We start from the raw sequence: 60,948 nt of genomic DNA on the forward strand, positions 1-60,948 counted from the left end.
TGTTGTTCAAGTATTTTCTGTTTTTGTTGTGTTTGTCTTTTCTTCCATGCACAATATGATATTATCTGTCCTCGTAGTACCGCTTTAAGGCCCTCCCATATAATAGTTGGATTAGTATCTCCATTGTCATTTATCTCTACATATTCTTTTATGGCTTTATTGATTTTTTCAACAAAGATCTTATCTTGAAGAAGTGAATTGTTTAATCTCCATATTTTTTCTCCCTGCTTTATATCCAAATGTATAGTTATAGATAGCGTAGCATGATCTGATAAGTCCCTTGTGCCTATTGTGCATGTTTCCAGCCTCTCTACGTCTTTTTTAAACATGAAGAAATAATCCAGTCTATTGGAAGTTGAAAATCGTCCAGAATAATATGTATATGTTTTTTTAGTTGGATTTAGCATCCTCCATATGTCTACTAATCCAAATTCTGACATTGCACTTCTTAAAATTGATGATGTTTTATCAGCTCTGTGTGGTTTATTATTTGAGGAATCTAGCCTAGAATTTATTGTAAGATTCATATCTCCTCCCATTAGGGTGATTCCTTTACATTTTGTCATTAACATTTCAATTATTTCTGACATGAATTCTGGGCCTAATTCCGGTGGATAGTATACATTTAAGAATGAGACAGTAATTGACTCTATTTTACCAATTACTAAAACAAACCTGCCCTCTTTGTCGTATATATGTTGTTCTTCTTTAAATGGTATGTGTGGTTGTATAATTATAGCAACACCCCTCTTCTGTGTTCCATATGAACTGGAGTAAATTTGTCCCCTACTCAATTTGTCATGTTCTTTTTTCTTTAAATGGGTTTCTTGTAAAAAGAGGACATCTCCTCCAGCTCTCCTCAGTTGGAGGATAATCTTTTTCCTCTTAATTATGTTATTCAAGCCATTAACATTTAATGATATTATTTTCAACTTTTTCATATCTCCGTTTAAGGGCTTCATTTTAAACTAACATTACAAGTATTTCATGGAGTAGGCATATTGTCGGGACTAGGAAAACAGTAGGAGGAGGAAGGACAGTAGGGAAAGGAGACAGAGGGAAAGAGGAAGAGGAACAAGAACAAGAAGAAGAGAAAAGTAAAAAGAAGAAAAAGAGAAGAAAAAGACAAAAGAAAGAAAACATTGACAGGTTCAATTGTACCACCTTAATCAGGTAGTAAGTATCAGTGACCTTTACTGGAGGAGCCAAAGTGGTCCTTGGGGCGGTCTGTGTCGGCCGCCAAAATATAGTTACTCAGCAAACTTTGCATTGGCATCAACGTAACAGTCTCTCTATTCCCCTACTTATTTTCTCTTAATTATTCAAAATAGCTCCAATTCATATTTGTAATTTAAGGTTTCATTTATCAAAAAAGTGTGGACAAAATTAAAGTAATAGGGGGGGGGGGGGGGGGGGGGTGTAATCCTGCTGCACCAAGCTTTAAAGTAAACTTTCCGTTTTTATAACATTGAAGAAGTAAATAAAAGATAAAACAGTATTGGTAATTATAATAATAATGATAATAAACGAAATAAATTAATACCTTATTCAAAACAGCTCCAATCTATAATTAGTAATTTAATGTTTAATTTAGCAAAAAAGTATGGGCACAGTCAAAATAATAGAGAGGGGGGGTGTTATATATTACAAGCCTCATCTCTACTCAATAATAATCATAATAGCATTTAACACCACAATAGCACAAAGACAGCTTTTACACCTCCATCCCTCCCAATAAGGTAACCACCTCGCCTTCCTCCCCATCCCACCCTCACACACAAAATCATACACGCCCCAGACACCAAAATACCCTCAAACATACAGATACCCCCACGCACGCGCACCCCAACTCAACATGCACACGCACATGCACACGCACTCACACACACACACACACATACAATAATAATGTAATGGTAATCATAATAACATTTATCATCACAATAGGACGAAGACAACTTTTACACCCCATCCCTCCCACACCAGCTGCCCACCCACTTCCTCCCATCCCACCCTCATTCCTACATATCCCCAGGCGCACAGTTACCCCCCCACACATGCACCCACGCGCACACACACACACACACACACACACACACACACACACACACACACACACACACACAGACACCACACACACACACACACACACACACACACACACGTATGTTCGGGGAAAACAAAAAGCAAAACAAAAAGGCAAAGTAATTCAATTTAAATAAACGGTTTAAAGAAAAAGAAAAGTAAAGAGAAAAAAATATATATATACCTTAAATTTAAATTAAATACCTAATTACGAAACAATAGCCCCCTATAGTGTTCACAGCAACTAGAATGTTAGTGTTTGAAAGTCTTGGTACCTTGGTTTAATGTCTGTTTATGATCCAATCTTCCTCTCATGGCTTCTCCAGGCCTGTAGCTGAGTGTTTGTCCTTTCCATATACTCCTGCTTTGAACAATCCTCTCTTCTCCAGGTCTGTGGCTGCCTCTGTTGGGTTTGAGTAGGTTGTAAATGTTCCATCCAGGTTGAAAACTTTCAGTTTTGCTGGCGCAAGGATGTGCGTCTTGATGTTCCTTTGATTTCTCAGGTAGTCCCGGATCGGTTTGTAGAGGGCTCTCTGTTTTCTTGTTTTGTATGTGTAGTCCTGATCAAAAAAGATGCGCTCTCCGTCAAGCAGCACTTGCTTCTTATCCCAGGCTGCTTTAAGCACCCTTTTCTTTGTGTCAAAGTTTAAGAATGCTGCAATAATCGGTCGAGTGGAGTGTGTTTGTTGGTTGCCCATGCGGTGCGCTCTGATTAGATTGATATCACCTGGCACCTCCAGAGTCTCTGCAATTAGCTTTTTTAGAAACTCTATCATATTGCTAGCTCCGTTTGTTTCCTTGACATTATATATACACATATTGTTCTGTCTGGATTTATTTTCCAAATAATCCACCTGATCTGAAAGCTCATCAATTCGATCCTCTGTCTGCTTCAGCCGCCTCTGGGCCGCTGCCCCGGCATCGTCCAGGCAGCTCACCCGTGTCTCCAAACAATCCACACGTTTTCCTGCCTTCTCCACGTCCCCACGCAGATCCGCTGTTTGGTCCATAATCGTTCCAATGTCTTTTTCCGTGCGTTGTTGAAAGGCCTTGGAGTCGTCTCTGAACCCCTGGACCTCCTTAGACAAGGCTTTGGAGTCGTCTCTGAACTCCTGGATCTCTTTAGATAATGATTCTTTCAGATCGGTAAATAATTTCCGCATCTCCTCTCCGCTCATGGCGCTCATGGCGGACTCGGCGTTCGCTCTGTGTTTATTCTTTTTAAGCAGTAGATTGTCAGGTTTTGTTGTTTCTCCAGAGCGTAGATTCATTCCTTGTTAGGCTATTATTTCACATTCTTGTTTGGTCTACTATTTCTGAGTTTTAATCATTATTTTTCGGGGCTTGCGAGAGAGGATATCACGCTGCGGCCATCTTGTCTCACGCACCTGTCCCGTGCGTGAGACAAGAATCATTTGAGTTAAATCATTTAAGTTAAATAAAGATCAAATTAAAGGGAATGATCAATAATGTTGTAAAATAATTTTCTGTCCAGGTGTCAGTTCTCAGGACCTCACTCCAGTCCAGACTGAAGTGTCTATTGTAGAAGACACCAATGTTAATCTCTCCTACAACTACTCCAAGACTGCTACAGGGTCAGATTATTTTTTCTGGTATCGACAAGATGCAGGAAAACCACCAGAGTTCCTCATGTTCATATTGGGATCAGGGACTAACTCAAGGCATGCAGATCCTCTGAATCCAAACACAAGATTGTCTGCTAAAGTTAGTGGAAATCGCTTGGATCTGGAGATCTCCTCTGCTGAAGTGACAGACTCTGCTCTCTACTACTGCGCCCTGCAGCCCACAGTGACAGGAAACCTAGAAACACTGTACAAAAACCTCACATGAACCGACAGTACATGAAACACACCTACTGTCACTAAGGGGAGGGGCTTAACAGAGAAGTACATAAGAGAGGATGAAACTTCCAGAAACTCTCTGTCCCTTCATCTTTGTTTCATATAAGATGGTGTTGCTGTTGTTCCTGGTGATAGTTATGGGTAGGTGATTAACATGTGATAGTGATACTCATGTATTTGAATCAAGATAAATATGTAATCATTTAGTCATGAAATGAATGACAGAGAAATTGGAGATTAATTTCCCTGAATAACTTCATATTTATATACTTTCACATACAGGTGTTCATTCTCAGGATCTCAGTCCAGTCCAGACTGAAGTGTCCACTGTAGAAGACACCAGTGTTACTCTCTCCTTCAACTACTCAAAAACTGCATCTTTTGGAGATGAATTCTACTGGTATCGTCAAGATGCAGAACAAGCACCAAAGTTCCTCATGTTCATCTCAGGATCAGGGACCACCACACGATATGCAGATCCTGGGAATCCAGACACAAGATTGTCTGCTGAAGTTAGTGGAAATCGCTTGTCTCTCAAGATCACCTCTGCTGAAGTGACAGACTCTGCTCTCTACTACTGTGCTGTGAGGCCCACAGTGACAGGAAACCCAGAGACACTGTACAAAAACCTCACATGAACCTACAGTACATGAAACACACCTCCATACACTGAACTATGCTAAGGGGAGGGGCTTGTGGCAGGGGAGGGGCTAAACAGAGAAGATCATAAACACCAGGATGGAATGTTCAGTTATCATTTGTCTCTGTTTCATGTAAGATGATGTTGCTGTGTTCTCTGCTGTTCCTGAACATAGTTATGGGTAGGTGATGTTTTACAATGGCATTCATTGCGATATTTTTGCATTCCATATTTTTCAGATTGCATATTTTGTAACATTTAACTTACATTTGAGTTACTTATAGAAAACGTATAATAAAGATGAAATAAAAGCTAATGAGTAATGAAATGTTTAAACATTTAAAAACGTTTCTGTCCAGGTGTCAGTTCTCAGGACCTCACTCCAGTCCAGACTGACGTGTCTAGTGTAGAAGGCACCAATGTTACTCTCTCCTACAAACACTCCACAACTTCTGCACCAGGAGATATTTTTTTCTGGTATCGCCAAGATCCAGGAAAAGCACCAGAGTTTCTCATGACCATGTCGGGGTTAGGGACGCCAGATGCCCGAAATCAGAACCCACGATTATCAACTAGACTGAATGAAGAGAGAAACCATCTGTATCTGACGATTTCCTCTACTGAAGTGACAGACTCTGCTCTCTACTACTGCGCCCTGCAGCCCACAGTGACAGGAAACCCAGAGACACTGTACAAAAACCTCATTGTGGCCTGCAATACATCCTGAGGATTTCCAGTGGTTTCTGTATGAACTCCCTTTCACCTTTTAACTTTACAGGAAACTTGTAAACATTTCCTGTAAATAAAGTTCATAACACAAATGTTTCACGGTTTGTGACTTTACACTCTAGTAAAATATACCAACATTTCCTGTAAATAATGTTCATAACACCAATGTTTCACGAGTCTAAAATTAAACACTGTTGCAAGGGTGTTTGATTTACAGCTTCATGTTACCTAATTAAAATATTCTGAATTATTTTATTTTGGTTTCATATTATGAAGGAGGCACTTTAATTTGCAAATGTCCTCTGTTTAAAGATACCAACATTTATTTTGCACTAGCAATACCAATAAAAAATAAAATAATAATAATATCTCTTGGAGCACCCTATAATCACAGCCAGTGGGTCACATTAATTTGCTCTTCCTCCATTTTCACAGAGTACAGTATAATTCTTTCATCCCATAATACTTTTCCTGAACCAGTGCCATTTCCAGATATATACACCCTTTAATGGCAATCACATATTCTGGTTACATACTCATGTACATAGAGTAGCTATGTGCACATCTCTAACACTCCATGTAGAAGAATATGTTATATAAAAACATGAATTAACAGAAATTAATCTTTGTAAAAAGCACATGTAGTTAAAACACAAAATGTAATCAACCCCTGATGAATAAAAATGTAAAAAGGACTCACATTTTGTAATGATGAGTGAGTAGTCAACTGGTATAGGATGGCCGTTTCAATAAAGACTCCTTACCTCTGTTCTTGTTATGCCGTAGATGTGATGTTACTGTGGGTGGTGAAGATGATGGTGGTCAGAAAGTTGTGGGTCATCTCACTGGAGTGCCTGTAGTGTATCACTCTTGGGGTAGTTTGCCAAAAACATGTTACACCCATTCTCTGAAAAAATAAATGGGAAACACAATAGTGAGTCGGCTGGTCCTCAGTGTATAGAACAGTAATAATTAAAATATCAAAATGAGAGTATTATTTCAAAATCTCGATATTCAACAGTAATAACCATCCGTTATATTTCCATTTAAAATCAATAGGCTAGAATCACAATAAACATAGAATAGTCTGTTAAGTAAGCTAATAAAAAGGATCACTTCTATATGTGTATTATCATTACCAGTATAAAACAATTTGATATACCTTTTAAAAGTATTCCCATATAATTTCAACCACACAACAATTACAGTAGCGATATAATCGCTCTCATTCAACCAGTGGCGGACTCAGGCTGTTTGAAGGGAAGGGGCGAAAAGAAGAAAAGGGCACCTACTGTACAACATGGGACCCCATCAGTGCACATGGTCAAGTTAAGACCATTGGAAGGGCAGCCAATAGGGCACATCCTCTAATTTTGCCACTCAAAAGGGCATTTTTGCCTCTCAAAAGGGCACTTCAGACAGACGTTTTTCAACCTTGGGGGCACCAGGAGCCCCCTGCCCCCCCACGAGTCCGCCAGTGCATTCAACTATAACAACCTGTGAGCTGCCTGGTTTGCACTAGCCGTCATTCTCAAACGTTAGGAGAAAACAAAGAAAATGTAAATAAACTACAAAACACTCTAACATTGAATCCTATACATACATATGTATCAGTGGAGTCAGGTTTGTGACGATTGGATACTCCTACCACTAGGTGTCAGTAGAGGTCCTTGTGATAGGACAGGACCGGAGATGATGTAGTGGTAGCGAGGGCACAGGAACTGATAGATACCAGGTAGATGGAGTTGGATGTACACGGAGCACGTTAATAAAAGTTATAAAAAGATCCTGTTTCTCATTGAACGACACGAACAACACATGGTACCAGGAGTAAAACAGTGCAAGATACAACTGTGAAATGCGACATGGATTCAGTAAAGCCACCGACGAGTCTGCAGCTGACGGGGAATGTCGACAGCAATTGGCGCACTTTTAAACAACAGTTTCTACTCTACATTACAGCGTTGGGATTGGAAACGAAGCCGGACACCAGGAAAGTAGCACTCTTACTAACAATAGCAGGCCCACAAGCCATAGAAGTGTATAACACGTTCGTGTTTGAGGAAAGAGATGATAACGAGATGCTGGATAAAGTGCTCGAGAAATTTGATGCCCATTGCTCTCCCAAAAAGAACGAGACGTACGAGAGATATGTGTTCCGTTCTAGAATCCAGCAGCAGGGCGAGCCTTTCGATAGTTTTCTGACTGACCTAAAGCTAAAAGCACAGTCATGTAACTTTGCTACTCTAAAGGACTCCATGATCAGGGACCAGATCGTAGTTGGTGTGGAGGATAAAAAGGTCAGGGAAAGGCTGCTGAGGGAAGCTGAGTTGACATTAGAGGGGGCAATCAAGATCTGTCATGCGAGTGAGCTGTCCCGGATTCACGTGAGGACGTTCGGCGAGATGGCAGCGGGCTCCATGAAAGTGAGTGATGATGTGACAGTTGGCGCGGTCTTCTACAAAGGAAAACAACGCGCACAAACGCAACGGACAGACGGTGAGACGTTCAACTGCAAACGCTGTGGCTCGCAGCACAAGCCAAGGGAGTGTCCAGCTTTTGGTAAGCAATGCTCTCATTGTAAAGGAAATAACCACTTTGCCAAACAGTGCTTCTCTAAAGGGAAAGAGAAAAGGATGGGAAAATCTGTAAATATAGTGGGGGAAGACAGTGACCCATATTGTGTTGGCATGGTGGGCTGTGAAGTAGAGCCACAGAAGCAGATAAATGCTGTCAAGCAAGATAAATGGATAGCACCACTGCAAATAAATGGGACTATAGTCACTCTGAAACTAGACACTGGTGCAAAAGCAAATCTAATCAGCATGTCTGACATCAAAGCAATGAAAGAAAAGCCAAAAATTCAAAGAAAAATGCTTGAGTTTAAGGACTATAATGGACAGAGAATTGACTGTTTAGGCACATGCAAGCTGAAAGTAACAGTGAAAAGGAAAGTGCACCACTTACTCTTCTCTGTGGTAGCTGAAGGACTAGACTCACTGATAGGTGATAAAGCATGCGAAGATTTAGAGCTGGTGAAAAGAGTGTACTGCATCAACACAACTGTGAGCACATCTAGTGACTCTGTTGAATCCATAGTGCAGAGCTATTCAGATGTGTTCAAGGGCTTTGGTGAACTGCCATTCACCTATAAAATCCAGCTCAAAGAAAATGCACAGCCAGTTGTGCATGCTGCACGAAGGGTCCCAGCACCATTGAGAGACCGTCTAAAGGAGGAACTAAACAGGATGACAACACTGGGTGTAATAAGGAAGATTGAAGAACCAACAGACTGGGTCAATTCAATGGTGTGTGTGAAAAAGAAAAACGGTGACCTAAGAATATGCATGGACCCAAAAGATCTAAACGAGAACATCAGGCGTGAACACTACCAGATACCCAAGCGTGAGGAAATCACCTGTGAAATGGCGGGTGCAAGATACTTCACAAAGCTTGATGCATCACAAGGGTTCTGGCAACTCAAATTAGAAGAGAGCAGCACCAAATATTGCACCTTCAACACTCCTTTTGGTCGATACTGCTTCCTCAGACTTCCATTTGGAATAATCTCTGCGTCTGAAATATTTCATAGAGCAGTGGAACACATAATCGAGGGGCTGGATGGAGTTCGAGCCTATGTGGACGACATCATTGTCTGGGGCTCCACAATCCAAGAACACAATGAGAGGCTCACAAAGGTGCTGGAGAGCATACGGAAGAATGGACTGAAGCTCAACAGGAGCAAATGCCAGTTTGGAGCTCAGGAAATAGTCTTCCTTGGAGACAAGCTCTCAGCACAAGGTGTCCAACCCGACCAGGAGAAAATCAACGCCATACTCGACATGCCGAGGCCCACAGACAAAACAGGGGTGCTACGCATCATGGGGATGGTCAACTTCATAGGTAAATTTATCCCCAACCTATCAGCGAAAACATCCTGCATCCGTGGGCTCCTGCACAATGAGAGTGAGTTCAAGTGGACCTCCAAACATGAGCATGAATGGCAAGTGCTCCAGAGAGCACTAACCACTGCACCTGTGCTAACATTCTTCGACCACACAAAGAGGATCAAAGTGTCCACAGATGCATCAAAAGATGGGATTGGTGCAGTACTCCTTCAGGCTGAGGGTGAACACTGGAAACCAGTAGCCTATGCATCTAGGTCTATGACAGAAACTGAGTGTCGTTACGCTCAAATAGAAAAGGAGTGTTTAGGGCTAGTGTTTGGGCTAGAGAGGTTCCACAGCTACGTATATGGCCTCCCCTGTTTCACTGTAGAGACAGACCATCGTCCATTAGTCGCTATAATCAAAAAGAATCTGAATGAGATGTCACCAAGAATACAGCGAATGATGATGAGATTGCAAAGATACGACTTTGGACTGATCTACACACCAGGAAAGCATCTCGTACTCGCTGACGCACTCTCGCGAGCACCAACAGGGAACAGTGTCAGTACAACTGAAGAGGATGTTCAGAGGCATGTGAACATGGTGTCTGCTGTGCTTCCTGTATCAGACTCCAAGTCCAGACAGATAGCTGAGGAAACAGCGAAAGACACAGAGCTGCAACAAGTCATCGACAACATGCAAAATGGATGGCCTCCAGGTTCCTGTCCACAGTTCTTCCATGTCAGAGGTGAGCTGAGTGTAGTCTATGGGCTGCTGTTGCTAAAACACGACAGAATCATCATCCCAAGAGCTCTGAGGCAGGACATGCTACGGAGGATCCATGAAGGTCATCTCGGTGTCGCAAAGTGTAAAAGAAGGGCGAGAGATACTGTCTACTGGCCTGGAATCAACAAAGACATAGAGAGACTGATAAGCAGGTGTCAAACATGTCAGGAGCATAGGAACAAGCAAACCAAAGAGCCCATGATAGTAGCTGATGTGCCAGCAGCACCGTGGCACAAGGTAGGAATGGACTTGTTTCATCTCAAAGGAAGAGACTATGTAGTAGTCATTGACTATTATTCCAACTTCCCTGAAATGGCACTGCTAGCAAACATGTCATCAGCCTGTGTCATAACACACACAAAATCGATCTTTGCCAGACATGGCATACCACATACCGTTGTGTCTGATAACGGACCATGCTTCAGTAGCGGAGAGTGGAGAGAGTTTGCAGAACAGTACGACTTCAATCATGTGACCTCCAGTCCTCTCTATGCACAGTCTAATGGAAAGGCTGAGAAAGGAGTCCACATTCTCAAGCAACTCCTGAAGAAAGCTGCTGACAGTGACTCAGATCCATACCTTGCTCTACTCAGCTACAGAGCATCACCTCTTGAGTGTGGACTGTCACCTGCTGAGTTGCTCATGAAGAGAAAGCTTCGTACCACACTGCCGAGTTACTCACAGCAAAGAAGACGTCCAAAGCTGAAACAAAAGCTACAGATACAGAAGATGAAGCAGAAGTCATTCTATGACAGAACAGCCAAGCAGCTTCCACCACTCTCAAGCGACGACACAGTCAGGATTCAAGGTCCTGATGGATGGAAGACAAAAGCCACTGTTCTTGACGAAGTCGCTCCACGGTCATTCACGGTGAGAACAGAAGAAGGACAAATCTTCAGACGCAATCGCCGCAGTCTCCTAAAAACTCCAGAAGCTGTTCCAGAGCTCAGTGAAGCCTGCAGTGAGTCTGAGCCCATCCGTCTACTTCCAAGTGACTGTAACACAGACAGATATACTGAACCACACACTAACACACACATGTCAAGTGAACCTGTGATAAGAAGATCCACAAGACACATCACAAAGCCTGATAGACTGAACTTGTAAAAAAAAAGAAAGAAAAAAAAAGAAGAAAAGACAATAAGCATGAATGTGTAAGAATGTGTTTAATGTTTTGAGTTGATATGTTATACATATAAAAGAAAGTTTAAGGGTTAGTTCATAGTAAACATGTTTGGTTGTGTGTTTCAGTAAAATGCTTTAAGGACATAGCTGCAGTTAAGATTGTAGCTGATACCTGTAATTTGTGTAACTTGAACTGTTAGCTGTTTGTTATTTTTATTACCTCAAAGAAAGGAGGATGTGACGATTGGATACTCCTACCACTAGGTGTCAGTAGAGGTCCCTTGTGATAGGACAGGACCGGAGATGATGTAGTGGTAGCGAGGGCACAGGAACTGATAGATACCAGGTAGATGGAGTTGGATGTACACGGAGCACGTTAATAAAAGTTATAAAAAGATCCTGTTTCTCATTGAACGACACGAACAACACAAGGTTAACGTTATATCTAATTCCCTCAGACATATCTTGACAGGTCTTGACAACAACCACTCGTCGCAAACGAAACGGCAAGCTAGTCCCAACTCGTCACAGTCTGAGTTTAGAATACCAAGAAGCTAGCGCAAACAGCCCCAACAAACTACGCATAACGGTACACTAAATAACAAATAAAAAACGACATTACTGACGAACTGTACAAGTGCTTGAGATAGTTACCCACCTGAAAGAATAAATAGGAAACACGAGTGAGTCGGCTGTTCAGTGGCTCTGCTGGTTCGGTATTAACTGCCAACTGGAGAACGCAGCGCGAGCCCACCGTTTTTGTACAGGTGATCTCGTGCGTGCATAATATATACACTGACAGACAGACCTCCACTTAAAGAAGGGAACGTGTTTTTGTTGTTGTTCTGCTACAGTCTGTCTGTCTGTCTGTCTGTCTGCCTCTTCAGCTTGTGTACCTTCCTCCACCTCCGCCTAATGGACACGAAACCATGACAACGCTCCGGCAATTACGAGAAAGCCGCAGCTGAAATTTGAGTTTTCGTTTTTTTCCCCTCATCATCCGTGTATATATATAAACCCCTCAAAAAAAGTTTGGAAACGTTATTTCAGTCGATTATTCCTCCCTTTTAATAATACCAACTGGTATTGTGTTTTATATCGTTGGAAAGCCTGATTATTCACCCTTACAACGAGGTACAACTTGTAAAGATCATGCATTCGTGGAATGAGTAACACAGCCAAACGTGTGGGTAGCGGGCCAATTTTGTTTTGCCAAAATCCCCTGCAATATTCTTCTGTTGGTATTCACTCTCGTGAGGGGAAAATGTTTCTGAAAGTTCTTCCAGAACAAACTTCTCAAACTGTGAAACACTGAGGCATCCGGGCGTCATATTTCTATAACGCTTTTTTTATTATTGTGGAGCCCTGTATAGCTTAAGCTGATGATATGTGAAGAAATGTAATTGAAAAACATCCATCCGCCAGGTGAAAGCCCCGAGCGCGTCTCGACGTTTCGCAGAGCACCTCGGGAAACCATCCGGTTGATTTAAAAGTATCGTATCGTTCGCACCGTTTAAGGAACTCGACTCAACGATATGACTTGGGGAAGAAAAAAAGAGCCGCCCCTGTTGAATTACTCCCATCATAACAGAGAACACATTAAAACACATGAAATATAACCTTGCAGATAAATCACGTTGAGTACCCCCAAACTGTTGTGGTCTTTTATTGTTATCTGTAGCATGGCTGAGGGGCAGACTGGAGCGGATTCTCTCTCTCTATCTCTCACACACACAGAGACAGACACACAGACACACAGACAGACAGAGACACGCACAGACACACACAGACACAGACACAGACACACACGCACACACACACACACACACACACACACACACCCACGCACACACAAACACAAACGCCCTGTCCGTCCATCTCAGTCTCTCTCTCTCTCTCTCTCTCTCTCTCTCTCTCTCTCTCTCTCTCTCTCTCTCTCTCTCTCTCTCTCTCTCCTTCCCTCCCTCTCTCCCTACCTCCCTACCTCCCTCTGTCCCTCTGTCCCTCTCTCTCTCCCTCATATTCAGTTACAATATCCTTTTTTACGTGTAATACATCTCCGCTGGGGAAAGGATTCCTCAAGCATTCCTAATATAGCCTAAGCACTTTGAGCTGCAACGTTTGCAGGAAAAGTGCTATAGGCCTACAAATAAACTTTATTATTATTAATATGGGTTTGCTGACCTCTATACAAAAACCCTGGCTATGGTCTGTGATGTAACAATGACCAAAGTTAGAATTCTTCTAAAACATTCCCCATGTGATGACATAACAATGTAGAACATGCAGCTGGGGTTCTAGAATCCAGCTGCAGTACACATGCCGTTGATTTACCTGCCATTCCTCTGTGAAGAGCTAGATAGATAGATTAGTTATTCGTTCTTCTCACAGTTTTTCTCCAACTCTCGCTATCCGAAAGTCACCAGACAATGAATCCTAGTGCGCCTATTCAACCGACGGCCTCCTTCTATGTAGGAGATCTCCACATGGACACCACTGAAGGAATGCTATTTGAGAAATTCAGCCCTTCTGGACCGATCACCTCTATAAGAGTGTGCAGGGACATGAGGACACGCCGGTCTCTCGGGTACGCTTTCGTCAACTTCCAACAGCGAGCTGACGCTGAGCGCGCCTTGGACACCATGAACTTCGACGACGTCAACGGGAGACCCATGCGCATCATGTGGTGTCAGCGTGACCCCTCTAGAAGGAACAGTGGAGTCGGCAACATCTTCATCAAGAATTTAGCGAAGGCGTTCGACAGCAAGGACCTCTACGACACGTTCTCCGAGTTCGGGGACATCCTTTCCTGCAAGGTAGCGTCTGACGAGAACGGCTTCTCTAAACGCTTCGGCTTCGTCCAGTATAACACCCAGGAGGCCGCAGAGAGAGCTATCGAGAGACTCGACGGCACGTTGTTGAACGACCAAAAAGTGTTTGTCGGACACTGGAAGTCTCGCAAAGAGCGAGAGTTCACTAACGTGTACGTCAAGAACTTTGGGGAGGATATGGACGACCGACGCCTGAAGGAGAGGTTTGAGAGATTCGGACCGGCCCTGAGCGTCCGGGTCATGACTGATGGCGCTGGTAGATCCGTGGGTTTTGGATTCGTCAACTTCGACAGGCACGAGAACGCCAAGAGGGCCGTCGAGGAGATGAACGGCCAGGAGATAAACGGGAGGCGGGTCTACGTGGGCCGGGCCCAGAAGAGAGGAGAGCGCCAGGCTGTCCTGAAGAGCCAGTTTGAGCAACTGAACCAGGGCCACAGGACCACATACCAGGTGTGTGTTTATGAAGGAAAAAAATGTGACAGCTGCTGGTGAAAAGTAGTCAAAGCAACCAGTAGGCAAAGTCATTTTTCAGTTGTTTTTTTTACATGTGCTTAAACTACAGATTGTACGCTTTCGAATGATGTGTCATACAATCACAATCCAGAGAAAAAGCTGTTTAAAGAGTTGGTTGTTTTTCACACCTTCACACAGCCAGCTAATGGGCGGTAACACAACCACTCCCTCTCTAGATTGACAGCTGTCAATATCTGTCAGTGTTAGTCACTGGGTGAGATAGCTACAGCTAACATTATTATGTGTATAAGAAAAAGAAGCTGATAGTCTCTGTAAACATTGCTGATGTATTTGAGGTATAAAAACATCTCACTAAACATGCTCTCTCTCTACCAGCAGGGTGTCAACCTGTACGTGAAGAACTTGCACGACCGCTTGGACGACGATCAACTGCACAAAGAGTTCTCCCGCTTCGGAACCATCACCAGCGCGAAGGTGATGATGACGGAGGAAGGACGCAGCAAGGGATTCGGCTTCGTGTGCTTCTCCTCCCCCGAGGCGGCCACCAAGGCCGTGACCAAGATGAACGGCCGCATCGTGGCCACCAAGCCCCTGTACGTGGCCCTGGCCCAGCGCAAGGAGGAGCGCCGGGCTCTCAGAACCAACCGGAACATGCCACAGAGGATGGCCAGCGTCTGCGCCGTTCCCGACCCAGACTTCCTACCTAACTTACCCTACCAGGTTGCTCCCCCACCTGGACTCTTCATGGCTTCTCACATTCCACAGACCCAGGACTGTGGAACCGCCCAATACTCCTCAGCTCAGCTGAGACCCACTCATCACCTGGCTACCCTCGAACCTGAGGTGAAACCTCAGCACTTCCAGAACACACCCGACGACACCACCACGTCTCCATGGGCTACCGGGCCTCAGACCTTCGATGCTATGACCCCCGCCACACCTTCCCAGGTGCCCCGTAGGATGACGTCTCAGCACATAGGTCAGTTTATTTAGTGAAGCATCCCTGCGCATAGCAAGGTTCCCACGGGTCCTTGAAACCCTTGAAAGTTTGTGAAAAATAAATCAAGGTCTTAAAAGTTTTTTGAAAATAGACATGGGCCATTGAAAGTGCTTGAATTCCCCTCTCTCTCTCGCTAAAAAATAAATAATATATATTCAAAAATGTTTTACTCAGCTCGTCAACTAGCTCCGTCTCAAACTATGCCGTGTTGGGTCCTTGAATTTGAGGGAATCGAGTCTTGAAAGTCCTTGAAAGGTGCTTGAATGGGATGTTTCAGAAGGTGTGGGGACCCCTGACATAGAGACAAGAGCACTATCCAAACATTTGCCATAAATATCCCTTTGGTGATGCTTATCTTCACCTCTCAGCTACCCAGGCCTTGAGAAAGCACCCTGCCGTTGCAGATGGTGATCCAGCTATGGCACGGCTGCACGCTGTGCCCCAGAACAAGTCCACAGCCGGTGTACACCACCGCCATCAGCACACGGCTCCCCAGCTACAAGTCCCCGTGCAGCAGCCTGCTGTCCATGTCCAGGACCAGGACCAGGAGACACTGACTGCCTCCATACTGGCTACAGTTCCCCATGAGGACCAGAAGCAGATGATAGGCGAGTCTATTTGTCTGTTTCTATGGATCCCCATTAGCTGTTACAGTTACTGTAGAATTTCTACCTCCTGAAATGATGGCTATGACTGGTGTTATCAAGCGAAAATGTTCTTTATATACAAATCTGCTGACATACACTTGTGATCACTTTCAATTTAATAAAACAAGCTGTTAGATATTCACTTTCATATTCTGGACGGAACAATTAACATTTCTCAAAAACAACAAACTGTCGACTTCTGTGAGACGTCTTGTTGCAAGGCATTCTGGAACCTGCAGTTCTGAAACCCATTCTTTAACTAATACAACAGAAATGTACTTCTTGTTTTTTAACTACCTTAACGATAAATAATAACTTTTTTAACTGTCAATCAATCATGTAACATATTAATAAATCTCATTTAACTGTCAATCAACCTATAAAGTTACAACAGTTAATTTTGCCATTTAGCAGACGCTTTTAATCCAAAGCGATTTACAATTACGAATTACAGGGACATTCCCCCTGGAGTAACTGAGGGCTAAGTGCCTTACTCAAGGGCACACTAGTAGTGGTGTGGTTTCAGGTGGGATTTGAACTCACAACCTTCCGATCACAAGTCCAACTCACTATCCACTAGACCACCACTAACAGTTACTGTTACTGATATCTATTCTCCCCTCCCTCCAGGTGAGCATCTCTTCCCATCCATCCTCAGCATGCACCCCAGCATCGCCCCCAAGGTCACGGGCATGCTGCTGGAGATGGACAACCGTGATCTGCTGCGCCTGCTGGCGTCTCCTGAGGCGCTGCGCTACCAGGTGGATGAAGCGGTCGCTGCGCTGGAGGCCCACTGGGCTGAGGAGGCTGTACAGAAAATTGGCCACTTCCCAGAGTTCCAAGCGGCTAACGCATAAAAAAGGAGACCCGGACTATGAAACAATACCGATTCGCCGATGAAATAAAATGTTAGCATTGAAAAAAATAAAATACGAAATGAATAAATGATTTCATTAGGAAATTAAATTGATGGACTCGGCTGTGTCTAGAAAAGGGTAAACTGGACCTTGACGATAAAAGTAAAAACCCTGGTTGGACTAGATAGACCAACAACAAGGCCTCCTAAGTGGTAACTGGACTGCACTTATACAGCGCCTTTCATTCACCCATTCACACACACATTCACACACCAACGGCGGTAAGCTACCATGCAAGGTCGCCGGCCCGCTCACTCACTGGGAGCAATTTGGGGTTCAGTGTCTTGCCCAAGGACGCTTCAACATGTGCCCAGCCGGGGACTCGAACCGCCGATCTGCCAACCTTGCGATCATTAGACGGCGGCTCTACCTCCTGACTCCTGGTGAATGAACTACTAAACCCCTCAAAAAAAGTTTGGAAACGTTATTTCAGTCGATTCTTGCTCCCCTTTAATAATACCAATTGGTATTGTATTTTATATCGTTGGAAAGCCTGATTAGTCACCTTTACAACGAGGTACAACTGGTAAGGATCATACATTCGTGGAATGAGTTACACAGCTAAAGGTGTGGGTAGCGGCCCAAAATGTTTTGCCAAAAACGACTAGATCATTAGACAGCTGTACTTTTATGGCCCGGCAATCAGCTATGCACCACCAGGGAGTGTGTGAAGTGTGCGCTCCCACAGGCACCTGGAGACATTGTCTTGTCAAGGTAAACACAATAAATTACATTTAATTAAAACTCGGCTGTTAAAATGCAAAAGGAAACAGTTGGAGTTTGTTTTAGGGCCATGGCTTTGAATGATATCTTGTAGAAATCGTATTGCAATGGAAGATGGAAGCTGTAGCATTTTGCCTGTTTGTGAACTACATGTCTCCCGATACTGTCTCACGTTATCCTTCACAGAGGAAATACGGCCTCACGTTATCCTTCACAGAGGAAATACTGCCTGCCAGTGAGTCAGTGTAGGGAACAGACAGCAAAAAAACTAAGGTGGAAAAAGATTAAAGGTTAAACCTCTGCAGGGAGCGACAAATGCAGAGCAACACGTGAGAGAGAGAGAGGGGGGGGGGGGGGGGAGAGAGAGGACAGAGTAGGAAGAGAGAGAGAGAGAGAGGGGGGAAGAGAGAGAGGACAGCGTAGGGAGAGAGAGATAGAGGACAGAGGAGGGAGAGAGAGGGGGGGAGAGAGAGAGAGGGGGGAGTAGGGAGAGAGAGAGAGAGAGGACAGAGTAGAGAGAGAGAGAGAGGACAGAGGAGGGAGAGAGAGAGAGAGAGAGGGGGGGGGGAGTAGGGAGAGAGAGAGAGGACAGTGTAGAGAGAGAGAAAGTGAGGACAGAGAAGGGAGAGAGAGAGAGAGAGTGAGGACAGAGTAGAGAGAGAGAGGACAGAGTAGAGAGAGAGAGAGAGTGAGGACCGAGAAGGGAGAGAGAGAGAGAGAGAGAGAAGGGAGAGAGAGAGAGAGGACAGAGTAGAGAGAGAGAGAGAGAGAGAGAGAGAGAGAGAGAGAGAGAGAGAGAGAGAGAGAGAGAGAGAGAGAGAGAGAGAGAGAGAGAGAGAGGGAGAGCACTCAGGCCTGCTAGGTGACCTTCTCTCTCCTCCCTCCGTCTCCTGCAGTCTAACAACATTACTCACACGGTGGTTGGTCAACGAGGACCTGAGGGAACTGCTTTTAAACAACTTAGAAACACTGTTACACAGAGCAGTGTGTTGGGTTCTAGCTGTGTGTGTGTGTGTGTGTGTGTGTGTCTGTGTGTGTGTGTGTGTCTGTGTGTGTGTGTGTGTGTGTGTGTGTGTGTGTCTGTGTGTCTGTGTGTCTGTGTGTCTGTGTGTCTGTGTGTGTGTGTGTGTGTGTGTCTGTGTGTGTTCTGTCCTCTGTTCTGTCTAGCCAGCGGAGGGTAGTCAGCAGCAACGGGAGACAGGTGTTCAGGGACTACGGATGAAAACTAGCCTTCTTGGCTAATTCTGCTGCATTCTTTGATGGACACTGTCCCTGTCAAACTTCTACTCTTCTTTCACCCAAAAAGGGGCGTGATCGTTCTGATGACAGGGAGATGACGCGCAATTGCTCTGATGAATTGTGTTAAAGGGGAGGAGCTCAACATCAGTCCCAACAGACAGTGAGCAGAACAGAGTCACCTTTAACATTCACCATTCCTCAGTGAATGTTCCAAGTGAAGATCACTCTGGTTCAGCAAAGCTTCTAGTCTCTCTATCTGACGCAGTGCTTTAGCTACGATGCTGCTCTATTCAGTGATGTTGTTTTGTACTCTTGTAGGTAAGAATTCACTCCTTGTCAATTGAACATGAGGAGAAATACTGAGTGTATACACATCCGGAACATGTTATTAACATTTCATTCGTTTACATTTTAGCCATTTAGCAGACTCTCTCAACCAGAGCGTAATACAGTTTGGGTTTCTAGATAAATAATAGACAGAAATAATGTGTATTTACTAAACAGCGTCATACCTCTCCTCTTTCACAGGTCCAAGTGTTGGAGAAGATACAATCACCCCACACAGAGATGTAGAGCATTCTATGGAGGGTAGTAGTGTTAACATCTCCTGCAAGTACACCAGCTCATCCACAACTAACAGTCTGTCATGGTACCGCCTGAACCCTGGATCAGCACCACAGTTCCTCATTATGGAGTACACAGGACAGGTAACCAACCCAATACCAGGACTGAACATCACACATGACAAAGAACAGAAACGTGTGGATCTGGAGATCTCCTCTGCTGAAGGGACAGACTCTGCTCTCTACTACTGCGCTCTGAGGCCCACAGTGACAGGAAACCCAGAGACACTGTACAAAAACATGCCAATTGACACACATACATTTAGATGCAGGCTTGCTGTTCAGAATGATCTTGATCCTTATCAACAGAGAAATATCAATCAAGGCAGATACAGTGCTGTAACTTCAAAAGTAAATCAAGCTTGTATGCAAACACAGTTACAATAGTGGGTGTGTGTGTGTGTGCGTGTGTGCGTGCATGCGTGTGGTTGGAGTGTCTACTCAGCTCTCACTGTCTCTAGCTGTCAGTCTGTTTCCAAGCTTCGTCAGGATGTTGCTCATATTGTTTTTGCTCCTCTCAACATTTCTTGGTAAGTGCTTAAATATTCATGTTGTTAGAAGTAAGATAACATTACAATTGAATTATTGTATAAGTAGTTTTCGATCAGATAACTAATAATTCACATACAATTCTACATCAAAATCTTCTCATGAGGTGCATCAAATCCAGATTGTCAGTTTACCATTAAAACATCAGGAATAACTTTACAACATAATGACCATATGAATGTGTTGCAGATCATAGTCTTGAGGATTCAATACAGCCGGTGAGAACTGAGGTGAATGTCCTCCAAGGATCAGACGTCACTCTCTCCTGTAACTATGAAGGCAATGTCAACAACTTACAGTGGTACCGTCAACATCCCCGATCAAGACCAGAATTCCTGCTCTTAATCGTGCAAACCAGCAGCTTTGTGTCGAAAGACACAACTCTGTTTCCACAACTGTCTATTAAACTGAATGACAAGAAAGACCGTGTGGATCTGGAGATCTCCTCTGCTGAAGTGACAGACTCTGCTCTCTACTACTGCGCTGTGAGGCCCACAGTGACAGGAAACCCAGAGACACTGTACAAAAACCTCACAAGAGACCCTACCGTGGAAAAGGCATCAGTGGAGATATTGTGTGGTGATGCAAATCTATCATTCTCTATAATTCAATATGACATTTTATTGTATTAGTATTATATTTATAGTATTCTTTACATATGTGTATTGCAGAAAGTCTGGGTAAACAAAAATCATATTTATTCTTCTGCTTTGAAATAAAGCCTTGCTTAAGATAAAAGTTTGAATCCTGTGTTGATTGTTTTGCTTCGTCCTTGGACCCAAGGCTGTGATATTCTTCTCTCACTAATCTTGCAAACTGCAGCATCCAGATTCCAGATACATCTAGTAGGTGTGGTCACAGAATACACCAGTAGGAGGCAGTCATGAGCTGAGAGGCAGGTGCCCAGATGTGACCTGATGTGATGAAGTTACCACAAAGCAAACCTACTTTTCCACACAACAAAACCCCCACTTACTTGATGGTTCATGTTTCACAGTTCAGGACAGTGTCTCTACACACTGCTCAAAGGTCTGCCAAGATGTGGCTCCTCTCGTTTCTCCTCTTTACAGCTCTTTCAGGTGAGTTAGAATGTACTGTATTTAATCTGCAGTTTTTGTCTTTGAATCTAATCTCATATTGCAGTGACAGTGTTGCATATACAGTATGTTACATATGATATGACACACATGCAATATATTCACAATGTAATACACATTTTCCATTCCAACATTTTTCAGGAATCAGTTTTGGGGATATAAAGCCAAACTCTCCAGAAGAGCATACTGTGGAGGGGAGAAATGTCCACCTCTCCTGTAAATATGATGACAGCAGTATCTACAACGTACAGTGGTACCGCCAATATCCAGGATCTAAACCAGAGTTCCTCCTGTACATCTCAGAACAGGGTTCTATAGAAAACGCTACTCCACCATACCCTCGCCTGTCAGCTAACATCCAGAAAAACGAAAAGAATGTTTCTCTGGAGATCTCCTCTGCCGAAGTGACAGACTCTGCTCTCTACTACTGTGCTGTGGCGCCCACAGTGACAGGAAACCCAGAAACACTGTACAAAAACCTCAAATGAACCTACAGCACATGAAACACACCTACATACACTGACTATGTTAAGGGGAGGGGCTTGTGGCAGGGGAGGGGCTAAACAGAGAAGATCATAAACACCAGGATGGAATGTTCAGTTATCATATGTCTCTGTTTCATGTAAGATGATGTTGTCGTGTTCTCTGCTGTTCCTGAACATAGTTATGGGTAGGTGATATAATGTTTTACCATGATACTCATTGTGTTGCTCATATGTTTGAATCGTTTAAGTTAAATAAAGATGAAATTAAATGGAATGATCAATAATGTTGTAAAATAATTTTCTGTCCAGGTGTCAGTTCTCAGGACCTCACTCCAGTCCAGACTGAAGTGTCTACTGTAGAAGACACCAATGTTACTCTCTCCTACAACTACTCCAAAACTGCTACAGCTTCAGATGAATTCTTCTGGTATCGACAAGATGCAGGAAAACCACCAGAGTTCCTCATGTACATATTGGGATCAGGGACTAACTCAAGGCATGCAGATCCTCTGAATCCAAACACAAGATTGTCTGCTAAAGTTACTGGAAACCGCTTGGATCTGGAGATCTCCTCTGCTGAAGTGACAGACTCTGCTCTCTACTACTGTGCCCTGCAGCCCACAGTGACAGGAAACCCAGAGACGCTGTACAAAAACCTCCCTGACATAAGTAAAAAAAAAAACTCTGTGGCGCATCCTCAATATGAACTTTACTTACATTTCACTAACTGCATATGGGTAATAAATGATTCCCAAAAGTGGCCATTGCATTTGGATTACAATTAGATTCTGGTTTAAACAAATTACTTATTACAATGGAATAAAATACATTTCCTCATGTTGAATGGATGAATGATGTTGAAGAGCCTGCACCAAAAACAACACTGAGGCCTACCCTACTGCACCATTACTTGGACAGGACAGCCCCTCTGCCTGCCTCTGTTAGCCTGAAATGCCTCCAGGAGATAATAACAATAATAGATCCCCTTCTCCACAATATCCAGTAGAGGGAGACAAAGACAATCATATTTCATACCACATGATGAATAGGAGCAATGGTTTGTTCAAAAACACTACAACCACACATACATTTGTTCATCTTTCAAGTCAAAGCTGGGTGGAGCTACACATGTTACAGAAATCTGATGAGACAGTTCATTCAAAACCATGAGGTGTGTGTTTGGAGTATTCAGTATAGTCACCATCATTCTCATGTTGATCTCCAGTTATAGTCATGATGCCAATCCTAACTTTTATTCTGCTTTTGATGATTGCATGTGAGTAATTCAAATTGCAGTCACATCATTTTAGTTAGTTATTAAGATTTGCTACACATCCATCCTCATACACATCCTCATACACATCCTCATACACATCCTCATACACATCCTCATACACATCCTCATACACATCCTCATACACATCCTCATACACATCCTCATACACATCTATCCTCATACACATCTATCCTCATACATACATCCCTAACCCTAACACAGAGTTATAACACGTCTCACTTCACAACCCCCCCCCCCCCCCCCCTCTATATAACTGCATGTCAGCGTTTCTTACTTTTTTTTCTTTCTTTCTGGTCTTTCTCACAAAAGTGCGGAAGCGGGGAGTGGAGGAGGGAGGGGGGGAGGGAGCGGGGGGAGGGAGGGAGGGAGGGAGGGAGAGAGGGAGGGAGAGGGGGGAGAGCTTTGCTTTTTCATAAAACTACTGTCAATCCGAATTATGCTGTTAAAAATGTGTTTCAAATGTGATGGAACTGATCAAATGTATATAGTCACATGTAAATGACAATATAATATAAGTTACTCCATTATGTAAAGTTCATAAATTAAAAACACTCTTACTTACTAGGTGAAAGCGCTGAGGAAATCTCTCCATTCACTAATGCAGTACAGGCTTTAGAAGGGGACAGTGTTACTCTCTCCTGTAACTACTGTGTCTCTGTCAACTCTGTGTTAAACCTCTACTGGTATCGTCAAAACCCCACATCAGGTCCACAGCATCTGATTATGCGTACGGATGGCAGGCTATATAATACAGGGATGGCTGTAAAACATGACAAAAAATCCAAACGTGTGGATCTGGAGATCTCCTCTGCTGAAGTGACAGACTCTGCTCTCTACTACTGTGCAATGCTGCCCACAGTGACAGGAAACCCAGAAACACTGTACAAAAACCTCTACAGACCACACACTCTTTGCACAAGGAGGGCAAGACACAAAAGGTCATTGCTAAAGAGGCTGGCTGTTCACAGAGCTCTGTGTCCAAGCAAATTAATAGAGAGGCGAAGGGAAGGAAAAGATGTGGTAGAAAACAGTGTACAAGCAATAGGGATAACTGCACCCTGGAGAGGATTGTGAAACAAAGCCGATTAAAAGATGTGGGGGAGATTCACAAAGAGTGGACTGCAGCTGGAGTCAGTGCTTCAAGAACCACCACACACAGACGTATGCAAGACATGGGTTTCAGCTGTCGCATTCCTTGTGTCAAGCCACTCTTGAACAAGAGACAGCGTCAGAAGCGTCTCGCCTGGGCTAAAGACAAAAAGGACTGGACTGCTGCTGAGTGGTCCAAAGTTATGTTCTCTGATGAAAGTACATTTTGCATTTCCTTTGGAAATCAAGGTCCCAGAGTCTGGAGGAAGAGAGGAGAGGCACAGAATCCACGTTGCTTGAAATCCAGTGTAAAGTTTCCACCGTCAGTGATGGTTTGGGGTGCCATGTCATCTGCTGGTGTTGGTCCACTGTGTTTTCTGAGGTCCAGGGTCAACGCAGCCGTCTACCAGGAAATTTTAGAGCACTTCATGCTTCCTGCTGCTGACCAACTTTATGGAGATGCAGATTTCATTTTCCAACATGACTTGGCACCTGCACACAGTGCCAAAGATACCAGTACCTGGTTTAAGGACCATGGTATTCCTGTTCTTAATTGGCCAGCAAACTCGCCTGACCTTAGCCCCATAGAAAATCTATGGGGTATTGTGAAGAGGAAGATGCGATGCGCCAGACCCAACAATGCAGAAGAGCTGAAGGCCACTATCAGAGCAACCTGGGCTCTCATAACACCTGAGCAGTGCCACAGGCTGATGGACTCCATGCCACGCCGCATTGCTGCAGTAATTCAGGCATAAGGAGCCCCAACTAAGTATTGAGTGCTGTACATGCTTATACTTTCCATGTTCATACTTTTCAGTTGGCCAACATTAAAAAAAACCTTGTTTTGGTCTTAAGTAATATTCTAATTTTCTGAGATACTGAATTTGGGGTTTTCATTAGTTGTCAGTAATAATCATCAAAACTAAAAGCAATAAACACTTGAAATATATCAGTCTGTGTGGAATGAATGTATACATTATACAAGTTTCACTTTTTGAATGGAATTACTGAAATAAATCAACTTTTTGATGATATTCTAATTATATGACCAGCACCTGTATATACAGTATACACATTTATATATATACATGTTACAGAAATCTGATGAGACAGTTCATTCAAAACCATGAGGTGTGTGTTTGGAGTATTCAGTATAGTCACCATCATTCTCATGTTGATCTCCAGTTATAGTCATGATGCCAATCCTAACTTTTATTCTGCTTTTGATGATTGCATGTGAGTAATTCAAATTGCAGTCACATCATTTTAGTTAGTTATTAAGATTTGCTACACATCCATCCTCATACACATCCTCATACACATCCTCATACACATCCTCATACACATCCTCATACACATCCTCATACACATCCTCATACACATCTATCCTCATACACATCTATCCTCATACATACATCCCTAACCCTAACACAGAGTTATAACACGTCTCACTTCACAACCCCCCCCCCCCCTCTATATAACTGCATGTCAGCGTTTCTTACTTTTTTTTCTTTCTTTCTGGTCTTTCTCACAAAAGTGCGGAAGCGGGGAGTGGAGGAGGGAGGGGGGGAGGGAGCGGGGGGAGGGAGGGAGGGAGGGAGGGAGAGAGGGAGGGAGAGGGGGGAGAGCTTTGCTTTTTCATAAAACTACTGTCAATCCGAATTATGCTGTTAAAAATGTGTTTCAAATGTGATGGAACTGATCAAATGTATATAGTCACATGTAAATGACAATATAATATAAGTTACTCCATTATGTAAAGTTCATAAATTAAAAACACTCTTACTTACTAGGTGAAAGCGCTGAGGAAATCTCTCCATTCACTAATGCAGTACAGGCTTTAGAAGGGGACAGTGTTACTCTCTCCTGTAACTACTGTGTCTCTGTCAACTCTGTGTTAAACCTCTACTGGTATCGTCAAGACCCCACATCAGGTCCACAGTATCTGATTATGCGTACGGATGGCAGGCTATATAATACAGGGATGGCTGTAAAACATGACAAAAAATCCAAACGTGTGGATCTGGAGATCTCCTCTGCTGAAGTGACAGACTCTGCTCTCTACTACTGTGCAATGCTGCCCACAGTGACAGGAAACCCAGAAACACTGTACAAAAACCTCTACAGACCACACACTCTTTGCACAAGGAGGGCAAGACACAAAAGGTCATTGCTAAAGAGGCTGGCTGTTCACAGAGCTCTGTGTCCAAGCAAATTAATAGAGAGGCGAAGGGAAGGAAAATATGTGGTAGAAAACAGTGTACAAGCAATAGGGATAACCGCACCCTGGAGAGGATTGTGAAACAAAGCCGATTAAAAAATGTGGGGGAGATTCACAAAGAGTGGACTGCAGCTGGAGTCAGTGCTTCAAGAACCACCACACACAGACGTATGCAAGACATGGGTTTCAGCTGTCGCATTCCTTGTGTCAAGCCACTCTTGAACAAGAGACAGCGTCAGAAGCGTCTCGCCTGGGCTAAAGACAAAAAGGACTGGACTGCTGCTGAGTGGTCCAAAGTTATGTTCTCTGATGAAAGTACATTTTGCATTTCCTTTGGAAATCAAGGTCCCAGAGTCTGGAGGAAGAGAGGAGAGGCACAGAATCCATGTTGCTTGAAATCCAGTGTAAAGTTTCCACCGTCAGTGATGGTTTGGGGTGCCATGTCATCTGCTGGTGTTGGTCCACTGTGTTTTCTGAGGTCCAGGGTCAACGCAGCCGTCTACCAGGAAGTTTTAGAGCACTTCATGCTTCCTGCTGCTGACCAACTTTATGGAGATGCAGATTTCATTTGCCAACAGGACTTGGCACCTGCACACAGTGCCAAAGATACCAGTACCTGGTTTAAGGACCATGGTATTCCTGTTCTTAATTGGCCAGCAAACTCGCCTGACCTTAGCCCCATAGAAAATCTATGGGGTATTGTGAAGAGGAAGATGCGATGCACCAGACCCAACAATGCAGAAGAGCTGAAGGCCACTATCAGAGCAACCTGGGCTCTCATAAAACCTGAGCAGTGCCACAGACTGATGGACTCCATGCCACGCCGCATTGCTGCAGTAATTCAGGCATAAGGAGCCCCAACTAAGTATTGAGTGCTGTACATGCTTATACTTTCCATGTTCATACTTTTCAGTTGGCCAACATTTAAAAAAAACTTGTTTTGTATTGGTCTTAAGTAATATTCTAATTTTCTGAGATACTGAATTTGGGGTTTTCATTAGTTGTCAGTAATAATCATCAAAATTAAAAGCAATAAACACTTGAAATATATCAGTCTGTGTGGAATGAATGTATACATTATACAAGTTTCACTTTTTGAATGGAATTACTGAAATAAATCAACTTTTTGATGATATTCTAATTATATGACCAGCACCTGTATATACAGTATACACATGTATATATATATCCTCTCTCTATATATATAGGAAGTAGTATTTAGTAATGATAATAAGATAATGCCTTGCTTTTGTATATAAGATATTTAGTTTATTTATTTAGCATATCATTTATAAATGTGTCCTGAGGTAATTATTTGTAATTACTGAGTAATTAAAAAATATGTAATAAAACACCAGCATCTGTAAAGGAAATGGTTCCTCTAGAAGTCAATGTTAACACAGTTGAGAGTGAGGTCAGATTTCAGAGTCAGATACATCCCCTTTTCTTCTCTGCAGAAAACTCTCAGCAACGAGCATCACAGCAACAGAATACAGTGACCAAGACAGAGAAGTGATCTAGTATATCTCTGTTCCACATGGAGAACTCACTCATACTGGTTCTCATTATGGCCTCAGGTGAACAATATCTAACCTAATTATATATTCTATTGTTGTGTAAACATAATAAAATATATCATAATTTATTTTATTATGGTAAATCAGTAAATATCATGTTTTTCTTTTATGTGCTGTCCTATGGTCGATGTAATGAACAACATGATAGTGTTTTTTCTCTCATAATTGTGTTATTGTATCTTTATTACAGAGCTGATAGCTGAGGATTCCATTTCTCCTGTAAAACCTGAAGTCATCAGTAGAGAGGGAGAATCTGTGACATTAAGCTGCACTTATGAGACAAACACTGAATATGTTTTGCTTCACTGGTACAGACATCATCCTAACCAGGCACCTCAGTATCTACTGCGGAAAGGTGCCAGAAAAGTGAGCGTTAAAGTGAGTGTTAAACGTACGTCTGATAGTCGTTATGAATCCACAACGTCTGTTTGTGTATGGTATGATGCAGCAATGATGACAGAGACGTGTATCAAGTTCAGCCATGTAATATCAAGATGGAGGGAACAGGCACCTACACACGGGTCATGCAGAAACAAGCAAACAAGTCGATAGCCGATGGCATCGATCTAAGTAGACCCGTAACATCCTCCTTTTCCAAGTGAACACAAACACCTTAGAACTTAGAAATAACAAAAGTAATCTAGTGCAAAAATAACCAACGTTTGTTCTTATATAAAATGTAACAACAGTCTCTGTTAACTTCTGTATTCTCTGTGTCTTTCCTTTTTAATTGTTTCCATTTTTATTTTATGGCCACAGCCCTATATAGTTTAGGTTACAAATTGAGTCTCACAGGTGGCTTAGACAGCCGTCCAGCCCTAGTGTATGCGCGTCCCTCAAATGGTGCTGTGCCAATTGGACTAGGTGAGGTCCTAGGTGTGAACCTGACCGGGCTCGGCTCGGCCACAGTTGGGGGAGCCTCTGCAGCGGTACTCTCTGGCACAGGGTCATTCTCTTCGTAGGTCGGAGTAGCAGTCGGCTCGGCTACTCTGAGGTCCACCCTGTTGCGTCGATAGAGGGAGCCGTCGACATCCACCAGGTACGATCTCGGTGCAACCCTGCGGAGGCAGGTCCCAGCCCTCCAGATGCCAGTGTTGTCACTAGGCAGAGGCTTCATTCGGACGGTTTCCCCGACTGCCAGCTCCGGCAGGTCCCGGGCGGACCGGTCATAGAAAGACTTGGCAAGCTGCCTCCTGTGGCGCAGCTTTTCAGTGACTCCTACCACAACGACTGGTTCCAGCAGCTTGTTTGTCACTGGAATAGAGGTCTTCAGCCGACGAGACATGAGACGTTGTGCCGGGCTGCTGTTCATGCTTTCGGTGGGAGTATTTCTCCAGTGTAGTATGGCCTTCCAGGGGTCGTCACTGTCACGCATAGCCTTGCGCAACAGATTCTTTGCAATCTTGACGGCCGACTCTGCCTTGCCGTTTGCTTTCGGGTGCCTTGGAGAGGAGGTCACATGCTCAAACTCCCATTCAGAGGCAAAACGTGAGAACTGAGAGGTAAATTGTGGGCCATTGTCTGTGATGACCCTCTCTGGCTGGCCATGCCGAGCGAACTGTGCCTTACATCGCTTGATGACTGTCTCTGCAGATAAGTCAGGGAGGAGCTCAACTTCCCAAAAGTCAGAATAGTGGTCGACTATAATAAGATAGTCCTTCTGCCTATGACTGAACAGGTCCATGCTCAGAATTTGCCACGGCCTGGTGGGCAGTTCATGTGAGAGCATGGTCTCCTTTTGCTGTTTGTGAGCATACTCATTGCAGGTTGAGCAGGTGCCCACAAAATCCTTTATCTCTGCCTGCATGTTCGGCCAGTACAATGTCTCTCGAGCATGTCGGTAGCATGCGTCTCCTCCTGTGTGACTTGAATGAATGCGCGTAAGCATCTCTGGGCGTAGTGATTTTGGGATGATGACTTTCTGCCCCCGGAATAGAACACCATTCTGTACACTGACTTCATCTCTGTAAGGCCAGTATTCTCTGGTAATGAGAGGTGCTTCTTCTCTCACATCTGGCCAGCCTATGAGAACTGTGGACTTAAGTGCCTGCAGGCATTCATCTCAGTCAGTGTGCAGCCTGATTTGTTCGAGACGCTGGTCACTTACATTCAAGTAGTCTGCCTGGTTCACATGCTGTATCTCCTCTTGCTCTTGTTGCAGGGAGCAGATAGCGTGCCGCTGGTAGGTTGTTCCTCTGCCGGTGCATCCTGCTGTTGCTCTGCTGAGCGTGTCGCTGATGAACATTTCAGGCCCTGGTTTGTAGATGACCGTCAGACTGTAGTTCTGTAAGGTCATGAGCATGCTCTGAAGCCTCTTGGGAGCGTTGAGGAGAGGTTTGCTGAAAATGGAGATTAGGGGCTTATGGTCTGTCTCCGCTGTGATCAGGTCGCGGCCATATAGATAGTAGTGAAACCTCTGACAGGCGAAGACGATGCTGAGACACTCTTTCTCAATCTGTGCGTAGTTCTTTTCTGTGGGGGTAAGAGCTCTCGAAGCGAACGCGATGGGCTGTCCTTCCTGCATGAGGCAGCATCCGAGACCATTCTGGCTGGCGTCGCTCTGGACTGTGATTGGCTTGGTCACATCATAGTAGCGCAGGACAGGCATGGTTGTAGCTAGAGACTTGAGTTCTTGAACTGCCGCCTCGTGTTTGGGTAGCCAATGCCAGGGGGTTTCCTTGTCCAGCAAGCGTCGCAACGGCTCACAGACACTTGATAAGTGTGGCATGAATTTGGCCAAGTAGTTGGCAAAGCCAATCAGACGCTGCACCCCTTTTGCGTCAGTTGGATTGGGCATTTCGATGATGGCCCTCACCTTCTCTGGGTCAGGCTTCAGCCCTGTGGATGAGAGGATGTGGCCGTGAAACTGGACCTCAGCTACTTTGAACTGCAGCTTCTTCAACCCTAGCCGCAGCTTGACCTCACGGCAGCGTTCCATCAGTGCCAAAAGCTTGACATCATGGTCACTCTCAGCCTCTTTGTCTGTGTCCCCACAACCCACAACCAGGATGTCGTCCGCAATGGGCTCGATGCCCTTGAGTCCAGCCAGGAGCTCGTGTTGTTTTCGCTGATACACCTCGGGTGCCACAGACACTCCGAATGGTAGCTTAAGCCAGCGTTTCCTCCCCCAGGGGGTCCAGAATGTGGTCATGAGGCTGCTCTCGTAGTCAAGTCTGCATTGTAGAAATGCATCTCGGGCATCCACTAAGGTGAATACTCTTGCCTTCGGTAGTTTGTACAGGACATCATCCAGAGTAGGCATGATGTAATGAGAGCGCTTTAGGGCCTTGTTCAGGAACTTAGGATCTATACATAGTCTGAGCTTGTCTGTTTTTTTTACAATAACCATGTTGCTGATCCAATCAGTTGGGTCTGTGACCGGCGCCATGTGGCCGTCAGCCTCGTACTTGTCCAGCTGGGCTTTGACTGCTGCTTTCATTGCAATGGGAACATTGCGAGGGGCACATTGAACTGTAGGAACCCTGGGATCTAGGTCAAAGTGGACCTCCCCGGGTAGAGATTCCACAGGTGAGTTGAATACATCACTGTATTTGTTAGTCAGCTGCTCCTTGGTTAGGGCTCCAGGCTGTGCATGTTCCACTTTGAGCACATCCTCAGGGATTGTGAACTGCATGAGACCTAGGCGTTCACAGGTAGAGCCTGACAGGAGAGGATTTTGCCTAGACTTAACTATTTCAAATGAGAGCTTGTATGTTTGACCTCTTACTCTACATTCTGTCTCAAAGATGCCTATGGAGCTCAGTGTTTCCCCGGAGTACAGCTTTAGTCTAGCCTCACTTGGGCAGAGTGGTGCGTTGGGTGCCAGCCTTTTCTTGTCATGAAGGCTCATGACATTGCATGTCGCTCCAGAGTCCAACTGACATTGCTGTGGCTTGTTGTGAAAACGTAATGTTACAAACCATTTCTTCCCTTTGGCTTGCACTGCACCAATTGACTCATGCATGTATATGTCTTCCTCACTGTTTTGTTCTGAGCTCTCAGCTGTATTTTCCATGCAGTGTATCTTTCCCTCAGTTGGTCTTTTGCTTTTTTGACACACTTTAGCAAAGTGATTATTTACTCCACATGATTTGCATTGTTTTCCGAATGCTGGGCAGTGATCTCTGCCCCTTGCATGCGAGTTGCCACAGTATTTACATGCATAGCCTGCGTCTACAGCTCTGGGTGAATTGCTCTGCCTCCATTGGTTTTGCCTGGATTGTTGTTGCCTAGATTGTTGCCTAGCAACGGCGAGCACCGCTTCTACGTGCGGAGGACTCGCTATCTCCATCGCTCTCATACGAATGTCTGTCTGCTCCGTTGCACGGCACATGTCAATTGCTGTGATCAACGTCAGTTGCTTTTCTCTAAGCAATCTGCGCCTTATGCTCTCGTTACCAACACCCAGTACAATTTTGTCACGAATCATCTCATCTCTTAACTGTCCGTACTCACAGGTTGCTGCCCTTTCTCTCAGCCTGGTCACAAAACCGTCTATAGATTCTCCTTCCTCCTGTTTGCAGCTCCCGAAGACGTACCTTTCATATATTGTGTTCTTGGTAGGTTTGAAATACTTCTCCAACGCGGCCAGTATGATCGCAGCATCCCCCTGATCCTCTTCGGAAAGATTTAAGTTGTGACGGTATATATGTCTGCATTCACTTCCCATCACGGTCCTCAGAGTTGCAGCCTGGATTTTCTTGTCCTTTTCAGTTATGCCAGTAACGATGACATAGTCCTCATATTCGGCCCGGAATATGTCCCAATTGACGCTCCAATCGCCCGTGAAGCTCATGGGTGAAGGGGGTGGAAAAGTAATGGCTGCCATGCTAGCTATCGTTGCTCGCTGACTTGTCTCGTCTTCTAAAGTATCCGAATCACTTGATTCCGATCCAGACATAGGCTACTCTACCTGTACTCACTTCATATTATCTAATATTCCGCTAACGTGAGTTCAGCAGCTTCTGACACCATGTTTGTGTATGGTATGATGCAGCAATGATGACAGAGACGTGTATCAAGTTCAGCCATGTAATATCAAGATGGAGGGAACAGGCACCTACACACGGGTCATGCAGAAACAAGCAAACAAGTCGATAGCCGATGGCATCGATCTAAGTAGACCCGTAACAACGTCCTGGACATCAACTGAACTTGTCATAACGCGTCTAACCCTGGCAGACACAGCTCTCTACTACTGTGCTCTGGAAGATGGCTGGCTACACACAGTGATGCATAGTAGCTAGGAGGCTGTACAAAAACCCTCCTGACTGAAATGCTTTGTTGTGGTCTGGATCAGAATCAAACATTAAACCACAATCTGATATCATATACCAGAGGGTTAGAGGCATCAGACAACTGTAGTCACACCTGGAGGAGCAGTCTTGTCTTGACAAAAGTTGATCATGAAAATGTCATTTACTCTTTTTTTTTCTCCATGAACATTAAACGTTTTTAATGTATCTAACAATTTTTACTGAAGGCCTAGATTACTGCTGTCTGTGTATGATATGGCTGTTGACTGTTATGATTGTGAAACTGGTATTTCTGTGAGGGTGCTTATTTGGGTAGTATAGTAAGATCATCAACATCCACAACTTGCTGCTATTTAATTACAGTACATCTTTCAACTCAGTTTCTGACAGTGGAGTGAGCGTTTATACAACAGTTGTATAAAGAAACATATTGTTCTTATTAAGGTTAGTGTAGAAGGTAGAAAACAGAGAATAGCCCTCATGTCTACTCTGGCCAGTCTTGTGGTGCTCCATATGGGGCGGTGACCAAATCTAGAAATCTCAAAGGATCAATCACGGTCCTCCTCATAATTCATTCAGTTTAGTGGAGCAGTGTGAAAGTCAACCTGAAGGGAGCGACGTTGCAAAGCAAATGTTCCTCCCTGATTCCAGGCGATGCCATCCAGTCAGCACTGCAGACACCTCCCCATAGGAGGCTACACAGGACACAAGATGAGGAAGATGAAGAATGAACAGTAGGGTAGAGGGAGTCAAAGCTCAGCTCACAGCAGCACATGTACATCAGAGTGTGTTTGCTGCTCTGCCTCTTCCATCTCACCTCACAGCAGACATGGAGCACTGGCTGAGGAACCTGCTGAGTCTGCCTCTCTGTCTGGGTATGACACCACCAGGATTAATCTCCTCTAGTTTGTTACTTTAGTTTCATTTAGTACTTGTTCAGGAAAAAAGCACAACAATAAGCACAATCAGAAATAAGTCCCCTCTAGAATGTTTTGCTTGATACATTTCCTCCTGACACAAATATTAATAAATGTTGTTGTTTTCCAGAGTGCAGAGGAGAGGACTCGGTCACCCAGCCAACAGGAGATGTGACTGCTACTGAGGAAGGTCTAGTCACACTGGGCTGTGAATTTGATACTACAGATCCAAGCCCCTATCTGTTCTGGTACAAACAAGAAGCTAACGACTACCCCAGGTTCATGTTGAAGAGGTTCACATTTGGGGACAAAGAGGATAATGCTGAAGAATTCAAAGGGAGATTTGATGCCAATCTCAGTATCACTTCCACTCTGAAGTCAGTTCCTCTGAGGATCCAGAGGCTGCAGCTGTCTGACTCTGCTGTGTACTACTGTGCTCTGAGGCCCACTGTGACTACAGGATATACAGCTCCTGTACAACAACTATGTTCATAGGTGCCAGTGTCCTTCAACCATCCTCTATATCTGCATATACTACACGTGGAAATGCTGCTTGTATGTTCAGTAAAACGTTGATCTGTGTGTGATCTAGTGCTATATCCATTCATCCACTGTGTGTGTGTGTGTGTGTGTGTGTGCAAAGTGTTTGTGAGTGTGCGTGCACACTTTTGCGTGTGTGTGTATGTTCTTCTATCTTTGGACGGAGGTGATGTTATGTTACTGTACTGCAATCATGTTGTTTCTGTATTTTTACAGAACTGGTGGCTGGAGATTCCATGTCTCCTGTTACACCTGAAGTCTGTGGAAAAGAGGGAGAATCTGTGAAACTGAGCTGCACTTATAAATCTAAGAGGCACGCTATTAGGTTTTACTGGTTCATGCATTACCCTGACCAGGCACCTCAGTATCTGCTGTATAAAGGTGCAGGATCATTGAGCAGTACTGGACATACCTGTGATAGTCGTATTCATAGTATATGAATCCATAACACACACAATATCAACTGAACTCTCTACTACTACTCCCCTGCCCTCCCTGAACGACGTGGCACGCTCTCGGTGCCTCTCCAGAGCAGGAAGGATTCTCAAAGACCACCTTCATCCTGGTCACCACCTGTTCAGCCTGATGCGCTCTGGAGTGAGGTACAGGAGCATAAAGGCTAGAACAAACAGGCTGTCCAACAGTTTCCACCCATGGACCATCAGAAGACTGAACAATAGACATAAGACATGTTCATAAATGTTTATCTTCAGGGGAAAAAGTGCAATAGAAATGTGCAATAACTCTATTCTAAGTGCCTATTTATACATTTATATATTTTTACAGTATTATTATAATGCCACTGACCTCACATCTTTTAGCTTGCTTTTATAGTTGTTTTTATTTTCTTAAGATTGTTGTCTTTATTTGCACTTGACACCACGGACCTCATTGTCTCTTAGCTTGTTTTATAGCATTTTTGCTTTTTAATTGTCTAGTGTGTAATATTTGTGATATGTTATATGTGTATATGTTTGTGAATATGTGAATATGTTTTCTGTTTTTGCACCTTCAGAAGAACCACTACAATTTCATTGTATAGGCAACTGTACAACGACAATAAAGTCTATTCTATCTATTCTACTACTGTGCTCTGAGTACTGACTCAGACTACGCAGCGATGCAACAGCTGGAAGAGGCTGTACAAAAAGCTGAGCAGAGATAAGATGTTATTATCTAATGAGGTCAGAAGTCATATCCAGACCACAACTTTACATCAGATGCACTCTGGTAGAGGCTTTAGGTTATCAGAGAGACTGTGGTTGCACCTGGTCCTGGAATATATCCTGCACACATGGATGCGCACGCGCGCACGCACGCACACACACACACACTCACTGTATCCGATCTTAAATTACGTTCATCAAGTTTTAGAAAGACAGACAGACAGACAGTCAGAGAGCCAGACAGACAGACAGACAGACAGACAGACACACTGAAGCTATAGAACAGTAAACCTGCCCCTCCTGTTTCCTTGGTGGGTGTGGTGACGTCCCAGCTGGTTGTAAAGCCCACAGTAACACACAGAGGAAGACTTTAGAGGAGAGTGAAGGCCTGCAACAGTCTGTCTGGAGATGGAGAAACCCCTCAGTGTCCTGATTCTAATCATCACTACAGGTAAACAACACATGTAAACAACAACAACAATAACAACAACAACAACTCTCCTGATATCCTTATTATCACCATGAGATTATTCATATTGTTACGAAACAATCGTATGAAAATACAAACAAGAATATTAATGTAGATAGTCATGCTGATATAAACACATATATCATATACATATATTGTTTTTAATAATTGACATAATTGTTTCCCCACTGCAGGTTTAGTATGTGGTGATGAAATGACTCCTGCGAAGGAAGAATACACCCATACAGAAGGAGGCTCTGCGACACTGAGGTGCTCCTATGATTCAAGCAGCCAAAACATCCACCTTTTCTGGTACCGGCAACATCCTAACCAGGCGCCTGAGTTTCTACTGTATAAAGGTGCAGGAACAAACAAAGATGAACACAGCACTGATAGTCGATATACGATTGAATCGTCTCCAAAGTCCATCAGCCTCGTGATCAAACCAGTGACTCTGACAGACGCCGCTCTCTCCTACTGCGCCCTGAGGGCCGCACACTGATACATAAGTCTCCTAGAGGCTGTACAAAAACCCCTACGCTGAGAAAGGCCCTGTTGTAGACCAGTTTACAGGTCATTTTCTCACCACAGTTCAGTATCAGCCACATGGCTGCAGAGGCTCTGGAGATAAGAGTATTGTTGTGGTAACACCTGTTGGGTGAACGAGTGGCAGCATGTTTAGCGTGATGGGGGCAACACTTTACACAATGTGACCTCACATAAGGTCAAACTATCACATTAACTCTATTATAAAGGCTTAGAGGCAGTTAATAACTCAATCACTATGGTTATCTTTCTCAGGTGTTGACATTAATTCAGTGGACATTAAAGACATATGAAAACATGTATCTGAAACTCCATAACAAAGGGTAGATTGGAGAGAGGTTTTCTTCATTGTTTCTTATTGGTCTTGAAAATCAGAGACATGAAAACCAAAGCTTATTCTTTCTAACACATCTTCTTCCCTGACTGTGGTTCCTCCTCTTCAGAAGATCCTCTCTGAAAGGAGATGTCATGTACAACTGCATTGAGAGGAGGAGCTAGAATGGAAGAAGAAGAAGAAGAAGAAGAAGAAGAAGAAGAAGAGGAGAACCAGAGTGGCATGAAGTGTTCTTCTCTGTTCATTGTCAGCTTGTCTCTTTAACATCAACCATGCTGTGTTGGATAGTCTTTGGACTTTTAATCTTTGGATTCGTAGGTAAGTGAAATACAGTAAAATAATAGATATGTAATAACCTCTTAATAACAACTTTGAAAACATTATACATTCATAACAAAACACAACATATTACGATTTTCCAAGAAATGACTCAATACACAGTCTTGACTTTCTGCAGGTGACAGTTACGAAGATGAAATATTCTCCAACAGTCTGGAAGAACATGCGATCCAGGGTGACAATGTCAAGCTCTCCTGCAACTACTCACTAACTAAAACATCAGGTAGTCTGTTATGGTATCACCAACATCCCAGATCTGCTCCTCAGTTCCTCCTCCTCATCTCAGCATATAGAGATAAAGAGGCTGTAGTGAGAGCTGATCCTCCGTACCCTCGACTATCTGTTAACCTGAATAAGGAGAGAAACCGTGTGGATCTGGAGATCTCCTCTGCTGAAGTGACAGACTCTGCTCTCTACTACTGCGCCCTGCAGCCCACAGTGACAGGAAACCCAGAGACACTGTACAAAAACCAGACTGCATTAAAGTCCTTTGGGGTGGAGCTTCAACAGAAAGACAGGCTGACATGGTCCATTGAAAACCTTGCAGAGGAATTTAGTTTGGTGCATTAAAACGCTTCTTTGTCAGTTTGACGTCCGACCCCAACAATGTTGTGTTTCTGTTCAATTGTCTTTTTTTCACCACTTTTTGGTAAGTAGCTGACTGCTTCAAGCTATTATAGTAGTCATATTTATTTTGGGAAAATACTGCATTTGTAGTATTATCTGTTCAAATTACTTAGTAGTTATATTAATGTAAAAATACTTCATGTTTGGAAAAAAGTAATAACTCGATGTTCACTTCCTCATGTTTCCAGGTGTCAGTTCTGGGCAAACTATCCAGTCAAACCAACATGAAGTACATGGAGAAGAAGGCAGCAAAGTTACTCTGTCCTGCAACTACTCCTCAGCGTTCTCTCTACTATGGTACAAGCAGAACCCAGGATCTGCTCCCCAGTACCTCCTTCTCCTTGTAGGCTCCACTGGGACCGGAGGGACTGCTGAGTCTCTGGACCCTCGCCTCTCTGGTAAACTGAACACAGAGAAGACCCAACTGTATCTGGAGATCTCCTCTGCTGAAGTGACAGACTCTGCTCTCTACTACTGCGCTCTGAGGCCCACAGTGACAGGAAACCCAGAGACACTGTACCAAAACATGCCAGTTGACACACATACATTTAGATGCAGGCTTGCTGTTCAGAATGATCTTGATCCTTATCAACAGCGAAATATCAATCAAGGCAGATACAGTGCTGTAACTTCAAAAGTAAATCAAGCTTGTATGCAAACACAGTTACAATAGTGGGTGTGTGTGTGTGTGTGTGTGTGTGTGTGTGTGTGTGTGTGTGTGCGTGCATGCATGCGTGCGTGTGGTTGGAGTGTCTACTCAGCTCTCACTGTCTCTAGCTGTCAGTCTGTTTCCAAGCTTCGTCAGGATGTTGCTCATATTGTTTTTGCTCCTCTCAACATTTCTTGGTAAGTGCTTAAATATTCATGTTGTTAGAAGTAAGATAACATTACAATTCAATTATTGTATAAGTAGTGTTCGATCAGATAACTAATAATTCACATAAAATTCTACATCAAAATCTTCTCATGAGGTGCATCAAATCCAAATTGTCAGTTTACCATTAAAACTTCATCAGGAATAACTTTACAACATAATGACCATATGAATGTGTTGCAGATCATAGTCTCGAGGATTCAATACAGCCGGTGAGAACTGAGGTGAATGTCCTCCAAGGATCAGACGTCACTCTCTCCTGTAACTATGAAGGCAATGTCAACAACTTACAGTGGTACCGTCAACATCCCCGATCAAGACCAGAATTCCTGCTCTTAATCGTGCAAACCAGCAGCTTTGTGTCGAAAGACACAACTCTGTTTCCACAACTGTCTATTAAACTGAATGACAAGAAGGACCGTGTGGATCTGGAGATCTCCTCTGCTGAAGTGACAGACTCTGCTCTCTACTACTGTGCTGTGAGGCCCACAGTGACAGGAAACACAGAGACACTGTACAAAAACCTGACAACATGCACAGACAGAAAGCCATTCCATAAGAACAATACATTGTTGTTATCAACACCATTTAAGTCCACATTACAGTTGAATCACAATTAAACATCTAACACAATCTTCCTATTAATACATGATACAATACAATATTACTTGATACTGATATTGGTAATTGTCACATGTAAAAGTAAATACTGCCCTAGTTAATATTATTTAAGATATTTCATTTGCATATACTATCATTGTGTCACGCTGCAGTATAACCATTGTTTTCCACTCCCTGTTTATTTACCCTTACAATACCAATCAGAAAATCAACATCAGTTATATTTCAAAGACACGTAATATGATCTATGTAAAAAACACAGAGCTTTACCCACTATAGGACCGACCCAAACCATACCGTGCTGACTCTAATACTCTTGTCCTTTCTAGTCCTGTTACAACGTCTATGCTGGGTGTGTAACCAGGCCAGACCAGTACAGCTGGCTCAGTTGGGCTGTGGTGTGAATTCAGGTACAATGTGGTTAAACAGGGAGTAGTAATTGCCTCTTGAGCCAGTAGGGGGTGCTGTGTAGGCGTATATCCACATGTAGGGGATGTTAGAGTGAAGAAGCGTAGTCAGGTCTCTGTTCTCTCTGTTTGTTACTCAAAGGTCTGCCAAGATGTTGCTCCTCTCGTTTCTCCTCTTTACAGCTCTTTCAGGTGAGTTACAACATGTATTGATTGAATGCTTAGTTTACTCCTTTTATGTGTTTTAATTGTAGCAGATCATACTAGTATATTTTAACATTTAAAATGTAACAGTCTATGTTTAGAGTATATAATGGTAAATTCATACGTATATACAGTTAACAAATACTTTTTGTTTTCAGGAATCGGTTTTGGGGATATAAAGCCAAACTCTCCAGAAGAGCATGCTGTGGAGGGGAGAAATGTCCACCTCTCCTGTAAATATGATGACAGCAGTATCTACAACGTACAGTGGTACCGCCAATATCCAGGATCTAAACCAGAGTTCCTCCTGTACATCTCAGAACAGGGCTCTATAGTAAACGCTACTCCACCATACCCTCGCCTGTCAGCTAACATCCAGAAAAACGAAAAGAATGTTTCTCTGGAGATCTCCTCTGCTGAAGTGACAGACTCTGCTCTCTACTACTGTGCTGTGACGCCCACAGTGACAGGAAACACAGAGATACTGTACAAAAACCTCACATGAACCTACAGTACATGAAACACACCTACATACACTGAACTATGCTAAGGGGAGGGGCTTGTGGCAGGGGAGGGGCTAAACAGAGAGTGAAGTACATAAACACCAGGATGGAATGTTCAGTTATCATTTGTCTCTGTTTCATGTAAGATGATGTTGTCGTGTTCTCTGCTGCTCCTGAACATAGTTATGGGTATGTGATCTAATGTTTTACCATGATACTCATTGTGTTGCTCATGTTTGAATCGTTTAAGTTAAATAAAGATCAAATTAAAGGTAATGATCAATAATGTTGTAAAATAATTGTCTGTCCAGGTGTCAGTTCTCAGGACCTCACTCCAGTCCAGACTGAAGTGTCTACTGTAGAAGACACCAATGTCACTCTCTCCTACAACTACTCCAAGACTGCTACAGGTTCAGATTATTTTTTCTGGTATCGACAAGATGCAGGAAAACCACCAGAGTTCCTCATGTACATATTGGGATCAGGGACTAACTCAAGGCATGCAGATCCTCTGAATCCAAACACAAGATTGTCTGCTAAAGTTACTGGAAACCGCTTGGATCTGGAGATCTCCTCTGCTGATGTGACAGACTCTGCTCTCTACTACTGTGCTGTGAGGCCCACAGTGACAGGAAACCCAGAGACACTGTACAAAAACCTCACATGAACCTACGGTACATGAAACATACCTACTGACACTAAGGGGAGGGGCTTGTGGCAGGGGAGGGGCTACAGAGGCAGAGAAGTACATAAAAGAGGATGAAACTTCCAGAAACAGCAGTGCTCTCTGTCCCTTCATCTCTGTTTCATCTAAGATGGTGTTGCTGTGTTCTGTGTTGTTCCTGGTGATAGTTATGGGTAGGCCATGAACATGTGGTGATACTCATGCGATTGAATAAAAGTCAATATTGAGCTACTTAGTCATGTCATTCATGACTGAAAATATAAGATTCATTCCCATGAATAACTGAATATTTCTATATACTTTCATATGCAGGAGTCAGTTCGCAGGACCTCACTCCAGTCAAGACTGAAGTGTCTAGTGTAGAAGGCACCTATGTTACTCTCTCCTACAACAACTCCAGAACTTCTATAGGTGCAGATCAATTCTTCTGGTATCGTCAAGACGCAGGAAAACGACCAGAGTTCCTCATTTCCATCTTGGGATCAGGGACTAGCTCAAGGCATGCAGATCCTCTGAATCCAAACACAAGATTGTCTGCTAAAGTTACTGGAAACCGCTTGGATCTGGAGATCTCCTCTGCTGATGTGACAGACTCTGCTCTCTACTACTGTGCTGTGAGGCCCACAGTGACAGGAAACCCAGAAACACTACAAAAACCTCCAATTTACTTGAGAGTGTTTAGTCTCTAGTAATTTGTTACCTTACACTGACACCTAGTGGGGTGATGAGGACACTACAGTGCATTGGCAACAGGTTGTCTCACTGAAGCCAATAGGCAACATTTTATTGTGTTAAAGGGGAGGAGCTCAACATCCCTCCCAGCAGACAGTGAGGAGAACAGAGTCACCTTTAAGAGTGAATGTTCCAAGTGAAGATCACTCTGGTTCAGCAAAGCTTCTAGTCTCTCTATCAGACACAGTGCTTTAGCTACGATGCTGCTCTATTCAGTGATGTTGTTTTGTACTCTTGTGGGTAAGAATTCACTCCTTGTCAATTGAACATGAGGAGAAATACTGAGTGTATACACATCCGGAACATGTTATTAACATTTCATTCGTTTACATTTTAGCCATTTAGCAGACTCTCTCAACCAGAGCGTAATACAGTTTGGGTTTCTAGATAAATATTAGACAGAAATAATGTGTATTTACTAAACAGCGTCATACCTCTCCTCTTTCACAGGTCCAAGTGTTGGAGAAGATACAATCACCCCACACAGAGATGTAGTGCATGCTATGGAGGGTAGTAGTGTTAACATCTCCTGCAAGTACACCAGCTCATCCACAACTAACAGTCTGTCATGGTACCGCCAGAACCCTGGATCAGCACCACAGTTCCTCATTATGGAGTACATAGGACAGGTAACCAACCCAATACCAGGACTGAACATCACACATGACAAAGACCAGAAACGTGTGGATCTGGAGATCTCCTCTGCTGAAGTGACAGACTCTGCTCTCTACTACTGCGCCCTGCAGCCCACAGTGACAGGAAACCCAGAGACACTGTACAAAAACATGCCAATTGACAAACATACATTTAGATGCAGGTTTGCTGTTCAGAATTACCTTGATCCTTATCAACAGAGAAATATCAAACAAGGCAGATACAGTGCTGTAACTTTAAAAGTAAATCAGGCTTGTATGCAAACACAGTTACAATAGTGTGTGTGTGTGTGTGTGTGTGTGTGTGTGTGTGTGTGTGTGTGTGTGTGTGTGTGTGTGTGTGTGTGTGTGTGTGTGCGTGTGTGCATGCGTGCGTGTGGTTGGACTGTCTACTCAGCTCTCACTGTCTCTAGCTGTCAGTCTGTTTCCAAGCTTCGTCAGGATGTTGCTCATATTGTTTTTGCTCCTCTCAACATTTCTTGGTAAGTTTTTAAATATTCATGTTGTTAGAAGTAAGATAACATTACAATTGAATTATTGTATAAGTAGTTTTCGATCAGATAACTAATAATTCACATACAATTCTACATCAAAATCTTCTCTTGAGGTGCATCAAATCCAGATTGTCAGTTTACCATTAAAACATCATCAGGAATAACTTTACAACATAATGACCATATGAATGTGTTGCAGATCATAGTCTTGAGGATTCAATACAGCCGGTGAGAACTGAGGTGAATGTCCTCCAAGGATCAGACGTCACTCTCTCCTGTAACTATGAAGGCAATGTCAACAACTTACAGTGGTACCGTCAACATCCCCGATCAAGACCAGAATTCCTGCTCTTAAGTGTAGGAGTAGGGTTGGAGTATCAGACTGTTTAGGGGTCACAGATATCATGGTTTTTAACGGGATAGTTCAACCTATTTTCATGATTAGATAAAAATGTATCTTATTTCACTATTCACCTCATAGTGAAATCCTATCCAGGAAACATTCTTGTGGTGAAGAAAGTGCAAATGCAGGTGCAAATGACTGAGTGGCAGACATTGTATATACTTCTGATGTGTTTTTACCTGTTATTTCTGAAATGTCAAGTGTTGGGTTTTTTGTATGTTTGATTATATTTTCTGTTTCATATTTCAAAGTTTGCTTTCATTGTAATTCTGTATATTCTCACTTTGACAATAAATCTGAGTCAAACTTCATTTTCTTTGTATGATTTTCTTTGAGTGAGAAAATGTATAGAGGTGAATGGTTTACTTTTCAAAACAAGTGAGAAAACAGTTGAATTTGGATGGAATGTATACCTATAGTGATCTGTCAGTGAAATATAATTAGTTTTACAGTTTGGTACATGAGAAAGGTCAAATGGCACTGGTGGTGCCAAAAGTTCTCCAAATGGCACAATTTGGTGGTCCGTCTGGACATACCTGTACTAAAACCTCTCCAAAGTGTCACTGGCTCACATACTAGCTTCTAACTCTACACAAGTACTAAACATACATTGGAATACTGATTACATACAAAGTCCTAGCTCTATTTGCTACTACACAGTAACATCTATTTTGATTCTGACATCCCACAGGTTTCATCTGATACCAAGATTATTACAATGGCCCTTATGGTTGTGGAGATATTCTATATTCATTGTGGGCATGTCATTTCCTGCAGGTTATAATTCTGCTTCATTTTGTATTCAGTTAATTATTGATGATTGTATATCTTTGTCATGTGTAGAATGTTAGAGGAAGCAAGATCTGAGCATATCCACACAAAACCTGAAGGTGGTATCCTGGTATTGGTATTATTTTTCAGGTAGTGGATGAGCACAGCGTGCCAGTAAAGGACCATGTGGACAGCCTGGCAGAGTAACCAGGCTGTCAGCACCATCCTCGGCTTGTGACAGGAACCCTGCTGGTGACTGGAACCCTGCTGGAATACGCTTAACTTGTTTATTTGTGTGTGAGTGTGTGTTTATTTGTGATTATTTAAATAACAAATGTTCAATTTCAAATATGGATCTTTTATCTCCTCTCTGTAAATAGTTATTTATTTAACCTCAGGGTTTTTAAGCGGTTAACTTGTTTATTTGTGTGTGAGTATGTTTTTTGTGATTATTAAAATAACAAATGTTCTATTTCAAATATAAATCTTTCATCTGAGTTGTATTTGATCATTTAGACACATTGCTAATAGCAAGTGACGCAATGCACGAGAGAAAGAAACAGGTCTGATCATTTTATAACAGATCCTTTCTCACAAAGATACACATGCAACTTGAATAGAGTATCATACCTATAGGCCCATAACACAGTCTTTAAACATCATTAAAACAACAACTTGAATAAAGTATCGTACCTATAGGCCCATAACACAGTCATTAAACATCATTAAAACAACAGCAAGTGTATATAATCTTCTGTTATGTCACAAGAAGCAAGATGTTGGCTCAAGGGATCTAGAATTTACACAAAACAATACTGTTGTGGAAAGACAGTTCATCGCTGCAATATGTGCACACAATTTTGTTTTAGTTTTTTGGCTCAGTCATCATGTTGAAGTTTGGACTGAAGTGTACGTTGAAGCCCAAATCCAATTCATCCCATTCCAACACTGGGTGTGGTTTTAACCTTAAAATATCAAAATACCTTTTATCAAATGGGGACACTCACTGGCAAGTAACATAACAAAAGTATTCATTTCATAAACAGTGTTTTCCACAGAGACATCAGCCAGAGGTGTGACACTATTTACATCCCAATAACCACTGTAATGAGCTCCATACCACTATTGTCATGAGCTCATTGACCATTTGGCTGGGTTTCTGTGGAATGTTATTAAAAAGGCACAACAAAATACTGGAAAGAAACATCACACAATAATGAAAATGACAACAACATACTACTCATAAAACATACATTAAAATAAGATCAAACATGACTATACACCCAACTACTGAAACATTCAAATGTAATAGCAAGGAAAAAAGGGGTTTGTCGATTTGATCACAGACAGGATGTCTGCTAGGTGCCTCATTCATCTGTAACACAAAGGACCCAGAACACTTGTAAAGTGTAAAGTGGTTTCAGCTGGGTCAGGCAATTCATTTGACTCCCAAGCATAGAGAGTGATCGACCCTGTTAGTCATCTGAATAAATTCGCTAGACAAGCCAATATATTGTAATGCAGTGGGTTTGGTGAGTAATCCTTACTGCTACCTAGTTAACTAAAATATACTTTACATTAATAGCAGGCTCACAAAACAAGCTGTGTTAGTTGACTAGCCAGTGTGTCATTGATTTTCATTGAAATGTATTCTCATTTTTCGAAATAAAAGTGCAAACATTAAACAGCTTCCACCCCACTGATGGAAATGTGTTTGTGTTGATGAGAAGTGATAATATCTTGTCTTCCTTATTGTTGTATTATTAGTATTTGTACCCCTCAGTAACCCCTCAGAACTGAGGTAGAGCTTTGCTTTGTATCTTGCTTCTCTAAGAGCTCTTAATAAACTGAGGAGACTTTGTTTCATCACATCGTGTACCTTAGTGGTAAGTTCTTGTGAGCCTAGCAACTCACGTGTATCTTTATTATTGATTAATTAGTAGAAATTACACGACAAGACACAGCTGTATGTCACCCCTCATGGTTGAAACTCACTTGATCCATATTCTAGAAGTGTTGCTGAGTACAGTAGGCCTATGCTCCTGAAACGACAGAGCAAACGCGCTATTAGGGATAATAAGTACAATGAGCCATAAGCCATTCATTCAAAATATACAACATACAATTAGGTTATTAAATACAATAACGACAGGCTTGGTACTCACTTAATGTGAAAAAAGGCATCTCCCATCGGTCACTATTTGATTGATATCTGGTGATATTGACGTCACTTTAATCCGCAGGCAGTTTATTTTTATTTTTATGCATCTATCGATTCCTCTCGTGCGTCTTTATCACATTCATTGAGGAAAAGGACGACTCGCATGTATAGAAAGGGAACATTGTGAGCACGGAAGATGTGAGTCTCACACAACGGCTTTGCATTGATGAAACCAGGTAGGATGAACGTATAGTTCGCTGTCCATTCCTCTTTAAATGCCCTGTTTTCTGTCAACTTTCCTCTTTAGACCTTTGGAGAGTGACATTATGTATCTCTTGCTAGTTAGCAGGTTAAATGTTTAGCTAACTTCACCCGACACGCAAACAACCAATCCAATAATAAATAATGTGACCTTGTCTGGAGGAGGGGGGAATCATTCAGAATAAAAGTATGTTAAATAATTATTAGAATAAGATAGGCTGCGATACACCGTCAGTCCACACATTTATTATTCAAAACTATGGAAAAGGGTGAAACTACGTTTCAACGTTGTTGAGAATCACAACACAAACTCACTAGTCAAGCCTAATACTGCAATGAAATGGTTAATTATAACACTACTTTACATTGTTAGCAGGCTCACAAAACAGCTGTGTTAGTTGACTAGCGATGTGTACATTTCTCGAAAGAAAAGTCAAAGCATTAGAACGTGTCACATTTTTTAACAATCAATTACATAAATTATCCTTTGATTATGTTCGGGCCCGCCATCTAGTGGCTAAACATTTTTTTGGCCCGAGGCCAAACCTAATTGCCAACCCCTGCCCTACGTCCTACCCACTACACTCTAATCCCTATCATCAGCCTTTCAACATCCGACATCAACCCCTGACCCCTACTCCGTGTATGTATGTGTATGTGTGCGTGTGCGTGTGCGTGTGCGTGTGTGTGTGTGTGTGTGTGTGTGTGTGTGCACGTGTGTGTGAGTGTGTGCATGTGTGTAGGTGGAGCGCTGCGCTGCCTTGTCAGAGAAGCTGAGTTTATTCCAGGTGTTACTGGACCACCACGATGCTCTGGAGCGGCTTAGGAAGAGACCACTGAGAGACGGACGGGTGTGGCACGTTTGGCTCAAAGTGGACTGTGCCAACGGAAGAGGTGAGGGGGGAGGGGGGGCGGGGGAGACCAGAGTGATGTGATGTCGTTGGGGGGGGGGCGGGGGGGAGACCAGAGTGATGGTATGTCGTAGACGAGTGTGTTCTGCAGGGGGTTTCAGAATGTTCTGTGGGGTTCTGTTGTTCCATAGCGGGTGTGCTGCACTCTGAGCCTGAGGCTCTGCGATTGGCCCAGGCCATCTCCGCGTCCGAGGGAGTGGAGCTAACCGGCGTTTACGTCCACTGCGGGAACTCCTATAACTGCAGAGGGGCGGAGCAAATACAGGGAGTCGCCCAGGCAACCACCACACTCACAATGCAGTTCATGGAGAAGTAAGAGAACACACAATACAGGCAGATCCAGAAACAAACACACAGACACCAAATAAGGACTCTATAAATGAATGAATGAATGGTCTTTATTGTCATTGATATAGTACAGGTACCAAACAACGAAATTTGGGAGGGGGGGCTCCCCTGGTGCTAGGAAAGAAAAGAAAAACAAAAAAAACAAGAAGGGAAAGGAGCTGGTTTACATAAATAAAGGCTATGTACACTATCCACTATACTATACTGTACAGGCATACACGTTGTGTTCCAATAATAATTGGTTGCATTTGACCCCCCAAAGCGCTTTACATTGTAAGGGGGAGAAAACTCACCTCATCACTAGCACACAAGAAAAGCACATACACACACTTACACTTACACAAACACTCACCCTGTCTCTCTCTCCAGGCTGAAGGGCGTCGGCATCACCTGTAAGTCCAGTATAGGATCCACCCCCTCCTGTAGCCAGCCAGTTGCGGACATGGCCCAACTCAGCGAGGTGCATCCTGGGAACTTTGTCTTCTATGGTGAGTGTGTGTGGTGAGAGTGTGTGAGAGTGTTTGTGTGTGTGTGAGAGTGTGTGTGTGTGTGTGTGTGTGTGTGTGGTGTTGATGACACAGACATACAGGACTCTTGACTGGCTGACCTGTTGAACAGCTTAAATTATGTGTTACTGTTTTATTGCCCTATAGATGTGCAGCAGTCTGTGATTGGTTCCTGTCGTCCGGAGGACGTCGCAGTCCGAGTGCTGACCAGGGTCATAGGTCACTGCCCTCACAGGAACCAGCTGCTCATTGACTGTGGCTTTGCCGGGCTCAGGTACATCAGTACAGTTATTACAACTGGTATAACCATCCATGCTGTTATTAATAGTTTTATAACTGTTTATTACTGACTACTCTCAGCCATGATGGAGCTGGAAAGCTGCCCACTGGATATGCCGTTATAGAGGGACACCCAGATCTAAGGTACTATTATTATTACCACACTACTATTACATATATCCCAGTCCCTCAATCCCTCTCCCCACAGCAGCGTGGTTATATCTACTGTTAATACTAGTGTTATAACTAACATTACTGTTTGTAACTGACTATAAGCGTCCCCCTGCAGACTGCTGTCTATGACCCAGGAGCATGGCAGAGTGGAGTCGATCTCAGGCACGCTGGACTACAGCCAATACCCCCTGGGCTGCCTGCTCACACTCATCCCCTACCACGTCAGTACTCATCCACGATCAGGCTGTAGAGCTCAAAGCAAAAATGATATCAGATTAATATGATTGTGTGTGTGTGTGTGTGTGTGTGCGTGTGCGTGTGCGTGTGTGTGTGTGCGTGCGTGCGTGTGTGTGTGTGTTCTTCATACAGGCATGTGCGACGGCTATGACGCATCCTGTTTACCATATCCACTCGAAGGGCCACCTAGTGGGGAGATGGACGCCCACGCGTGGGTGGTGATGACGATGAGCTTTCAGGGAAATAGTGTTGAGATAACTGCACTCTGTGTAACTGTAGATTACTGTAGAACACTATATGGGAATTGTAATGAAATAACACTTTTGACACGTTTAGCCTCACAAATGACTAATTTCATAGTTGTGTATTTCCTATTCCTTTATAGCCTATGCACTGGATGATTGTGTTTCTAATTGATCATATACGGTAAATCCTAATGAATGTAGTGTTTATGTCCAATGTAATAATACTGTGAAAAAGAAAACGAATCAACACAAAATGAGGAAAAATGCTGCGCACATATGACAATTGTGAATAAAACATTGTGGGTATATTTCACCAAACACCATGTCTCTTTCATTACACCCCATAGCATCCCTTATTGGGACCAACATTCACCTTCATCATGCAGACCAGCTACAGCCACCATGTAGACTAACAGCCTTCGTCACTATGGAAACCTTGAGTCAACATCATGGAGACTACAAAACACATCGCTGACACAGACTTCTTTAGCAAGCACCAAGCAGACAAGCTCATAACTATTTTAGAAACTCTACACTGGCTTCCTGTTAAGTTCAGAATAGATTTCAAGATCCTTCTGCTTGTTTATAAAGCTCTCACTGGCATGGCACCAGAATATCTGAAAGACCTTTTGCTAGCATATCAGCCCAATAGAGCTCTCAGGTCTTCTGACGCTGGCTTACACTGTGTACCACATGTACAAAAGAAGAGATTTGGTGAGGCTGCATTATCATTTTATGTACCCAAATTGTGGAATGCACTGCCAGTTTACATTAGGGATGCAACCTCAGCAAATATGTTCAAGTCAAGACTAAAAACCCATCTTTTTAATATTGCCTTTAAATGACTAAATCATTAAATTATGATGATATAATGATTGGAGCACTTTGAGCTGCAACGTTTGCAGGAAAAGCGCTATACAAATAAAAAGTTATTATTATTATTATTATTATTATTATCTGTTTACTGTAGTTATATCAGAACTGTCCCATCTCAAAGCATTGAGATGGGACAGTTCTGGTATTTTTGCCACCAAAATGCTAACTTTGATACACTTGGGTATCCATAAACCATAAAAGAGTTTTACTGAAAAGAAAAAGGGAAACATCTAGAAGCAATATATGAAATCTGAAGCTTTATGTCTGTACACAGTAATGTATAAGAAAAAGTGATTTAAACATGTGACAATGTGCTGTATGTTTCTACGTTGAACAGTTGTTGTAGAAAATGAACAAACAAATTAGTTTAATTAATTATATTAATTAATTTCTATAATAAGTTGTTCTATGCTACTTGGACACAAGTATGTGATGTCTATGTGACATCACATGTCTGTGATGTCACAATTGACAAAGTGATGACAACCATGTAGAACATGCAGCTAGAGTACACATGCCGTTCATTTACCTGCAATTCATCTGTGAAGAGCTAGATAGATAAACGTTATTCGTTCTTTTCCCAAAAAAATTTGGAGACATGAATCCTAGTGCGCCTATTCAACGGATGGCCTCCTTGTATGTAGGAGATCTCCACAGGGATACCACTGAGGAAATGCTGCATGAGAAATTCAGCCTTTCTGGCCCGATCGTCTCTACAAGGGTGTGCAGGGACATGCTAACACAACAATCTCTTGGGTATGCCTATGTCAACTTTCAACAGCTAGCTGACGCAGAGAGTGCCCTGGACACCATGAACTTTGATGTCGTCAACGGAAGACCTATGCGCATCATGTGGTCTCAGCGTGACCCTTCTCGGAGGAACAGTGGGGTCGGCAACATCTTCGTTAAGGATTTAGTGGAGACGTTCGACAGCAAGCACCTCTACGACACGTTCTCGGAGTTTGGGAGCATCATTTCCTGCAAGGTAGCGTCTGACGCGAATGGTAATGCTAAAGGCTATGGCTTTGTGCAGTATAACACCCAGGAGGCTGCTGAGAGAGCGATTAAGAGACTCAACGGCACGTTATTGAACGGCAGAAAGGTGTTCGTCGGACACTTCCAATCGCGCAAAGAACGAGAGGCTGAACTCGGATCCAGGGCCGGAGACGGAGAGTTCACCAACGTGTACGTCAAGAACTTCGGAGAGGATATGGACGACCGACGCCTTCAGGAGAGGTTTGAAAGATTTGGACCAGTCCTGAGTGTCCGTGTCATGACCGATGACGCTGGTAAATCCATGGGTTTTGGATTTGTCGACTTCGAAAGGCATGAGGATGCCAAGAGGGCCGTTGATGAGATGAACGGCCAGGAGCTAAATGGGAGGCGGGTCTACGTGGGCCGTGCCCAGAAGAGAGGAGAGCGCCAGACTGTGCTGAAGCGCCAGTTTGAGCAGATAAATCAGGGCCACAGGACCAGATACCAGGTGTGTGTGTACATGAACAAACATATACTGTATCAGAAAGCTCATAGAAAGGTATAACAAAATTGGTAGATCTGTTCGACAATATCTCTTTATTCTCCTTTACACAACTTCAACACTTTTTTCACCTTCAAAAATCTGATCAATTTAAATACTTACAAATCACCCGGTTTATTATTAAGGACACCACTCTAATGACTAATAATTCTATCTCTGTTTTGGAAGAGATGCTATCTCAACAACCCATCAGACGCATCAGCGCATTTTACAAAGCTCTTGCTTCGATATCTCCCCAAAATTCCCTGGCCATCAAACTGGCTTGGGAAAAAGATCTAGGGGTCACTTTTAATGAGGCGGAGTGGAAAGAAGTTTGGACCTACGCCAAAAAGATCTCAGTCTGTAATCGTACTAAGTCCACACAATATAAAATCTTACACCGTATTCATGTAACACCTGCACTCAAAAATAAAATGGACAGCAACTCCTCACCAATCTGCTGCAAATGTAAATCCAATGTTGGTAATATCTTTAATTATTTCTGGTCTTGTCCAAAAATCCAAAGCTACTGGACTAATGTTGTTAATGAACTCTCAATTATTTTCAATGTCTCGGTGGGATTGGACCCTAGGTGTCTCATTCTTGGCACTCCGGATCGCCAGATCTCGAATGCCAAACACCAAAGGTTGTTCAACCTCTTAACATTTTCCGCAAGGAAAAACATTCTGCTATACTGGATAAAGGAAGCTCCCCCCTCCAAAAAATCTTGGCATAATATCATAATGGACTGCATTCCCAATGAATATATCACTTGCATGTTACACTCCAAGACGGACAGTTTCTACCAAACTTGGGACCCCTACTTAAAATATATTGGACCTGCCTTGTCATCTTCCTTACTGCAAGGTTTCCCCTAAGGATTCTTGCTTGGCAAATGTATGCATTATCTGACCCCAGGGTACTGGTTTGGTGGGGTTTTGGGTGGGTCGCTTTGGATGAAGGCCTATGCTAGACGACAATAATGTAATGTAATGTAATGATATCTACGTCCATACCTTAATTCTATTATAAATATATCTGAGCGACATGTTTTGTTTGTTTTTTAATTTATTATTGCTTTTATTTATTTTTCATTTTCTCCAAACCCCTAGTGTATGTACTGTGACTGTTTACTGTATGTGCAGCGGGGGGGGGGGGGAGTTGATTGGGCTTCCACGGAGTCTTCACAGTTCCAGTGGTCCTGTCTGGGTTCTGTGGGGGTTTCAATCAGCTCTGGGGTTCTTGCTGTGTATGTTTAATATTGTCCTTGTCGTTGTATTGTTTTGTTTGTGCCCTCTATATAAAATTGAAAACCCAAAATAAAAAAAAAAAAGAAAAGAAAGCTCATAATCTTGGTAAGCATTGTTGATGTATTTGAGGCATGAAAAACATCTTAGTAAAACACAGTTTCTCTCTACCAGGGTGTCAATCTTTATGTCAAGAACTTGCACGATTGTTTGGACGACAAGCAGCTGCACAAAGAGTTCTCCCACTTCGGAACAATCACCAGCGCAAAGGTGATGACGGAGGGCGGACGCAGCAAGGGATTCGGCTTCGTGTGCTTCTCCTCCCCCGAGGACGCCACCAAGGCCGTGACCGAGATGAACGGCCGCATCGTGGCCACGAAGCCCCTGTATGTGGCCCTGGCCCAGGGCAAGGAGGAGCGCCAGGCTCGCGCAACCAACCAGCACGTGCAGAGTACGGCCAGCGGCTGTGCCGTTCCCAACCCAGGCATCAACCCCTACCAGGTTGCTCCCCCACCTGGGTTCTTCATGGCGGCCATTCCACAGGCCCAGAACTGTGCTGCACCGGACTTCACCAACCAGCTGGCTCAGCTGAGACCCACTCATCTCCTAGACACACCTCCTCAGCACTTCCAGAACACGCCCACCAACGCCATGTGTCCGTCGGCTACCAGGCCTAAGACCTTCAACGCTATGAAGGCCACGCCCTCCCTGGTTCCCCCTATGATGACCTCTCAGCGCGCGAGTCAGTATATTTAGTGAAGTAATCCTGCCCCAAAGAGCACTATCCAAACATTTGCCATAAATATCCCATTGATTATGATTATCTTCCCTCTCAGCTACCCAGGCCTTGAGAAAGCACCCTGCCAGTGCAGACGCAGCTACAGCACGGATGCACACTGTGCCCCGTAACAAGTACACAGCTGGTGTACACCTCCTGCAGCACATGGCTCCCCAGCCACAGATCCCCATGCAGCAGCCTGCTATCCATGACCAGGAGCTTCGGACTGACTCTCTTATGACTGACATTTTGGCTGCCGTTCCCCATGAGGACCTGAAGCAAATCTATTTGTTTGTTTCAATGAAGCAAATGATAGGCGAGTCTATTTGTTTGTTTCAATGAATCCCCCATTAGGTTAGTATAATTACTGTTACTGATATTTATTCTCCCCCTCCCTCCAGGTGAGCGTCTCTTCTCATCTATCCACAGCATGCACCCCAGCATCGCTCCCAAGGTCACTGACATGCTGCTGGAGATGGACAACTCTGACCTGCTCGGCATGCTGGAGTCTCCACAGTTCCTGCGCTCCAAGGTGGACGAAGCGGTCGCTGCGCTGGAGGCCCACTGGGCTGAGGAGGCTGTCGTTCCCCATGAGGACCTGAAGCAAATGATAGGCGAGTCTATTTGTTTGTTTCAATGAATCCCCCATTAGGTTAGTATAATTACTGTTACTGATATTTATTCTCCCCCTCCCTCCAGGTGAGCGTCTCTTCTCATCTATCCACAGCATGCACCCAAGCATCGCTCCCAAGGTCACTGACATGCTGCTGGAGATGGACAACTCTGACCTGCTCGGCATGCTGGAGTCTCCACAGTTCCTGCGCTCCAAGGTGGACGAAGCGGTCGCTGCGCTGGAGGCCCACTGGGCTGAGGAGGCTGTCGTTCCCCATGAGGACCTGAAGCAAATGATAGGCGAGTCTATTTGTTTGTTTCAATGAATCCCCCATTAGGTTAGTATAATTACTGTTACTGATATTTATTCTCCCCCTCCCTCCAGGTGAGCGTCTCTTCTCATCTATCCACAGCATGCACCCCAGCATCGCTCCCAAGGTCACTGACATGCTGCTGGAGATGGACAACTCTGACCTGCTCGGCATGCTGGAGTCTCCACAGTTCCTGCGCTCCAAGGTGGACGAAGCGGTCGCTGCGCTGGAGGCCCACTGGGCTGAGGAGGCTGTCGTTCCCCATGAGGACCTGAAGCAAATGATAGGCAAGTCTATTTGTTTGTTTCAATGAATCCCCCATTAGGTTAGTATAATTACTGTTACTGATATTTATTCTCCCCCTCCCTCCAGGTGAGCGTCTCTTCTCATCTATCCACAGCATGCACCCAAGGTGCATGCTGAACCCCAGCATCGCTCCCAAGGTCACTGACATGCTGCTGGAGATGGACAACTCTGACCTGCTCCGCATGCTGGAGTCTCCACAGTTCCTGCGCTCCAAGGTGGACAAAGCGGTCGCTGCGCTGGAGGCCCACTGGGCTGAGGAGGCTGTACAGAAATTCAAACTCCCAGTTTGAGTTTCAAGCGGCTAACGCGTAAAAAAGGAGACGCAGACTTTGAAACCTACTTCACCGATAACTATGCAAAACGAATAAATGACTTAATCACAAAATGAAATCGATTGACTCAGCTATGTCTAAAAAAAAGGGTAAGCCGTACCTCGATGATGAATGTAAAAGCACTGGTTGGACCAGGCTACATAACAGTGGAGATGGTGGTGGACTTCCGTAGGAAAGCAGCCCTGCCCCCTCCCATCACGCTGGGAGGTACACCGGTGGCCTCCGTGGAGTCATGCCGCTTTCTAGGCATGACCATCTCCCGGGACCTTAAGTGGGAGCGGAACACCGAGGCCCTCACGAAGAAGGCCCTGAAGAGGATGTTCTTCCTCCGGCAGCTGAGGAAATTCAGGCTGCCGAGGTCCATGATGGTCCAGTTTTACACGGCCATCATAGAGTCCATCCTCACCCACTCCATCATCACCTGGTTCCCTGCTGCAACGACCAAGGACAAGGCCAAGTTGCAGCGGGTGATACGTTCAGCAGAGAGGGTGATCGGCTGTCCCTTGCCCTCCCTCAACTCCCTGCATGACACCAGGGCTCTGAGGAGGGCAAGGAAGACCATGGCCGACCCCTTCCACCCCGGCCACGGCCTCCTCACCCTGCTTCCCTCTGGAAGAAGGTTGCGGCTGCCTAAGACATTAAAGGCCCGCCACAGGCTCAGTTTCTTCCCCTCAGCCGCCAGGCTGCTAAATGACTCTGGCTTCCCCCTCCCCCCGCCCCCAGGACTGAACATGCACTGGACCTTGAATAACTCTGCACTGCACTATATACAGCACTATCCATGCACTGTCTGTCCTGTGTTGTCCTGTTTTTGCATTTGTATTTGTACTTGTTTTGTTCATGTGTATATGTGAAAAAAGCATAAATGCACCTTCTGTAAATGCCAAAACAAATTCCTATATGTGTCAACTTCGGCGCTAGGGGGTGGCTACTTGGGCTCAATGATGTCCCCGGATGTTTTCTGAAAAGCCCCGAATGTTTTACTTAAATTTTTTTATAAAAAATAAATTTAAAAAAACTCTCGTGCAGTACCGGAGTCCAACAGAGAGGCAGCAGCTGCGCGACATTAGCCTGCGTACTGCGTAGCCTGCCCTGCCCTGAAGAAGACGTGATCTCAATCAGTGCCTGACTTTGTAAGGAATGGATATCCCAAAGTTTTTTTCAACAAAACAAGCGCCAAGAACTGTTGCAGCAGCAGTATCAGCAGCTGACAACAATGACATCACCAGCAGTGATGACATAGATGATGTTTCAGGTTTGTGAATCTTATTAGAAAGGTGACTGACTCACTGACACTACTTTTCCAGTTAGCTAATGCTAGCTGGCTATCATAACATAACGTTATGTTTATAATGAAAATGAAACATAGCAAGGTACTGTTACGGTACATGGTAAGAAATCAAACAAAGGATAATACTTATACAAATAAAGTGAATAACAGGCTGATAGTCTTTGATATCTGCACTCTGGTTGACTGAGTAACAAGTGAAAAAGAATGATGTAACGTTAATGTTACAGCTAGTAAAAATGAAGTAACCACATTAAGTATGCCCTTATGGTAGTATGTATGTATACAGAACATGACTCAAATCTATCCTAAGATGTAACGCTAACTAACTAAGTTTGTTTAATGTCCCAGGGGGGATTTGATTTCACAGTACTATACACAGGCCAACAATACATGTAATATATCGCCATATAACACAGGACAAGACAATCAATACAATATAAGTGGTGAGCCCAGAGTCTGCCCTGATATACATACTGTAACATAACTAGCCTCAGCCCATCAATTCTGTAATTCTATACAAATATAAATGATGGTGACTGACGTGTGTGTGTGTGTGTGTTTGTTTACTGTCTATTTTGTAATACAGCCTTTTGTCCGCTTTAAGGTGGTGGTAAGTTGAAGGTTGAAGGCAAAAAAATTCACATTATACTCTCCCTCTGGGCTAAGCCCCGGATATCCTACAATCCTAAATCCGCCTCTGGTGGTAGGCCTATGCTCCTGAAACGACAGAGCAAACGCGCTATTAGGGATAATAAGTACAATGAGCCATAAGCCATTCATTCAAAATATACAACATACAATTAGGTTATTAAATACAATAACGACAGGCTTGGTACTCACTTAATGTGAAAAAAGGCATCTCCCATCGGTCACTATTTGATTGATATCTGGTGATATTGACGTCACTTTAATCCGCAGGCAGTTTATTTTTATTTTTATGCATCTATCGATTCCTCTCGTGCGTCTTTATCACATTCATTGAGGAAAAGGACGACTCGCATGTATAGAAAGGGAACATTGTGAGCACGGAAGATGTGAGTCTCACACAACGGCTTTGCATTGATGAAACCAGGTAGGATGAACGTATAGTTCGCTGTCCATTCCTCTTTAAATGCCCTGTTTTCTGTCAACTTTCCTCTTTAGACCTTTGGAGAGTGACATTATGTATCTCTTGCTAGTTAGCAGGTTAAATGTTTAGCTAACTTCACCCGACACGCAAACAACCAATCCAATAATAAATAATGTGACCTTGTCTGGAGGAGGGGGGAATCATTCAGAATAAAAGTATGTTAAATAATTATTAGAATAAGTTAGGCTGCGATACACCGTCAGTCCACACATTTATTATTCAAAACTATGGAAAAGGGTGAAACTACGTTTCAACGTTGTTGAGAATCACAACACAAACTCACTAGTCAAGCCTAATACTGCAATGAAATGGTTAATTATAACACTACTTTACATTGTTAGCAGGCTCACAAAACAGCTGTGTTAGTTGACTAGCGATGTGTACATTTCTCGAAAGAAAAGTCAAAGCATTAGAACGTGTCACATTTTTTAACAATCAATTACATAAATTATCCTTTGATTATGTTCGGGCCCGCCATCTAGTGGCTAAACATTTTTTGGGCCCGAGGCCAAACCTAATTGCCGACCCCTGCCCTACGTCCTACCCACTACACTCTAATCCCTATCATCAGCCTTTCAACATCCGACATCAACCCCTGACCCCTACTCCGTGTATGTATGTGTATGTGTGCGTGTGCGTGTGCGTGTGTGTGTGTGTGTGTGTGTGTGTGTGTGTGTGTGTGTGCACGTGTGTGTGTGTGTGTGCATGTGTGTAGGTGGAGCGCTGCGCTGCCTTGTCAGAGAAGCTGAGTTTATTCCAGGTGTTACTGGACCACCACGATGCTCTGGAGCGGCTTAGGAAGAGACCACTGAGAGACGGACGGGTGTGGCACGTTTGGCTCAAAGTGGACTGTGCCAACGGAAGAGGTGAGGGGGGAGGGGGGGCGGGGGAGACCAGAGTGATGTGATGTCGTGGGGGGGGGGCGGAGGGGAGACCAGAGTGATGGTATGTCGTAGACGAGTGTGTTCTGCAGGGGGTTTCAGAATGTTCTGTGGGGTTCTGTTGTTCCATAGCGGGTGTGCTGCACTCTGAGCCTGAGGCTCTGCGATTGGCCCAGGCCATCTCCGCGTCCGAGGGAGTGGAGCTAACCGGCGTTTACGTCCACTGCGGGAACTCCTATAACTGCAGAGGGGCGGAGCAAATACAGGGAGTCGCCCAGGCAACCACCACACTCACAATGCAGTTCATGGAGAAGTAAGAGAACACACAATACAGGCAGATCCAGAAACAAACACACACACACACACCAAATAAGGACTCTATGAATGAATGAATGGTCTTTATTGTCATTGATATAGTACAGGTATCAAACAACGAAATTTGGGAGGGGGGGCTCCCCTGGTGCTAGGAAAGAAAAGAAAAACAAAAAAAACAAGAAGGGAAAGGAGCTGGTTTACATAAATAAAGGCTATGTACACTATCCACTATACTATACTGTACAGGCATACACGTTGTGTTCCAATAATAATTGGTTGCATTTGACCCCCCAAAGCACTTTACATTGTAAGGGGGAGAAAACTCACCTCATCACTACCACACAAGAAAAGCACATACACACACTTACACTTACACAAACACTCACCCTGTCTCTCTCTCCAGGCTGAAGGGCGTCGGCATCACCTGTAAGTCCAGTATAGGATCCACCCCCTCCTGTAGCCAGCCAGTTGCGGACATGGCCCAACTCAGCGAGGTGCATCCTGGGAACTTTGTCTTCTATGGTGAGTGTGTGTGGTGAGAGTGTGTGAGAGTGTTTGTGTGTGTGTGAGAGTGTGTGTGTGTGTGTGTGTGTGTGGTGTTGATGACACAGACATACAGGACTCTTGACTGGCTGACCTGTTGAACAGCTTAAATTATGTGTTACTGTTTTATTGCCCTATAGATGTGCAGCAGTCTGTGATTGGTTCCTGTCGTCCGGAGGACGTCGCAGTCCGAGTGCTGACCAGGGTCATAGGTCACTGCCCTCACAGGAACCAGCTGCTCATTGACTGTGGCTTTGCCGGGCTCAGGTACATCAGTACAGTTATTACAACTGGTATAACCATCCATGCTGTTATTAATAGTTTTATAACTGTTTATTACTGACTACTCTCAGCCATGATGGAGCTGGAAAGCTGCCCACTGGATATGCCGTTATAGAGGGACACCCAGATCTAAGGTACTATTATTATTGCCACACTACTATTACATATATCCCAGTCCCTCAATCCCTCTCCCCACAGCAGCGTGGTTATATCTACTGTTAATACTAGTGTTATAACTAACATTACTGTTTGTAACTGACTATAAGCGTCTCCCTGCAGACTGCTGTCTATGACCCAGGAGCATGGCAGAGTGGAGTCGATCTCAGGCACGCTGGACTACAGCCAATACCCCCTGGGCTGCCTACTCACACTCATCCCCTACCACGTCAGTACTCATCCACGATCAGGCTGTAGAGCTCAAAGCAAAAATGATATCAGATTAATATGATTGTGTGTGTGTGTGTGTGCGTGTGCGTGTGCGTGTGTGTGTGTGCGTGCGTGCGTGTGTGTGTGTGTGTGTTCTTCATACAGGCATGTGCGACGGCTATGATGCATCCTGTTTACCATATCCACTCGAAGGGCCACCTAGTGGGGAGATGGACGCCCACGCGTGGGTGGTGATGACGATGAGCTTTCAGGGAAATAGTGTTGAGATAACTGCACTCTGTGTAACTGTAGATTACTGTAGAACACTATATGGGAATTGTAATGAAATAACACTTTTGACACGTTTAGCCTCACAAATGACTAATTTCATAGTTGTGTATTTCCTATTCCTTTATAGCCTATGCACTGGATGATTGTGCTTCTAATTGATCATATACGGTAAATCCTAATGAATGTAGTGTTTATGTCCAATGTATTAATACTGTGAAAAAGAAAACGAATCAACACAAAATGAGGAAAAATGCTGCGCACATATGACAATTGTGAATAAAACATTGTGGGTATATTTCACCAAACAGCATGTCTCTTTCATTA

General features: G+C 43.7%; 1 protein-coding gene across 1 annotated transcript; it reads left to right on the forward strand.

The window, feature by feature from the left end:
- Positions 1–13,546: 13,546 nt before the first annotated feature.
- On the forward strand, positions 13,547–60,745 carry LOC308171953 (polyadenylate-binding protein 4-like; the record flags this gene model as incomplete). Its single annotated transcript, XM_080546866.1, has 10 exons — positions 13,547–13,810; positions 51,287–51,907; positions 53,362–53,769; positions 58,662–58,812; positions 58,960–59,140; positions 59,546–59,664; positions 59,826–59,952; positions 60,039–60,101; positions 60,247–60,352; positions 60,499–60,745. The coding sequence occupies 10 exons, from the start codon at positions 13,547–13,549 to the stop codon at positions 60,586–60,588; spliced, it is 2,130 nt and encodes a 709-aa protein (XP_080402992.1). The 3' UTR covers positions 60,589–60,745.
- Positions 60,746–60,948: the final 203 nt, after the last annotated feature.

Source organism: Nansenia antarctica (genome assembly GCF_963989245.1).
Source record: "Nansenia antarctica genome assembly, chromosome: 16".
Classification (NCBI taxonomy): Eukaryota; Metazoa; Chordata; class Actinopteri; order Argentiniformes; family Microstomatidae; genus Nansenia; species Nansenia antarctica.